This window comes from Dipodomys spectabilis, unplaced genomic scaffold, assembly GCF_019054845.1.
Source record: "Dipodomys spectabilis isolate Male_0828 unplaced genomic scaffold, ASM1905484v1 ptg000069l, whole genome shotgun sequence".
NCBI lineage: Eukaryota > Metazoa > Chordata > Mammalia > Rodentia > Heteromyidae > Dipodomys > Dipodomys spectabilis.
The window spans coordinates 24,098,306-24,168,107 of NW_024870746.1; the positions used below are offsets into that span (position 1 = coordinate 24,098,306).

Sequence of the window (69,802 nt, forward strand, 5' to 3'; positions counted from 1 at the left end):
GGAGACTATTGCATCATCTCAGGCACTGCATATGAAGATCTGAAATGAGAACACAGTCATGGGGCAAAAAGGACCACTCACTTGCCAGAGAAAAGGGTTCAGTGGGATGTGGGGGAGCAGAGACAGTAATAAGATTATGCATTGAGAAAAAAAGATTATGCATTGAGAAAAAGGGAGTGTGGATCCAAGATATTTATCCTGGGTAATGGCCAGTTTGAGGAGAAATGACTTAGAAGTTTGAAAAGGCATGGGGCATGGTGCCTATAGCCACAGCTATCTGGGAGACTGGGGTAAGAGGATCATTTGAGCCCAACAGTCAAAGACCAGCCTGGGTGATATAGTGAGATCCTAGTTGTTTGTTTGTTTGTTTAATAGGCTGGGTGCCAGTGGCTGGCACCTATAATCCTAGCTACTCAAGAAGCTAAGATCTGGGCTCTGCTAGCCTGGGCAGGAAAGACCATCAGACGCTTATCTCCAATTAATCACCAAAAATCAGGATGTGGAGCTATGACTCAAGTGGTAGAACACTAGCCTTGAGCACAAAAGCTCAGGGATATGTGCTCAAGCCCTGAGTTCAAGCCCCAGGATGTATGTGTGTGTGTGTGTGTGTGTGTGTGAATTCACGAACACACGCACGCACGTGCACACATACACACAAGCATACACACATGCACACATACATACACAAAAGATATCTCTTGGTCTGGGATATTGATCGCTGATAGACTGCTTGCCTGTTATGTGCAAGGCACTGGAAAAAATGTTTAAGTTTATATTAGAAAATTGTACAGGTACAGCTGGAGTGTTATTAACATAATTGGAACTTGGAGAGTCACCACTAGTGCCATGATGAGAGTGTATCTTATTTTATTAGAGAATATAAAAATGAGTCAGACTTCCTCTGGCCAGGCAAGGCTGAGGTAGAGATGTTAAAGGGTGAGCAGAAGTTACACACAATGTTTGGCGTCTCTAGGAAATACCAGTTTATTCAAACATTTAAAAAGAATTCAGTTAGGCAACAATGGCTCATGCCTTTAATCCTAGCCACTCAGGAGGCTGAGATCTGGAAGTTTGTGGTTGGAAGTCAACCTGTAGAAAAATGTTCGCTAGATTCCATTTCTAAAATAATCATTAAAAAAAAGGTGGAAGTATGGCAGAAGTAGCACCTCCTAACAAGCAGGAGATCCTGAGTTCAAACCCCAGTAGTTCCAAAATATAAGCTATAGTTTAAATATAAACTAGAGTTGTACGTCAGAGGTATAATAATTGCCTGACATGTAAAAGGCCTTGGGTTCAATACCCAGAACTAAAAAGGGGTAAGAAGGTAAACCTAGTCTTTCAAAACTTAACCAAAAAGACAGCTCTTTAGCTATGAAGTGGGCAGCATATTCTTGAATGAGTGAGAGGAAGATCTAACCTGTTAGACCTAGATTATCTTATCACAAGATACACTTAGATTTTTGTGGTCCTTTCTCCAAAGCCCTTCCCATGGAGATTTCATCTGTCCCTACACAGGAGGAAAATACCCTCCTCTTCAGATCAGGGAGTGGTTGATGATTCCGCTGCTTTTCATCAGGTGCCAACCTTTGTCCTCTCCCTGTGGGCCCATGGGGCCAGGAAATCACTGAATTCCCCTCCCTGAGCCTCTTTCCACCAGTTTTTCCCAGTCTCATTCCAACTCCATGCCCTTTTGAAGGGCTATTTCCACCCAGCCATGGCTTTCATCTCCCCAGGTCCTTTGGCACTAGTACTTCCCTACTCTCTCCCCTCCACAGAGGCCTTCCCTCCTGGACTATCTGGTGACACCCCTGCAGTCCCTAGCCCCACCCTGCCCACCTGTCCCATTGAGCAATGGAAAACTTCCACACGCAAAAAGCTTGTGTGGTTCCCATTGGTGCTGCTCAGGGCTTTCTCTAGTGCCATGTATCAGACACACAGCCTGAGGGCTGCTTATATCCTTATGCTGGATTCAGCAGGAACACAAGCAGCTGCCTGAGTACTCTTCCTCCATCTCCAATTGGTCTTCCATTTTCTAGATTTAGATAGACTCCAGCACCTATCCATAGGATATAAGTCTTGCCAGATGTCAGTGGCTCACACCTGTAATCCTAGCTACTCAGAAGGCTGAGATCTGAGGATCCTGGTTCAAAGCCAGCCCAGGCAGGAAAGTCCATAAGACTCTTACCTCCAATAAACCACTCAAAAACAAGAAGTGGCGCTGTGGCTCAAAGTGGTAGAGCACTACTAGCCTTGAGCAAAAGAGCTCAGAGACAGCATCCAGACCCTGAGTTCAAGCCCCATGACTGACCAAAAAAAAAGAAAGAAAGGAAGAAGGAAGGAGGGAGGGAGGGAGGGAGGGAAGGGAGGAAGAACAGAAGGAAGGAAGGAAGGAGGGAGGGAGGGAGGGAGGGAAGGGAGGAAGGAAGGAAGGAGAGAGAGGAGAGAGGAGAGAGAGGAGTCTTCAGAAATTGAACAGGCTACTGTGTAGGAAGGAAGGTTTGTCCCTAATGGGCCTAAAAGAGTAGAAAAAAGGCCATTGGGAGAGGATTCAGGGAGCCTCCACTAAAAGAACTGGAATATGCCATCTTGGGAGGGAGGGCCTCAGAGCTACAAGGACTCAGTCATTGTATTATAGAGACTTCTTCCTTCACTTATTCATCCACCAAGGTCCACTTAACCGTGAACTAGACATTGGGAGAGTGGTGAACCAAAGACCTGACTCCCATTCTGCTGGTATAATAGTCTAGTGGCAAGATTATGGGATGATTATGGGATGGTGGTGGGGAAGTGGGCTGAGTTAGATGAAAGGGGTCAGTGAAGGCCAGAGATTCTTCTGGTCACTGAGACCCAGGGAGAATCCATACTGATCCAGGTCACAAGAGTTCCATTGAGGGAACATATTAGAATGTGAAAAATAGTAGCATCCATTACTAGAGTCAATATATGAAAGTTCTTGGGTCAGGGGCCTTGCACATAGCACTCAGTAACTGCTGTTTGCTGGGCATGGTGGTGCACACCTATAATTTCAGCACTCAGAAGAATGAGACAGGAAAAGATCTTAAGTTCCAACACCAGCCTGGACTATATAGTGAGACCTTTTCTCAAAAAAAAATCTTAAGGAAAAACAATGTTAGCTGATATTTGTTGGCTTATAATAGAGTGACTTCCTCCCATGCAATAATCAGAGACACAAGAGTGGGAGGAGGAAGAGAGACCTCAAAGGCATTTTAGAGCATATTAACCTTTCAGTTCTGTGTTTCTAGTCCTTCAAACACATTCCCAAGGGGCTGGGAAGGTGGCTCAGTGGTAGAGCGCTTGCCTTGCATGCATGAGGCCCTGGGTTCGATTCCTCAGCACTACATAAGCAAAAAGAAAAAAGCCGGGAGTGGTGCTGTGGCTCAAGGGGTAGAGTGCTAGCCTTGAGCTGAAGAGCTGAGGGACAGCGCCCAGGCCCAGAGTTCAGGCCCCATGACCAGACCCAAAAAAAAAAAAACCTTCCCAAAGCCTTATGTTGTTCTCTTTTGTATGTAGAGATATTTTCCCCTCACATGAATGTACATTTGATGAAGACAAGGACAATGGATTCTTAAAAAACAGACAGCTCTTTGGTTAGCAAGTCCAGCTTCCATCCTGCTATATGGCTACTCACTGGAGACCAGGGGCAGGCTGTCACATAATATATATCATCCTGGGGGGAGGGGTGTTGTGTGTGTGTGTGTGTGTGTGTGTGTGTGTGTGTGTGTGTGTGTGTGTGTGTGTGTGTGTGTGCTTGCGTATACATGTGTGCATGCATACTTACCAGTACTGGAGATTGAACTCAGTGCCTGGACACTGTCCCTTCACTTTTGTAGTCAAGACTAGCACTCTACCACTTGAGCCACAGTTCCAGTTCTGGCTAATTGGAGATAAGAGTCTCATGAGCTTTCCTGTCCATGCTGGCTTCAAATCAGTCTGAGAATTACAGCCTCTTGAGAAGCTAGGATTACAGGCATGAGCCACTGGTGCCCAGAGCCTGGTTATAGGTAATCTATAACCTATAGCTGTTTATCTCTCTCCTTTTTGTTCATATAGTGTGTAGCTCACGGGTTATAATACAATGCCAGACGCATCCAAAACATGGAGAAGAATCCCAGGACATGTTACTAGATCAGCAAGGGAGACACAGAGAAGGCAAGGAGCTTACCATTCACATCACACAGCTAGACGTGATTTCCAAGGCACAAAGTTTGGGATTACAACTCCGTTTTTGTGCATGCCCTCCCCCTGATCAGAATCTCTCTTCCCAGTTTTTCATCAGTTTTATATCTTTCCTTCAAATTTTGGCTCAAAATTCATACCCCTATGCATCCATCTCAGATGAGTATCTTCTTCCTGGCTGTCCTCCTCCCCTCCATCCATATGGATCATATACTCAGAAAGCAGTAACAGATCACCCTGCTGCAGCTGGGTGGATCCTAGTCCAGCAGTACTGGCTGGATAATCCGGGCACACTGCTTAATGAAACAATTCCTATTGTCATTTTTATGGGTTCACGTCTTTTATAGCTCATGTACCAACATTTTTTACATGCCTTTCATGTGGTCAATACTAGAAATTCAGAAATGAGATAGAGAAATGCACTTGAGTCAGTACCTGGCCTGGAAGTGGTGGGAAACATGCCCGCTTACTGTAAGGATCTGCAAAGATCCAATCTCTATACCTTCTTCAGTTTCTACAGACAAGAATCTTGAAGTAATTTGAGATAACAAATCACACTCTACTTCATATAGAACAACTTTAGGAACCTTTCTTTAAAAACAAAATGCCGGGGCTGGGGAGGTAGCTCAGTGGTAGAGTGCTTGCCTCACATGTATGAGGCCCTGGGTTCAATTCCTCAGCACCACATAAATAGAAAAGGCCAGAAGTGGTGCTGTGGCTCAAGTGGTCGAGCACTAGCCTTGCGCTAAAGAGCTGAGGCACAGTGCCCAGGCCCAGAGTTCAAGTCCCATAACCAACCAAAAAAAAAAAAAAGCCAGGGCTGAGAATGTGTCTTAGTGGCAGAGTGCTTGCCTTGCATGATGAAGCCCTGGGTTCAATTCCTCAGTACCACATAAACAGAAAAAGCCATAAGTGGCACTGTGGCTCAAGTGGTAGAGTGCTAACCTTGAGCAAAAGAAGCTCAAGGATAGTGCCCAGCCCCTGAGTTCATGCCCCAGGACTGGAAAAAAAAATTGCCAGTTCTGGCCAGGTACAAGTGGCTCATGCCTATAATCCTAGCTCCTCAGGAGGCTGAGATCTGAAGAATGCAGTTTGAAGCTAGCCCAGGCAGAAAAATTCCCAATGAGACTCTTATCTTCAATTAACCACTCAAAAACTGGAAGTGGCATTATGGCTCAAAATAGTAGAGTACTAGCCTTGAGCAAAAGAGCTCAGGGACAGTGCCCAGACCCTGAATTCAAGCCCTGACAGAGAAGGAAAAAAAAAAAAAAAAGGCTCATTCTGGAGCTTGAACTCAGAGCCTGAGCACAAAGCCTGAGCACTATCCCTTAGCTTTTTCACTCAAGGCTGGCAACTCTACCACTTGAGCCACATCTCCACTTTCAGATTTTTGCTGGTTAAATAGAGATAAGAGTCTCAGGGAATTCTTGTCAAAGCTGGCTTCAAGCCTGGATCCACACAGATTACAGCCTCTTAAGTAGCTGTGATTATAGATGATAACGTATGGGATTTGTGAGCCACCAGCTTTAAGCTTAGAAAAATGTATCAAGACAGGCTGGATATGGTAGCACATGTCTACTACCCTGGCTACTTAGGAGGCAGGGGCAGAAGGATCTCCAGTCCACACAAATGAGACTCTACCTCAGGAGGAAAATGAAAAAGGGTCTGGGAGCATGGTATAAATAAACAGTAGTATGTTTGTTTGCCCAGCTTGCATGAGAAGATTCAAGACTATGGAAGCACTCTACCACTAAGCCACTATCCCTATCCCTAATTCTTTTTTCTTTTGCAATGCTGGGTTGAATCTAGCGTCTCACATATTGCTAAGCAAATGCTCTACCAATGAGCCATATCCCCAGTTCCTAATTCTTACAATATTTGGACCATAGAATAAAATTTAGCTCTAAGTGGAAATAAACAGATGAGCCTTTCACCTACCCAATGACAAAGAATTTGCTTTGACTTAAATAGATAAGTTTTGGCACTAGAAGTGGGAAGCCTTGCTCCCCTTGGATTCCACTTCTGCCAGGCTTCTATAGGATGCTTCAGTGGTGATACCCCGTTCAAGTGATCCCCAGATTTGGTTCATCCCTTTTTCTAGGACAGAGGCGGGGTCCTGATTTTGTTTTAGTGCTGATCCTGGGGCTTAAACTCATGGCCTAGGCACTTTCCCTACCACTTAAGCTACTTCTGGCTCCTTTTTTTTTTTTTAGTGGATTGGAAATAAGAGTCTCATGGACTTTCCTGCCCAGTCTGGCATCATAAGGCAGTCCTCAGATCTCAGCCTCCTGAGTAGCTAGGATTACAGGCTTGAGTGCCCAGCTCAGAAGCCATTTTATAACAAATACTGACCAAATGGATTGAGGCTATGCTGGATTTCTCTTGAGTGTCTGAGCGGCCTTGAAGGACCACTGAAAGTCTCCTAGTGTAGTTACATGTGTGACCTAAATCCTCAGGGTCTGGTCTGCATCCTTCCTGGGATTTTGCTGGATTCCCTGTAAGGCTGAATTTCCTAGGAGTTTCCTCAGGTTCCTTCCTCAGGAAAGGAGGCAAAGAAAGAAGTACCCCCTTGCTCCTGAGGTTTTGTGTATGCTGAACTCATCTTCCCAGCTCCAGAGCAACTGGTTACAAACAGGAAGCAAGGATGGCCAGAGAAGGCAAAGAGAAGTGTACGGACCTATTGTTACCTGAGACTTGAAGGGTAGAGCAGGATCCTCTTGGCATAGATGACTGAGATCCCCTTTCTACTAGGTCTTGTTATACTTGCATCTGGCCCATGGCTGACTACCTAAGGGAAAGGCACAACATTTCCTGATTATCCAATTCTCTATCTGATTCATAGGCATAAAAAAATATCTGCTGTGCTGTAGCTTGCTTTCAGGGACAGCCTAGTACTTACATCACCTATACCCAAGGAGTTGAAATAGACATCCCAATGCTAAAAATGAATAAAAATAAAAATACATAAAATACAATACATCCTTTCTGCAAATCTCAGGACATACAGAATCTGTAATTGTGCCTTGCTGGAGACAAATCAGGAATATTTCAATTTATATGATACTTTAATAAATGAGATAAATAAGTCTAAAAGCAGGGGGAAGAGAGTGCTAGAGGGGGTGAGATTGATATATTATTGATATAATATGTGTGGAAATGTAACAATGAAATCTCTGTATATCTAATATACCCTAATTAAATAGAAAATTAATCATTAAATTTCTATTTTAAGAAAGAAACCTAACCCTTTTGCTTTCACCCTAAAGGTTCTAGAACTGGTCAAGAATATTGTGGCTGATGACAGAGTCCAATTGCACGTGTTAAGGGCCTTTGACCCCCCACCCATCAGCCCCTCCGATGACCAGGCCTTTGGCTACCAGCTGCTCCGCCAGACCATACAGTCCATCTTCCCGGAAATCAACATTGTTGCCCCCGGTAATGACTTCATCAGCTGTAGCGGAGGAGTGTGGCAAGGGCTGGGATAGTTTCTTATCCAATATCTGCTGCCCTACCCCCACCCCAGCTGTTCATCCTGGAAACAGCTGGCTGCTCCCCCTCCCAATGGGACTGGAACTGTATTTTCCCCTCAGGGTGGAAGTGAGAAAGCAAACAGGAAAAGAGCAGAAACAATAAATTAGGTCAGTCAGTCCAGGGTCCTTGCTTAACCTAGCCCAGCTGAGACTATCCCCATTTGTCACAGAGGAGCATGGGCTTGAAATCCACACCTCCTCTGGAGGAGCCATGAAGGAACCAAGATCTAGGTTCTGGTTCTGAGAACCACTGGGGTAATAGGTTATCAGCAAAATCCAGAATGTCAGCACAGAAAAGCCTCCAGGCCCATAATATGTACTTTAACCCCAGTTGCCTCTGTAGACAGTCCAAACCCAGCAGCTCCTCTCTGCTCCCATTTCTCAGTCTTCTAGCATACTATCCAAATCTACCTTAACAATGTTGGTACACTATGAGAATGAAAGAGGATCACCTAGACTCACTCTCAAAGAATTGACCTAGCCACCCAGGAGCCTGACATACGGCCATACAAAATAAAGGTCAGATAATAAAGGAGTATCTAGACTGATGGTTCCTAAAATAGTGAATGGTCCAAATAATGGAAATTGAGTTAAGATATTGGCTGTTCTGGTCATTATGGAGAGACAGAATTCAGCTTAGATCATTCAAGGGATATCCAATGCTCTTGGGAAGAGATTCCATGTTCCCCGTTAAAATTATGGGGTCTGGTGCTCTACCACTTGAGCCACAGCTCCATTTCTTGCTTCTTATTTTAATATACTTTAATTGTTACTATTAAGATGGTGTACAGAAAGGTTACCATTTCATAAGTCAGGCAGTGAATACATTTTTTTCGGACAATGTCACTCTTTCCTTTACTCTCCTCCACTTTCCCCCTCCCATTCCTGCTCACACATAGCTCATTTTCCACATAGTGTATACTGAATAGCATCATTGTATTTGTTCACCCTTCCTCCATCCCTTCCACTCTAGGCTTTTTGATGGTTAACCGGAGATAGTAGTCCCATAGGCTTTTCTGCCTGGACTGCCTTCAAACCCCAGTCCTCAGATCTCAGCTTCCTAAGTAGATAGGATTACAGGAATGAGCCACTGGTACCTGTCTAAACTATGATTTTTATAAGTTTTTGAGAAAGGACAGTTTGTACCACAAAACACAATCATAGCCTTAGCCTCTAGGAAGGCCCAAGCATTGCTCTATAGTAAGCAAAGTTTCTAATTTTCCAGCTACTCCATTTCTACCACATAAAGCCCTTCTCTTAATCTTCCCTTTCTAGGTATTTCTATTGCCAACACAGACAGCCGGCACTACACCAACCTCACTACTGGCGTATATCTGTTCAACCCCATCTGCCTGCAACCTCAGGACTTCCGTAGGTGAGTGGAACAGGTTTGAGGAGCAGGTAGAAAAGAGTCCATCCACCTATCCAGTCCCTTCCTGCCATGGAAATATTCCCACCAATAGGGAAAAGCTGGGGTTTGGCAAACATTTATAAAAAAGGAGACACTGTAGAAACCTACTATGCCCAGTACCAGTCCCACCACTTCCCAGAATTGGTGGGAATTTCCGCTTTTGAAAAAGGATGGAGAGATTTGGGTGATTAGTGAAAACTTGATGGAAACAAGTCCTTTATTTGGGTGTGGTGATGATGCATTCTTGTAATCCCAGAGATCAGGAGGCTGAAGTAGTAGGATACTTAATGAAACCTTAGGGTTGGGGGTGGGGGGTTGTTGTTTTTAAATCATTGGGTGCTTTTCTTCCCTTTAAGAGAGGCTTACCCTCAGAACCTCATCTTCTACCTATAAATTTGGGAGACATGTCAGGCACTTATGCCTCACACCTGTAATCCTAGCTACTAAGGAGGCTGAGATCTGAGGGTTGAGGTTCAAAGCTAGCCAGGGCAAGAAAAGTCCATGAGACTGTTATCCCCAGTTAAGCACAAAAAGCCAGAAATGGAGCCATGGTTCATGGCTTCGAGCAAAAGAGCTCAGAGACAAGTTCATGGCTTAGAGCAAAAGAGCTCAGGGTCAACATCCAGGCCCCAAGTTCAAGCACACACACACACACACACACACACACACACACACACACACACACACACACACACACACACACACACACACACACACACACACACACACACACACACACCCCATGAGGTCAAAGGTGAGGTGAGCCTGTCCTTCCAGTCTCACAAGTACTATGGAATTTAAGGCCCCTTAGTGTTAACAGTCATGTGTTCTACCATGATGTGGGCTCCTTGGCAAATTTTAAGTCCTAATATGTGGGGAGAAGTAGGGAGGACGCTCTGTAATGACACTATGCTATGTCACTTGGCTCTTCATCTGTCCCCAAATACATCTCTTTCCCTCAGCATCCACGGACTCAACGAGAAAATCTCAATCCAGGCGTATGAGACCCAGGTGAAATTCATCTTTGAGCTGATCCAGAATGCTGACACGTACAAGACATCAGTTCCTCACCAGCATGAACTGTGAGAGGAAGGAGCCAGCTGAGTTAGGACTAACCAGGGGCCAGGACTAACCAACGGGGGAAAAGCAAGTATTAATGAAAGTTTTGGTCAAAACCACATTGTAATATACAGCTCACCTGCCTGGCTCACTCCTAAACTCACCCAAGAACAAGACCAGGAGTGAAGGAAGATGAGCAAAAGTTTGGCTTCTCTTTTCCTCCCATATTCTGCATCCCCCTCACTGCCATTAGCTGCCTTCTTGTCCCTCCTGTCTTAGAAAGTGTCCACTTGGGGCTGGGAAGGTGGCTCAGTGGTAGAGCGCTTGCCTTGCATGCATGAGGCCCTGGGTTCCATTCCTCAGCACCACATAAGCAGAAAAGAAAAGGCCGGAAGTGGCACTGTGGCTCAAGTGGTAGAGCACTCGCCTTGAGCTGAAGAGCTGAGGGACAGTGCCCAGGCCCAGAGTTCAGGCCCCACGACCAGACCAAAAAAAAAAAAATGTCCACTTGTCTGTCCTTGGCTGGTTAATTAACTGATCCTCCTCCCTCCAGGCCTGACTTAAAATGCAAATCTGTAAAATTCTTACCAGGTTGTACCTGATAGGAGTGTTAATTTTGAGCACTCTGAGTGGATAGATCATCCTCCCCCGGGGTTTATATGTTGCGGCTTGCTAGAATTTCACATCATCCCTGGCTCTGTCTCTCTTCTCCTGCCCCCACTTCCCTTCCCCACTCTCCAGTCCTTCAGCTGGAGCAGGACTTAATCAAACAGGATTGCTTCTATAACAGCATGGTTGGCCAGATCAACACATCTTTACAGCACCCTAAGATGTGAACCTGAGGGAGGGTTCTTGGGGGAAGCTCAGATCTCCTGGCCTCTAGAGGCTAGGCCTAGAGAAGAAAGCTCAAGAGTGCCCTGGGCTTTACTCCTTCCCCTGCCCTGGTCCTGCTACCTGCCACTGTGGAGGCACATTTCCCTAGCACATCCTGTGGATGTGGAAAGAAGGAAGAACACTTAACACCTGGCCTCCCAGTGGAACTTAGGACCCAGCAGAGCCCTAGCTCTGGCATCACATCCTAGTTCAGGCTGACCAAGGGTATGTGGAGAGGAGAAGCAGACTGCAAGCTCTGTCCTGGGCTGGCAGGGTCTGAGGAGGTGCAGACTAGCCTCCATTGGGGTACAGCCGAGTTCCTGACTCCTCCCCACCTCCACTCCAATCCTGAGCACTTTTGAATCTATTCCATTAGCTGCCAGGTGGGGGGTATTGGAAAGCAGCATTTCTTGGCTCAAGGTCAGGAGCTGTGCTTTGTGGCTCTCCAGGGAGTTGGGGTCACAGAGGGAGACACAGAGGGAACTGTGAGAGGGAGAGGCTGCTCCCTCTCTTTTTAACTCATCAGGCAAGGATGCCTTCCTGGGGTTTGATAGCAGTGGGTTCCCTTCCCTCTTCTCATAACCCCTGTGTCCTCCCCTCTCACTCATTTCTGAACCTCCCTCCTCTGGATGTGAGCTGTTCATTAGAGCTCTGGCTTACTTGTCAGTGTGTTAGGAACACAGTGTGGGGATTATTCAAGCTTTTCTTGCTATTCCCCCTAAGATTCACATTCCTTCCCTAGCCCTCCCTTTGTGGCCAATTCAGGACTTACTCAGCCTTTGTTAGAGGGCAAGCTGAAAACCCAGTAATAATGTTCACATTTGTGCAGAGCCCTAAAAAGTAGCTTCATGTACCTTGTCTCAGACTACCCCCACAAGAACCCTGTGAGAAAAATACAGGGTCCTGCAGGGCAGGAACTCATCCTGAGTGATTCTGTCTAGCTGCTATCTGTCACTCAAACTCACAGTATTTCATGATCCTAAATGACCGAGGGAGTCTACTTCCCATCAGAGGTGTGTGTGTGTGTGTGTGTGTGTGTGTGTGTGTGTGTGTGTGTGTGTGTGTGTGTGTGTGTGTGTGTGTGTGTGTGTGTGTGTGTGTGTGTGTGTGTGTGTGTGTGTGTGTGCTGGCACTAGGGCTTGAACTCAAGGCCTGAATGCTGTTCTTTAGTGGGGTTTTTTTGTTTTTGTTTTTTTTTTTGCTCAAGATTTGTGCTCTACCACTTGAATCATACCTTCACTTCTGACTTTTTTGGAGGTTAAGAGACTCATATACTTTTCTGCCTGGGCTGGTTCTGAATGGTGAACCTCAGATCTCAGCCTTCCTTCGTAGCTAGGATTACAGGCGTGAGCCACCAGTCCCTGGCTTTAGAGATTTTATTTAATCCTAATAGCAGTAGCTATGGTCTCAATCTGTCCCCAGAACTCACAAGTTGGAAACTTAATCCCCAAAGACATATGTGAATGGCATTAAGAAGCTAGAAATTTAATCCAACGCTGGTCTATAGAAGTGGTGCTTTTGCAAGGTGGTTAGAATTAGAATGTAAGGTAAAGCCCCATGATTGACTTTACTGGTGCCTTTTTAAGACAGATTGAGGAAACAGGTGTGTTTAAGCCTGATTTAAAGACTACACAATATATGTGTATATTAAAATATCACATGACACCCCATTATAAAAAGGAAGTAGAAGACACAGAGATATACATGTGTGTTCCTTTCTCTTGCCATATGATTACCTGTGCCATCTGGGGACAAAGCCGTTACCAGAGGGCAAACAAATGCCTTCCACCTGCCTCATCACATCTTGAACTTTGAACCTCCAGAGCTGTAAGCCACAATAAAACACTTTTGTTATAACCCACTCAGTCTCTGTATTGTTCTTGGAAACAGAAAAGTGACTAATGCCATAGCTCTCATTCTCCATTTTACAAACAAGGGCAACTGAGACTCCAAAGTTAACATGCAGGAGTTAGGGGAAGAGTCTGTCTGAATCAAAGCCTGCTTAAATAGTTAAGAAGAGAAAGCAGACTCAGCAAAGTCATTCACCCAGAATGACATGGTTCTTAAGGGCAGAATTAAGATGCAGGTCCAAAATCTCCAAAATCTCCACATCTAGTATTGTTTCAGGAGCACCCTGCTGCCTGCCCCAAAAACCTGTGCCATTTAACTCATTCTTTCTGATCCAGGGAGATGATGAAGACAAAGACTGTTAGCTCTGCTGCTGGATTCAGTCCTTAGCTGGAGCTTTCTGTGTTCCCCAGGCTGACCTCTCCCCATTGACACCTCTCCTTTTGTCTACTTATATTTCTTACCACCCTACCCCCAGCTGCTGCTGCTGCTGCTGCTGCTTCGTCGTCGTCGTCTGTCTGTCTGTCTGTCTGTCTGTCTGGGCCTGGGCACTGTCCCTCAGCTCTTCAGCCCTACCACTTGAGCCACAGTGCCACTTCCGGTTTTTTTTCTGCTTATATGGTGCTAAGGAATCAAACCAGGGCCTCTTTTTTGCTTATGTGGTGCTGAGGGATCGAACCCAGGGCCTCATGCATGCAAGGCAAGCGCTCTACCACTGAGCCACCTTCCCAGCCCCCACCCCCAGCTTCTAGTTCAGCTCTTTTGTCTTCTCTGAGTTTGGGGACAACCAGGTCTGTAGGAGCCCTTCAGCAACCTCTTCCAGTTTTGAAAAGGAACCCACAGGGCAGTCAGTTCTCTTGAGGAGCTGCCCTAAATCCTACTCTTAGAACCACAGTCCAGCCCAGTGGTCCTGGGGGCTTTGGGAGGGAATGGCTGAAAATATAGACCTGGCCAGGACAACATGAGCCCCAAGACCCTTGGCAGGATATGGGGGCAATGAATCTGAGGCATTCACTTTACCCCTACCCTCACTCATCTGCCACCCCACCCCCAAATCTACCTTGAAGAAGCTCCATCAGATAATAGATGCCCCCATCAAAAGTTCAGCTCAAACATACTAGTACCTACTAGTACCTCCCCTTATTACCACCTAAAGGGGGAAAACAAATTATTCATAAGCAAAAAGAATAGGAAGGAAGGGAATAAAACTCAGGTGAAATCCTTGACTTTGAACCTGAATTGCTAAAAACATGCCCATCCAGCACTTCTTTTTCTTCCAGAAAACACGAGACAAAGTTCTTTTTGCAGAAGCTGAACATTCCACTAATTTTTTAATTATTTAAATCAAATATTATTAAAATGAAACTATTTACAGTTCTAATGGTCAATGCCCAATATAACTGTCAGTGATAAAAAAAAGTCATGCTTTGTGTATGTTACGTGTGTATGTGTGTGTGTGCGTGTGTGTGTGCGTGTGTTCTGTGTGTGTCTGTGTTTGTCTGTGTGTCTGTGGCCACACCAGTCCTAGGGCTTGAACTGGAGGCTTTGGCGTTGTCCCTGAGCTGTTGGGCTTGAGGCTAGTGCTCTTCCAATTGAGCCACAGCTCCACTTCTAGCATTTTTTTTTGGTGTTTAATTGGAGATGAGTCTCACAGACTTTGCTGCCTGGGCTGACTTTGAACCAGATCTTCAAATCTCAGCCTCTTTCGCCGGATTACAGGCATGAGCCAACAACAGTGCCTGGCATGTATATTACATTTAGGTTTACAAATATAAAAATTTCAGGATAAGTGTTTAATACCACAAAATGTTCTTCAGCCATTGGGCAGTGTTGTAAATAGCCACATACAGTATCAGAGACCACCTCCATTCCTTTCTAACTCCAAAGCCTAGTCCTTTTCCAAAGTTCATAGTAGCACAATTCACAAACTTTTGGGACATTCAGACTCCATTAACTTATTTTTAAACTCCAGAGCATGTTTGCTTTAAAAACACATGTGCAAAAATTGGAATGATACAGAGAATGACTAGCATGACCTCTGCATAGAGTGGCATGAAAATTTAGGAAGCATCTTATCAGTGTGTGTGTGCACATGTCAGTACTGGGCTTGAATTCAGGGCCTCTCTCTCTCTCTTGTTTAGTTGTTTTTGTTTTTTCACCTAGAAGTGGTGATCTACTGTATTCCTCCACTTTCAGCTTTTTGCTGGTTAACTAGATAAAGAACCTCAAGAACTTTCCTGCCCAGGCTGGCTTCCAATTGCAGTCCTCAGATCTCAGCCTCTTGAGTAGCTAGGATTATAGATGTGAGCCACCCCAGCTCTGGTGTTTTTAATAGACTTAGATTTTTTTTTTTTTTTTTGCCAGTCCTGGGGCTTGAACTCAGGGCCTGGATACTGTCCCTGAGCTTCTTTTACTCAAGACTAGTACTCTACCACTCTAGCCACAGTGCCACGTCCAGCTTTTTCTGTTTATGTGGCACTAAGGATTCGAACCCAGGGCTTCATGCATGCTAGGCAAGCACTCTACCACTAAGCCACATTCCCAGTCCTAGACTTATTTTGTGGTTATCATATATGCTGTCTTCCAAAGCAAGAAGTTTAGGCAGGGAGCTCTCATGAATATATTCATGGTGCTAGGTCTGCAAAACCAGGAAGGCCTCTGCGATGAGGAGGTCATCATTCAAGATGACACTTCCAAGTTGAATGAGATACCCAAGCCCAGAGTTCAAGCCCCATGACCAACAACAAAAAAAAAGCAAGTTGAAAGAGAGTTGAGTAGACAAAGAGCTGAGGGAACTGTGCTATGTAGAGAGCACAGAGTGTGCATGGAGACAGCAGGTGAGGCCTTCATAAAATTAAAAGGAGTCCAGTTTGGGTCTTGTAAATCAGAGGTGGAAAATGGAAGAATAAGTAAGGGGTTCGTCTTCCCTCTCTTCTTCCTTCCTTTCCCTTTTCTTCCGACCTTCCTTCCTGTTGCCCTTCAGCCCTCCTTCCTTTAATTCCTTCCTTCTAACTTTTCTAAGTAATATCTAGCTCTCGATCCAGGTCTACATAGACTCATTTGATCCCAATAATTACCCTAGCAAGTAGGCTATTACAATAAAACAGGTAGAAAATAGAGGCATTGAATTAAAGAATGGTAGGTAGATTAAAAGTTTATTTAGGTTAGTCACTGGGGAAATGCTAATTGAAACTGCAATGGGATAACTCATTACTCCCAAAATTTTACTAGGTTGGCCATAATTTAAAAAGTGGAAAATCACAAATGTTGGCAAGGATGCAGAGAAGTTGGAAGCCCTGTACCTTTGCTGGTGGGAATGTAAAACAGTACAGCAGCTATGGAAAATCATTTGATCTTTCCTCAAAAACTTTAACATAAAATTGCCCTATTACTCAGTAATCCCATGTCTAACTATATGGTCGAAAGAAATTTTTTAAAAAGATATTCAACAAAAATCCACGTGTGAATGTTAGCAATATCATCATGGAAATTTGAAATATAATTTTTAATTAATAAGAATTTTAAGAGGTTGGAGGTGTGGCTCATGCCAGCCAGTGATCAAAAGTATCAGGTACTGAGTTTGAGTATGTCTTGGACCTACAAATAAAAACAAATTTTAAAACATAAATGTCTGGTTGGGAAGATGGTTCAGTGGTAGAGTGCTTGGCTGGCATGCCTGAGGCCCTGGGTTGGATTCCTCCACACCACATAAAAAAGCTGGAAGTGGCACTGTGGCTCAAGTGGTAGAGTGCTAGCCTTGAGCTGAAGAGCTGTGGGACAGCACCCAGGCCCAGAGTTCAAGCCCCATGACCAAAAAAAAACAAAACAAAACAGAAATAAACATAAATGTCTATCTTCAAGGACCTTGTAATCTAGCTAAGAAAAATGAAAGCAATATAAAACAATCGCATGCTGGAGTTGGAGCTCAGTGGTAGAGCACTTCTCTAACACGCATGAGGCCCTGGGTTTCATCCCCAGCACCACAAAAGGAGATGGAAGCCAGGTGCTAGGGGATCACGCCTGTAACCCTAGCTACTCAAGAGGCTGAGATCAGAGGATTGCAATTTGAAGCCAGCTTAACCAGAAAAGGCTGTTAAACTCATCGTCAACTATTTGGCAGAAAGCCAAAAGTAGAACTGTGGCTCAAGTAGTAGAGCACCAGCCTTGAGCGTGGAACATCCTAACCCTGAGTTCAAGCCCCAGTACTAGCATGCATGTGTGTGTGTGTGTGTGTGTGTGTGTGTGTGTGTGTGTGTGTGTGTGTACACATACATGAAGGAAAAGAGGTTCATGTAAAGGATATTTGAAGTTGTATAAGTGATCACATTATTAAAGCCTATCATTTCATATTTCTTCTCACATTTTTTTTTCAGTACTAGGGACTGAACTCAGAGCCTCGTGCTTGCTAGATAGAGCTCTACCACTTGGGCTATACTTTGCATCCAGCTAAGCGTTGAGCAGCTGGTATTCCTCAGAAGTGCCAAGTTCTCCATTGTCTACTTGCCATCTCACTCTAACCACAATGCTTTTTTCCAATTTTTTTAATTCTTCTGGGAACCTCTGTAGGAATGGAATTGCCTGCTGATTTGATAATTCTATGTTTAACTCTCTATAACCCAGGCTGGTTTCAAACCTGAGAACTTGATGCCCAGCCTTTACAGATGTGAACCAATACACAAACTATTGGCTTAACTTTTAAAAAAAAAACAGGTGGAGGTACCGGGGTTTGAATTTGGGTTCAAACCACTGTGCTTAACCACCAAACCACTGAGACATAGCTCCAGCCCTGATTTTGGCTTACTGTTTGTGAAATCTTGCCCAGAAACATGCCTGGGTGAGATCTACCTATGTTGGGCTACCTGGTAGCTAGGATGGTAAGTGCACTACCACATCCAGCTCTTCATTGAGAAACAAAGTTCTACCCAGGCTAGCCTAGAATCAAGATTTCAACAGTCTCAGACTCCAAGGAATCTAGATTACAGGCAGATTGCCTAGAGGTGATTCCTAGGACCAAGCCAGCTTAGGAAACCCTGGGCTAGCGAATGCTTAAAAGGCTATAAACAAAGGCTTGTTTGATGTCAGATCATCTAGTTCCCAAGATATAGTCTTCTTGCACTCAGGCTCTCAAAAGATAAAGCTTCCTTATCTCTGGCTTGTGATCCTCTTCTAGGATGCTCCTGATTAGCTCCTACCTCAGGGCAGTTGCATGCTTTAGCCCTTTCCAGTTCGGCATGCCTTCTGTGAAGTCTAGTATTCCATGTAAGGGAGAGAGAGAGAGAGAGAGAGAAAGAAAGAGAGAGAGAGCACCTTAATTGCTCCTTCCAGTTGCCAATCACTGCTTGTGGCTTTTCCTTTTTGGTAAACCATAATAGTCCTATTATGTGCAGATAATTAATTTTTCAGATATCATGGGTAATTCTCCCTGAGAAAGGGAATTGTGTCTCCCTTTTATAGATGTGGCCCAGGGACATAAAAGACCTCATTTAAGCCCAGTTACTCAGGAGGCTGAGATCTGAGGACCACAGTTCAAAGCCAGCCCAGGAAGAAATATCCATGAGACTCTTACCTCCAATTAACTGGCAAAAAACTGGAAGTAGCAGTTTGGCTCAAGTGGCAGAATGTCATCTTTGAGTGAGAAAGCAAGCAAGAGCTCAAAGCCCAGTGTACCAACACACATACACACACACCACCACCACCACCACCACAAAAGATCTCATCTAAGGTCACATACCTAATGTGTGGCTATGCATGAATTCAGCCTATGTAATTACATAGCTGTGGCACATTCCACTCCACAGCACTGCCTCTCAGAGGTTACTCCTCTATCTCTGGTTATAGTCCACTGGATATTTTGCCTGTTGCCAAGCCTTTCCAACTACATTCAGTAATTTTTTTTCTTTTTCTTTTTCTTTTTTTTTGGTTGTGGGGCTTGAACTCTGGGCCTGGGCGCTGTCCTTGAGCTCTTCAGTTCAAGGCAAGTGCTCTACCACTTGAGCCACAGTGCCACTTCCGGTTTTCTGGTGGTTAATTGGAGATAAGAGTCTCATGGACTTTCCTGCCCGGCCTCCTAAGTAGCTAGGATTACAGGCATGAGCCACCCGTGCCTGGCTTATATTCAGTAATTTCAAAACTGCATCTCCAAAACACCTGAGACCATCCAAACTTGGGAAACTTCAACATGGGCTTTAGGAAAAGGGAACAGAGAGTAGTTATGGAGATGATGAAAGCCACTACCTCTGAGCACAGATGGCCACGTGTCCCCATCCCATCCCCATCACCACATCCTCCAAGAGCTGAACCAAGCCGGAAGGGGATATCACCTCAGCTTTGGGCAGCAGGAAAGAAGTTGACCTCTGGGAGGGACACAAAGGGGAGGGGTTTATAGCAAAGGGGAAAATGGGAGGGGCACCCTCTCCCAGCAAAACAAAAGACAAAAGTTTCCAGGCACATCAATCAAGCTAGTCTTGTGACTTACATACCACATTGGTTCCGGGGTCTAGGACCTACGGGGCTCTCATTTCATGATGCTTCATATCCAAGTACCCCAAGAAATCCTCAGCAGCTAGCAGTGAACCTTGAAGGAAGGCCAAGGGGCATGCCTCCAAGATAGAACCTAAATGAGCCATGTATTAAGACAAGTGCCAAAAGACTGGAGAAGGCTGCCCAGCAGAGCCCTGCCCCTCACAAGCTCCTCACAGGCTCCTGGTAGTACCCAACAATTCTCCTCTCCCCACAAACCCTTCCCCAGCTCCCCAAGTGACTCATATCTAAGTAAAAACCCTCACTTGCTAAACAAATGCCATTTCACTCCATCAAGATGGCTACCTCAACCTGATTTTATTTAGAAATTTCTGAAGCTATTAGCCTGTGGATCAATGCCATGTTACCTTCTGGAGGACCTGGGGAGAAGACATACAGTACATTTGTTAGGGTGATACAAGGGGACAATCTCTGTCCCCCACCCCCAGTGGGACCTGGTCTCAGCACTGTAGCTGGAGGAAGAGGAAGAACAAGAAAAAAGGAGGGGGAAGGACAGGGGAGGGGGAGATGGAGGGAGGAGGAAAAGAAAGAGGAGGATAGGACACTGAAGAGAAAGACAGCAAGTAAATAGTGCTGCAGGATGCACAAAGACTTCATGAAGAACAATGCCCTTCTCATATTCCAGAATGGATATTCTACAATGGCCATGGAAGTTAAAACGAAAGCAGAGGGGAAAAAAAAGATAACAGTAGAGGTGTACAATGAGATGTGGGTATAAGACTGCAACCAAAGTACCAGCAATCTCTTTTGGAGCTCAAACTTCTTCTAGGTATAAAAGAGGATGGGACAAAAACATCTCATGAGGTAGAAGGAAGGCAACATGACCTTTGAGAGTTTCTTGTCATGTGAAGGTCACCACAACAATGCTCAGAGACCCTCCCTCTCATCTTGACACCCCCAACCAAGTCTCTCCTTCTGGAGTTTCTGGCTGGCTTGCTACCTGCTGCTAGTTCCTGTCTTTTCATCTGTGACCTCTGCTCCCTACATCTGTGCTTCTCACTTCAGACCACAGCTATTTCTGCTCTTTTAGTATAGAAGGGTTGGAGTATCTTCCTCTTCCCAAAGTCACAGCTTGCTGAGGTGAAAGGAAATGTGCTTCTCCTAGGCTCTCTTGGTGTTTAACTCTAGGCATCAGCACAACAAAGGGCACACTACCTACCTCCTCTACCTCATTCATCCTTCATTTAACATGCTTATTTAGCACCCATTATGTGCCAGGAGCCAGGGATATATGGTAGTGATAGAGATGACAGTCTTACCCCAGTGGCCAATGCAGCAGACTCCATGTTGAGCAGATTCCCAAGCCAGGACAGACTTAGGTGTTTGGGAGCTGCAATTCTGAAATTACTGAGTATATCTGGAAAGGCTTAGCTGTACGCATATATTCATAGAAATATTCTGCAATTCCTATAACCAAAAAAGAGCCATATTTGAGGTATCTGAAGAACCACTACAAGGCAATAAGATACAAAGCTTAAAGACTGGGAGACATGGCTCCAGTGATAAAGTGCCTACCTATCAAGCATGATGTCCCAAGTTCAAACCCCTGTACTGAAAAAAAAAAGTTTAAAGTCCTAATGCTTGAATAACTATCCAAAAGGCAGATACATATATGAAATTGTGGCCAATTTCATTGGTTACCAGGGGAATACAAATTTAAACACCAATGTAATACCACTATTAATTCACCCACCAGAATGGCTAAAATTTTTAATCTTTTTAGATTGACAACACCAAGTGTTAGTAAGGATAAAGAGCACACAGAACACCAGGCATTGCTGGCAGGATTATGGATTAATACACACTGGAAAATTGTTTAGGAGATTTACTAGAGCTAAACACATGCCTGTGGAAACAATGACCCACTAATTTTGTTCCTGTATATATTCCCAATAGAGTGTGGGAACACAAGTGCACCAAAGAACATAAACAAAATAACCACAATTGCTATAACTACAGAGAACCCAAATGCCCATCCACAGAATACAGATATATTGTAGTATATCCATTTCAGTGGTCTACTATACAGCAATGAACATCAATCAACTACTGCTATCACATTGCCAATTAGTCTTCTAAACATAGTACTGAGAGAAGTCAGATACAAAATAATTACTAAATGGTTCTGTTGGTATAAAGTTCAAAGGCAGGCCAGCATAACTAATTTATAATAATAGGCAGAAGTAACCATTGTGGAGTAGTGACCAAGATTTAAATAGGAGGACTTCTCAGGTGCTGAGAATGATTTAACTCATGATCTGATTGGTAGCGATCTGGGTCAGGTCACTGTGTCATAGTATTGGGTTTTATGCAATTTCCCATATGTCTGGTGCGCTTCAACTTGAAGAAACAGAAGAGGGGAACTCGTGGTGTTTTCAGATTGTAAAAAAAGAAATGGAAAATGGGAAGGAATAGTAGAGAGACCGAGATCTTATACACAGATACTGACTGCAGAACTGTGGCAAGATTAAAGGAGACTGGTGAATGTTGCAGGGCAGACCTTGTCCCCAGATACATTAGACACACAGACTGAAATGTCTCCAGAAACATCAGCTTTAATTCTCCACCCAATCCCACCCCTATCCACAAACTTGATCCTTCTGGAGAATCACTAGTGTTTGCCAGTCTAAGAGCAACTTCTGTTTCCAGGCAGACTCAAGCCTTTGAAGCCAAAAAACCGGCTTCAAAGATACTGACATTTGCTTTGCTAGGCCCTGTGAGACTTCAGGCCCTTGATGCAAATGGGCAACTGCTGAATTAGGAGTGGGGGGCGGGGTGTGTGTGTCGTAGTCTACAGGAATGACCAGCAGGGGCTGCCGCGTGCTCCTATGTTGTCCACGTGTGCCCAAAGCTCCACCGCCAGCCCTGTCTCCTCTGCCCAGGCACAACCCTGCTCCAAACCCCGTACGGGGGGCTGGAGGCATGCTGGAATGGGCCCCCTGTGCCACTTTTCCGGGAGGAAGGGGACAGGAAGGAACCAATGGTCACAGGTTCCACTCACAAGAGGGAAAAACCTGGGAGTGGGGGGTTCCTTTATGGAGGAGGTCACATGCCCTGCACAAAAACATCCCGAAGAGAACTGGTACTGACTGAGTTGGCGCCGGGGGGTGAAGACACCCCAGGGAGGAGGCGGCACCGCGAGCGGGGGACGCCCGTCTCTGATCCCACCAGGCGCGTCAGGGAAAGTTGGCCTTCATTTCGCCCAGGATGGAGACAACTCCCTCACCCCCACGGCGGCCACGAGGCTCAAGGGAGGGTCAACGGAAGCCAGGTGATGCGTGCGGGACCTCGGCCAGGAGTCCGGCCGGGCCCGTCCCCACCCCTCCCAAGGCCGGGACTTTATTAAGGCAGGAGACGTCAGGGGGGAGCCCTTAGCTCCGAGGAACGCGAGACCTGGCGGGAGCGCGAGGCGACCAGCCTGCGGAGAGGAGTCGGGTCCAAGAAGGTAAGGGACGGTTGGGTCCGGGTCCTGGGCTCGGAGAAGGCCACGGGAGCGCGGCCGGCGGGCCGCCCCAGCAGGGACGGTCTTCGGGAAGGCCCGGGGCTCGAAGGAAACGCTCGAGATGCCGGGCAGCCGCGCAGGCGCGCGTCCGGATGCCGGGCTGGGGAGCGGGCGCGAGGGGTGGTGCGCCGGGCCGCCAGCGCCGGGCCGCGGGGAACCCGGAGCCACCGGCCGATGGGCGCTGGGACCCGCGAGCCCGCGGCACCGAGCCCGCTCTCAGTTCCCGTCACTCCGCGCCGCTTGCGTTTCCCCGCACGCCCTTCCTCCAGCGCAATGAGCGAAGGAAAGGGGCGGGGTGGCCCTGGGCACGCCCCCTCTCCGGCGTCTGATTGGCTGTCGCGGTTGTCTATCTAGAATCTTTTTTTTTGATGGAATGGGCGGAGAGGGGAGGGGGAGGGTTACCACCCAGTCTGCCCCAGATCACGTTTGCCACCGGCAGCCAACCAGTCGTGCCCAAGTCCGCGGGCAAGAAGCGATTGGGGGCGAGTGAGCTGGGCGCCCCAGTCCGGGTGCCCCCTCCCGCGCCGGCCCGGGGAGGTATATCCTGCTCTCCCCGCTACCCCCGCCCCGATCCCGGTGGAAGCGGAGCGGCGGCCTCGCTGAAACGCAGAAGCGAAATGTAGCGCGCCGGGGGTCGCGGCTGGACGCTCGCCTTGGCTGGGGGTGTGGGGGGGGAGAGCACGCGGGGGGCCGAGGAGGACTGCCGCGGAGGAGAGGAGTGATGAGAAGAGGGGGTACCCTGCACCCCCCGAGACCACGGGCCCCTGCTGCCACTCGCCAGGCGCCCCCCTTCCTCCCGAGCGAGGGGCAGGTCAGTGCTGTCGGGTCTGGGGGGGGGCGCGGGGGGGGGGGCGGGAGCTCTGGCGCGCAGCGCATTTGCTGAGTCCGGTCGTGGAGAGACCGCCGCGGCCACCCAGTTAACTCTCCCCCCACCCCACCCCACCCCACCCCGCCCGGGGCTGGGGAGACTCAAACCGGTCTTTGAAGAGGGGATAGGGTGTCCCAGAGCCTGAGGCCCATCCGAAGTCTCTGCCCTTACTTGGGGTGTCGGATGCGGGACCGGCTTTCTTCCTGCGAGCTCCCCTCTCAGGTTAATGGGCCGGCCAGGAAGACAGGAGGGGCAGGACCGTCAGGTTTTAGAGGACGCAGGAACTTTTGCTGGCGGTGGACTCAGTGTTCCTCCTGGCTCTCTAGTAAGGATCTCTGAAAGAACCACCGTGTAGGGGGTTAAGGGGGCTGGAAAAGGGGGTCCTGGCTGGTGACGAAGTTGCTAGGAAGAGGGCACAATTCCCTGGGGTGAGTGCCTGGAGTTTGACTCAGACTTTCCCCGAACTGGAGTTGACTCAATACTTAGGGGCACGTTCGCCCCACCTGTGGAAACCCTCTTTAAAGTTTACTGATTTTTTTTTTTAACTTGTTAGCACCCTCCCTGTGAAATGAAATAGGGTGACATTCAGGAGGGGCGGGGGAGCGATTCCCTTCTTCTGGCTCCCTCAGGACAGCTGAGAAACAGGATTTAGGTTTGTTGTTTGTTGTTTGAGTTTTTCTGTTTGTTTTGAAGAATTCTTCTTTATCTGTTCGTAACTGGGGGAGGGGGTGCGGGTGCTGAGGAGCCTAGGCTACTGAAATGTGTGGATAACAATAACCAGTCATTTTGCATCTGTCCCTTCAAAGGGAGGTAACTGCCTTGGGCCTATCTGACCACAGGCTCACAGGGCCAAGGGTAGAGGGAGAGAAGCAGACAGAAGCCTGGACCGGAGTCAGCCTCTGGCCTTTTTGTAACACTGTTCACTCTCAAGGGCAGGAGTGGGCAGGCCTCTGGCTCTTCGCCATGGTCTGGCAGGCTTGCCCCACTACTTGGGGAGCTACCCTTATTTTCTTTTTTTCTCAGGGCGTTTAGGGGTCTAGGGGCCTTTACTCTCGGTGGTGAGCCTCATCATTTATTGGCCCTGCAGCTGTCTTGCTCTTGCTGTTTTGTGGTGATAAACAGTCATCTTCTGTAGTGGGGTGGCTGTGTGACGCATTTGAGACTGAACTTCTAACTTAACCTGTGGAGGGACCACACTTAGCAAATCCTTCATTCTTAATGGGATTCCAGAAAGGATCTCCCTGAGGCTACTCCTGCCTACCCTGGGTCGTTGAGAAGATAGTGCCAACACCTCTTGGTCAGGATCTTCCTGTGGAGCAGTAGGTTGTTGATGAGTTGGGAGGAAGGTGATGGTAGAACCTGCTCGGCCTCCAGGTGTAGAAGTGCAAGGCAGAATTGTTAATGGAAAGATAAGGGCAAATAGTGACCTCCATAACAAACTGCTATTTGCCTTGGGGAAGGATCCCCCCTGTAGGAGCTGTTCTTTATAGTAACTTGCCCTTCCTCTCCCTCTCTCTTTTTCTCTCTCTGTCCCTTACCTCTCTCTTCTCTCTCCCCCTTCCTACATAAGGTTCTCCATACAGATTCTTGTGACTTTAATGACCAGGCAACTGGGGAGGTACAAGGTCTTTCCAGGAAGGGAGGAAATCTCTGGAAAAGAGGGGAAAGACAGACGCCACTGCCTTGGGACAAGCCGAGCCTGGAGTGCTGTGGGAAGCTGAAGGAGGAGACCAGCAGAAGCAGCAGGAAGAAAGCCCAGCCTTTGGTGGAGGTTGTGTTCTTGACCATCTGAGCTCAGTCCACTTCTGACAAGAGGGGCCACCTCGGGGGGCACTCAAGACTTGGGTTGGTTGGGCCCTTTCCCTCTGGATGCCCTCTACTCCACTCCGAGGACCCTACACTGAGAACCAAAGATATCCCCCAGGCACAGCACTGGCCAGCCGGAGGAGGGCATCTGCACCCCTAGTGGCCGGCCACTGGTCTGGTGAGGATTTGCTTGTTTCCCTCCAGCCCACGGCTGCAGTGCTTGATGGGGCTGCCTGTTGGCGGATCAGTTTTTGCAGTGCCCGGTAGGAGCCGAGCCGTGGGAAGAGGTCCTGCGGCATCCGAGCCTGGGTTTGCCCCAAGACTAAGTTCTTTCTCAAGTTAGAAAGGGAGAGAGAAAGCAAAGAAAAGGAAAGTTCTCCCCCTCCCCTCCTCCCTGCCCGTCATGTCCTCTAAGCCGGAGCCGAAGGACGTCCACCAGCTGAACGGGACTGGCCCAACTCCCTCTCCCAGCTCTTCTGATGGCCCCGGGCGAGAGCCCTTGGCTGGGACCTCAGAATTCCTGGGGCCTGATGGGGCTGGGGTGGAGGTGGTGGTGATTGAGTCTCGGGCCAACGCCAAGGGGGTTCGGGAGGAGGACGCCCTGCTGGAGAATGGAAGCCAGAGCAACGAAAGTGACGACGTCAGCACCGACCGTGGCCCTGCACCACCCTCCCCTCTCAAGGAGACCTCCTTCTCCATCGGGCTGCAAGTGCTCTTCCCCTTCCTCCTGGCAGGCTTCGGAACGGTGGCTGCTGGCATGGTGTTGGACATTGTGCAGGTAAGCCCCTAGTCCAATGTCTTCTGCCTGGAAGCCCACAGGGCTGCCCTTTGTCTCCTGGCAACTATGATTCTTGGACCTCCCTCTCTACCTCTCTGTCAGAAGCAGCTGCTGCTTCCTAGAATACCATTTCCCTTTGGATCGTGTCTTTGGTTTCTTCACGGTCTTGCTACTTTCTATAGAAGCGTCAAGGAAGCTGAGTAGCCCTGGGGAGGTGGGCAGAGCAGTAGCATAAATGGTTCCAGAGAATAGATCTGATAGAGGAGAGAGACTGTTGCTTTCCATATCCTCTGAGCACTCCTGCTGAGTCCAGCTCAGTAGGCCATACCTAGATATGGCTCTCTTTCTTTCCCCTTGAGGTTTCAAGGGTGCCCAGGGTAAGAAGCTCAGTTTCAAGTCTCTCCTCCATTCCCCTGCTGGGCAGGAATTTATTCAGCTGCCAAAGAGGGTCTCAGATGAAGTGAGAAAGCTCTTAAAGGCATTTTGCATTGCTCATCTTCTAGCAACTTTAGCATGGTCTTTTTAGGGAATAGGGATGGTCACAGGCTGTCTGATGCATGACTAGAAGACTTGATTTAACAAGACCTGAAAGAATCATTATGACCCTTCGATGGGAACAAATTGTAATGAGAACTGGACAGAACTATCTCTCCTCCTCGCTCCTGACTTGTCTGTCATGAACCTGCTCTGGGCAAAAAGGGCTCTTTATGAGACTACCAGGTAGTGTGAGTGATGAAAGTTGGCAGGTCCTGGAAGCCGAGGGCCAGGGACATGCTATATTTAGTGAAATGTGAGTTAGGATTTACCAGAACCTCTAGGCTAGAAAGATAAAGTCTTGTTTTTAGGTAAGAGTTTTGAAGCACAATCATTGTGTTATCAATGTATTGCCAAATGCTGGCTGTATTCTAGGTACTCTGAGAAATACAGAAGCAGGAGGAAATGTGGCTGTGTTGTTGGGGATCTCTTAGGATTCCCTGACTATGATAGTCCCTAGAGGAACCCAGAGCTGAGCTTTACCTCCCCTGGGTCAAGCCAACACTTACAAACCACAATTTAGTGACTGCTGGCATGGCTTCCTGTGCCTATGTCCTAGAAGATTGAGGATGGTTTGTTCTAGATACCCTCAGTACTGTCCTTATAGACCCTGAGCTCGTCAGGAGAACCGTATCTTTGGTTGCTAATGAGAATGGTTTTTGCTAATGAAAATGGTTATGTCAAAGTGCAGATACTACCTCTCTTGCCCTCAAGCCGGTTATTGTGAAATGCTTTCTATAGGGAGGTTAAGAAGCCAGCCGGATTGGGCACTGGTGGCTCATGCCTATAATCCTAGCCACTCAGGAGGCTGAGATCTGAGGTTCATGATTTGAAGCCAGCCCAGTCAGGAAAGTCTGTGAGACTCTTTTCTCCAACTAAGCATCAAAAGAGCCAGAAGTGAAACAGTGGCTAAAGTGATGGAGGGCTAGACTTGAGTGGGAAGAAATGCTCCAGTACAGCACCCAGGCCCCTGGACTGGCACAAAAAAAATAAAGAAGAAGAAGAAGCCAACCCGGGGCTTTGGCTTTTCCTAGTAGCTACCCCTCCTCCTCAGGCAGTGAGCAAGGAGAGGGAGAGGAAAAGAAACTGGGGTTACTGTTCCCTCACTTCTTCATGCTTTCCCTGTGGCCCTGGTTCTAAATTGGTACCTACAGAGAGGTGCAGGGCTGGAACTACAGCCCAATGGTAGAGTGCTTGTCTAGTTTCTATAGGCCCTGGTTTTGATCCCCAGCACTAGGGGAAAAAAGTAGCAGAGAGTTAGCAGTGATGCCGAACCAGGGTCTTGTGATGAACTAGGGAGGGTTGTCTTACTTTCTGGGAAGTCATAATGATAGTGGGGAAGTGTTTGGGGGAATGTTCTGTAGGCCTACATAAGAAAGGAAGCCCTACTCATCTCCATTTTGTAGCTAGGGCAACTATGAAAACTTGTCCCTGTTCATCTATATCCAAAGCCTGAGATATTACCTTGTTGCTTTTTGTAAGGCCATTATTTGGAGACTCTGATAGAAGCCCACTGTTTTTGTCTTCCTCTAAAGAACACAGCCGACTTGAATTGGCAACAATTGGTATTAGCTTTTGAAGTGAAGGAGGACAAAAATTCTTAGAGGGGGAAGAGAAGGATCTACCCACCAACTTCCCACACAGAAGAGGGTTCCAGAGCTGGAATGCCCTCTGAAGTCCCCCCCACCGCCTCCCGAGACTGGGACATTTGAGGCCTAGGTGGTAGGGGCTGCCCAATGTGCCCACAGAGAGCCAGCATTTGCCCTCAGTGCAACACCTCAGCTCACTCCAGAGCTAGGGTCCAGTTGGTGCCGTTGACAATGGCTTATTTGTCCCTGTCCTCCTCCCTCAGCCTTCCCACCACAGCTGGGCTGGAGCAGGGCCTGCAAATGGCTGCAGCAGGATCACGGGAGGGGAGGAGCAGAGAAGGACTTGGGCAAAGGACCATAGAGATTCTTAGTCCACATCCAAGGGAATTGAGGGGTGACACAAAACAAGCAGGATGGTTTCTAAAGATTCCTATCTATATTCTCCCTTCCCAAGCTAAGTTGGTTTTCAACAGAGAGTCGGAAAGTACCTAACAGCCAGGGGCCATCTGGAGGAGGTGCCTATACAGAGAGTCCCAGTGTCTCAGAGCAGCTGAACAGAAATCTGTGTGGGTCTCCATTCATATGCCTCCTTTCAGGGCCCCACTGCTGCTAAAGACCTGATCTCTTCCTAGAAGGTCCATTTCTTGTCTGCCTCTTGGCTCCACTATGTATACATGGCAGCTTCTGCATTGAAATAAGGAGCTAGGCACTTGACGGGGTGGAAGAAAATGACCCAACTGCATTCTGCTCCACCATCATGTCTGGCAGTTCTTGTGGCAGTTAGAAAGGAAGCAGGCTTGGGCCCAGTGCTGGCTTCAGAAGGGACCGGATGTGAGCTCCATGCCTTGCAGCCCAGTCTTCACCAGCCCAGGCTGTTACAGGTGCTGTTCCCTTTTTCTTCCTAGTTTTTGTGAGGGATAGGGGTGGCAGGAGATGGCATGCTACCTTTCAGAACTCCCAGCTAGATTAGGACAGGAAGACTGCAAGTCCTTATTTTAACCCACTGTGTTCTGGCCAAGGATACAATGGTAGTAGACTTTCTCTAGGATAGATTCTTCCACCTCTGTGTATTGAGAAGAGTCTACAAAGAAGGAAGTGGGTGGCAGCGTGGCCTCCGGTGGCAGAGTGGGCGGGAAGCAGTCCTCCTGCAGCTGGCCTGCTCCTGTAGCTGCCAGCACTCCTGGCAGGACGCTCGGATCCCGTCTCCCTTGATCACCCTTCTTCTGCTCTTCCTGTCTCTGCCTTCAGCCCTGTACAAAGAACTGAAGCCACAGTTAGATGGAGACTGGAGTTCCTGTGATCTGACCAGACCCAGACCTCCTCTAAAAGGTCCCCTGCAGCCCAGCTTCCTAGATCCTGTGCAGTCTGCTACCTAGAGCTGTATTTGGTGATTCAGTCATCTGAATATCTTGATTCCATCTTTCCTCCTGGGCCCTGGCTTTCTGCCCTTCCACTGTCCTACTGGAGCAGAATGCTTGGAAGGCAGGTGGACATGGGTATATGAAGCAGAGGAGGTGAAGGCTGGAAGAGGCAGGTAGGGTGGACAAGGAAGAGGCACCAACAGGGCCTCCAACATGTGAGACCTAAGGCAATTGCTCTGAATCCGGATTGGTTTTGAGTCTAGGGGGATCAATCTCATCCCTTACTTCAAAATTGTCAGGGACTAATGAGCTCTCACCCCCAAGGAAAGAGAAAGATAGAACAAGGGGACTACATGCCTGAGAAACTAAATCTATAGGTCCTCTGCCCTTCAGGGCAGGCCTTCCTGGACCCTTTCCCAGCACAGCAAGGCAGGAAGGTGTGGGTGGTAGCTTGGCTGGTAGCTTAGCTGACTGGTTTGACTTCAGAGGCAAAAACTCCCAGCCAGGATGAACAGGGTGGGCCTTGTGTAGGCCAGAGTAGAAAGAATAGCTACACACTGTCCTTGCCACATCCTACTTTCTCCTAACCTCAGGACCTCCCTGCGTCCTGGGCTGGTTCCACGTCACCAGCCTTCCAGCTCTTCTTCCCAGAGTCCTGTATGTGCCTGCCTGAGCTGCATCTTTGAGAGAGTTTGGTGGGTAGAAAAGAATGTGTATGGAGGAATTAGCTATTCTGGCCCAAGTGCTGGCTTGGGCCTTGCTGGGTCTGAGGTCAGATAATGTGAGCTGTAGGCTGTATTTTGTGAGTGTTGGGAAGACTTCTGCATGGGGCTGTTAGTGTCATGGCTCAGTGTCCTTGCCTGTTTCGTGAAGTTACTAAACCCCATACCTTCCAGATACTCTTGTAGTTAAAAGGAGAGGGCTGGCTGGGGGTGGGGAAGGGGGAGAGGAGGAGGGAGATTTGGGAGTTGTTATAGTAGCAGCTTTAACCTTTTATACAATTTGTGTTTTAATTAAGACAAGCAGTATTCCTTAAACAATTTAGAAACTATTTCTTGCATGCCCTGAGAGTATCTCCTTTTGGGTCCTTCACTTTGCCCCCATACATGCATGTATCCACTGCATTCACCCACCTGGGGAAGGAGTGTTCAAGGAACATGGAAGCAGGTGTAGTATTTGGGACTCCGGTGAGATGCAAGACTCTGCTCTGCGAGGAGCTTCCAAAGCTCACAGTCAGCACCCTTGTCAGCAGAGGGAAGAAAGGAGGGACTTCTCTTTGGCGCTGCTTATCTAGTTTGGGAGTAAGGAAGAGGCTCTAGGAAGTTGGATCCCCGGGGTATACACCAGCCTCGCCCAGGAATAATACTCCTTGAGCTCCCCAGTGCTGAGGGAGCTCACTGGGGCTGCTTCGAAGGTGAGACAGGATAGGCACACATATGTGTGCACACAAACACACACACACCAAGGATTAGAGCTCTTTTTCTGGCTGCTTGAAAGCTCAGGCACTGCTCTTGAGGTGGAAGTGCCTCCTCCCATCAGACTTTTCAGAGAGAGGCTTCCTTAAGGAGAATCGTAGGGGCTTCAGGAGACCACAAGATGAATTGTAGGTCAAGGAGCGCAGACAAGGGCATGCTCCAGCCCTGATGACATGAGCCCTCCCCCAGCATCCCCAGATCCTACAAAGAACTCTGATGAGAAAATGAGAGGTCCTTTCCTTATGGGAACCAGCCAGTGTCCACTCTGATAGCCTTGCACAACTCTATTGTTGGTGTTTCTTGTTATGTTAAAAGATGCATAAGGTAAGATTTGTGATTTTAAGCATTGTGTGTGTATATATATATATATATATATATATATATATATATATACTGGAGCTTGAAATCTATTGCCTCTTACTCAGTTTGTATGCTTTTGGCTGGTGCTCTAACACTTAAGGCATGTCTCCAGTGTAATTTTTTGCTGGTTAACTAGAGTCTCTTGGACTTTTTTGCCCAGGCTGGCTACAAACTGTGATCCTCTAAGCTTTAGACTCCTGAGTAGCTAGGATTATAGGTTTAACCACCATTGTTAAGAATGAAAGTATCCAGAGGTAGGATTGCTAGATGATAGGGAAGTTTAATTTATTGAGACACTGCCTTACTGTTTTTCACAGTGGTTACGTTTTACAACCCCACAAACATTGTACAAGAGTTCCAATCTCCACAGCTGTGCCAAAACTTGTTATTTTCTTTTTGCTTGCTTGCTTATTTTTTGTTGTTATTGTTTATTTTTGTGCCAGTTCTAAGGCTTGAACTCAAGGCCTGGGCGCTGTCCCTCAGCTCTTTTACTCAAGGCTACTGCTCTATCACTTGAGCCACAACTCCACTTCCCATTTTTTGTAGTTAATTGGAAATAAGAGTCTCTAGAACTTTATCCTGCTAGGGCTGGCTTCAAGCCAAGATTCTCAAATCTCAGCTTCCTGAGTGAGTAGCTAGGATTACAGGCATGAGCCACTGATACCCAGCTTGTTTTATACTGGTCATCCTCATGAGTATGAGGTATTATGAGATTGGTTTTCCTTGGCAACCTTGCTCATCTTTTAGAGCAAAGTAGCAGTGTTGGAATTGTCTTTAGAGCCTATCTGATCTGGCCCCTGAATGGAACATTGTAGAAAGAAGCTTGAGGTCCTTACACCTTATTGAGGTCCCCAGCTGGCAGTGTGAGGGGGCCCATTGGGGAAATAGCATGAGGTCCTCTCTGCATCTCTTGTAGTAGATCAAGGCTCTCAGTCTAGGGCTCTTACTCAGTACAACTTTCTGTCTCCCAACCACCATACCCAGACCAACCTGTGTACACCTGCCCATCCTCCATCTCCAAACCTAGAAGCTTTCCATTCTTAAAACAAATAAAGCAAACCACACAGCCAGCCAAAGAAATTGGCAAGAGAGCCAGGACTGATTGTCCCAGGACAAAAAGCCACGTCTTAACTACTAGGCCAGGGCTCTTCCTACAGAGATACACCTGCTTCTGGCTTAGAGATTGAGGAGGGTCTGCAGGGAGAGGGAGTGCACAGGAGGAATCAAAAGCCCCTTGCAGACCAGCATTCAGATCTTGGGTTCAGAGCCTACTCAGGAGAGTTGCTGTGGCTGAGGCCCAAAACCCTTGGAGATAGAAACCAAACAAATGCTCTAATCTTCCCCAGTCCCGTGGAGCCCAGCTCTCCACAGCAGAGACAACATCAGCCAAGGCCGAGACCACAGAGAAACCGGGCTAAAGGCAAAAGAGCCAGGGAGCGTGAATGGAGGTGGGATCACAAAGGGGTCTGGGTCCTAAGGAAGCGTGGAGTGGCTTCACTATGTATTTCTAGCACTCTCTCCTGCCTGCATTAAAGCACTCAGAGCCTGACCCAGGGGTCTCCCTTGTTCTGGAACGGGAAACAGAACTGTGCTATTTGGAATCCACGAGCTTACACTGCTAGTATGGCTCTTGAAGGAAAGGTGGTTGGTGTGCTCACTCCTGCTCCTGTTTCCTCCCCGCCCCACACTGTTCAGCTCCAACACCAGCCCTTTGGGGCACTGAAACTCCTGGGCTCTGTTTTCACCTTGTAGCACTGGGAGGTCTTCCAGAAGGTGACGGAGGTCTTCATCCTGGTGCCTGCACTGCTGGGACTTAAGGGGAACCTGGAAATGACCCTGGCTTCAAGGCTGTCCACTGCAGTGAGTGTCCTGGCTGGGAGGAGGAGGCTCAGAGAGGACTGGGCAGCACTGACACTGGGAGGTGGCTACTCCACTGCCTGGGGAGTAGGCTGGGAAGGAAGGAAGGACCTGGCTGGGCAGGTATAGGGAGATCCCAGGCTGGGTGTCCTGCTCCTGGGACGGGGCTTCCTACCCAGAGTGATTCCCAGATTCTGTTTCTGGATAGCTCAGCCATCCCTGGATGCCTGCCCCACCTCCTACCTCGCAACCTACCTCGTGACTGTTTGTACAGCTTTGACAGGCGGGCATCATGCTGGTCCCTCCATCCGCACAGGTGGGGGCCTCCTCTGATCTCCTGCCCTACTCTGCAGCTGGGCAGGAGTTGAGCCAGACCCTTCCAGCCCGCTCCCAGTCTCCTCCCAGCCATTCCCTTTCCCCACCCCAGCTTGTTCTTTAAGGAAATATAGGGAGGAGCTGCTTATTAGTCCCACCTTCCTTAACACTGTAGAAGACAAGACACATGGCGTGAGAGCAAGAGACTCAGGAGGCCATGGATATCCCTGCATGGCCAGGAGTCAAGAGAAAGGCAGCCATCCTCACCCACTCCAACATATTCTTTCCTACTCCCCCATGCCACCCACTCCTCCCCATGCACTTGCAGCCTCAGCCCTATGCTAGCTGCCAATCTGTCCATCCCTAGGAGAGCAAGCTGCTGCAGAGCCGGAGCTGAGTCTTGCTGACCCAAGCAGGAGTAGGCTGCCCAAATAAGCAAAGGAGGCAGAGGATGCAATCTGGCTCAGCTTTGCCTGCAAAACAGAGTAACACACTTGCCTTGAGAGCCCACTTCCCACCCCTCTAAGCTGCAGAAGCTCTGGCTTGTTAACTCTCTCCTTTCACCCCCAAACACTTTCATGTCCTGGTCCTAGAGTCTTAGCCATGTACACTGTGCTTTCAACCAGGCAGGGATGATAGATGGAGCCCAGGCCTTCTCCAGCCTACAACTCCATGTTTCCCCATTTCCTCTCCCAGGCCAACATTGGACAAATGGACACACCCAAGGAGCTCTGGCGGATGATCACTGGCAATATGGCCCTCATCCAGGTAGGAGAATAGGGTCAGGAGCAGCTTGTACTTTAAGGGAAATACAGGGAGGAATAATCATTCCCACCTCTTAAGCTTTTCCTTTAGTCAGGAAAGTCTGTAGAGCTAAGATCAGCTGATTCCTGAGTGGGATCTCTAGCATCTGCAAAGTAGCTCTAGGAGGTAACCAGTTACCCAGGAAAATGGCCTGTGTGGGAAGAGCCCTACCATCTCCCACGTCCCATGTCTAGGCTGCAGGTAGTGCAGAAGCCTCTTGAGTCCTTGCAGATCTTGGCAATAAGAGCAGGCTCAGGAGTGCTGACACGCCCTCTGCCATTCTCGTCCCATCTCCTCAGGAGGCCACACAGCCTGGGACTCTTTCCCCTTTGAGTCCCAAATGTTGACTGGACTGAAGCCTCTGGTTTGTTGATCTTTAGTCCATCTCCCAAGGAACACCCAGTAACACATCCTGGTCTCCTGCTGTGTGCACTGACCAGTACTAATGTCTGGTGTGAAGCTAAATAAATAAAGACATCCTTCCAGTGGGGAGACTGGGCAATCCAGTCCAGCCTATGCCTGGGGCGGGCTGCTGAGGCCAGCAGGAAGTCCCCTGAGTGCTCAGGGAACCCAGCTAGGGAGCCCGGTGTTCCAGGCTTGCCCTGTCACCACACCTCTTCTCAGGTGCAGGCCACGGTGGTGGGCTTCCTGGCATCCATCGCAGCTGTCGTCTTTGGCTGGATCCCTGATGGCCACTTTAGTATCCCGCATGCCTTCCTGCTGTGTGCCAGCAGTGTGGCCACAGCCTTCATTGCCTCCCTGGTGCTGGGTAAGGAAGGAGAGGGGGCACGGGAGTAAAGAGGAGGCCCACAAGGTGTTAACTGCACCCTGGTACCTCAACTCTCTTTGTTGATATCCCTTTATCTCGTCTCCCTCTGCCTGCCCGGCTTCTCCTTCCTCACCAGGTATGATCATGATTGGAGTCATCATCGGCTCTCGAAAGATTGGGATCAACCCAGACAATGTGGCCACACCCATTGCTGCCAGCCTGGGCGACCTCATCACCTTGGCACTGCTCTCAGGCATCAGCTGGGGACTCTACCTGGAACTGAGTGAGGCTCAGGCCACTGAGAATGGCTCAGCTGGACTTTGGGGTGGGCTGGGAGAGATGGGGGTCATTTGCAAACGTGCAAGGGTTTCTTTTATGTTCTTAGCCATTTGGTGTGAACAGTTTATAATAACTCCTAATCTTAGAAAAGTACTGATCACAACAGCTAGTGCTGCAGGGAGAAATATCAGAAATCTGTGCCTGCCTGGTCCTATGGATCTTGCTTCTCTTGGAGGGGTAAGACAAAAAGAAAGCAAAAGCTGGAATCTACGTGTGAACCAAAGAAGTGAGTAGTAGTAGTTTCTGGGATCAGATCAGAAGACCTAGAAGCTACTCTCTGCCTCTAATGAGTTTGGCTCTGGGATAGCTCTCTACCTTGGTTTCCCAATGGAAGGCAAGCCCTACCTACTACCTGGACTTACAGTAAAGATAAAATGTTACAGCTATTTAGTGTAGTATCACTGTTGATCTCTAGGGACATTTTCAGGCAGAGTCAAGGGGAGCTGGAAGCAAGAACCACAGAGCTCATCTCGCTCTCATCTCTGCCTTCCCAGAGCACTGGCGATACATCTATCCTCTAGTGTGTGCCTTCTTCGTGGCCCTGCTGCCTGTCTGGGTGGTGTTGGCCCGCCGGAGCCCAGCCACAAGGGAGGTGTTATACTCAGGCTGGGAGCCTGTCATCATTGCCATGGCCATCAGCAGGTAAGAGAGGACCCCTATACCGTTCCATCTGCCAACAATTTCATTTTCAACCTTGGAGAGAAGAGGTAGGAGGCAGACCCCTAGAAATGCATTTAAGAGTATACCAGTCATATGTCTTCCTATTACTAGTGATAGGAACCATCTGAATTGAGATTCTTTCCAAAACAAGGTATATTTGCTTTGGGAACTAAAAAAGTACAAGTAGAGCCTGGCACTGGTGGCTCACACCTGTAATCCTAGCAACTCAGGAGACTGAGATCTGAGCATCATGGTTCAAAGCCAGCCTGGGCAGGAAAGTCCATGAGACTCTTATCTCCAATTAACTACCAGAAAACCGGAAGTGGCGCTGTGGCTCAAAGTGGTAGAATGGTAGCCTTGAGCAAAAGAGCTCAGGAACAGCGCCCAGGCCCCAGATTCAAGCCCCCTGACCTACCAAAAGGAAAAAGCACAGGTGGATCCAAGGGCACATACGATATTATTAGTGACCCAGGACTCACCTTCTCTCACGTCACCTCTGCTTTTCTCTGTTATGACCTACAGCCAAGATTTACACTTTTTTTCTAGTCCAGGTCTCCCTAATTGGCCCCAAATGGCCTCAACTTGTGATCCTCTTGCCTCCACCTCCTAATGTAAGGGTTACAGATGTGCACTCTCACATCTGGTCTGCCTCACATTTTTTTGTCCCCTATCAGTTCCAATGAGAAAACAGATTCTTTCCCCCAATAGTTCCACAGAATCCTAGAATAGAATTTCTTGGAAGTAGTGCTGTGGCTCAAGTGGTAGAGTGCTAGCCTTGAGCTGAAGAGCTGAGGGACAGTGCCCAGGCCCAGAGTTCAAGCCCCACGACTGACGAAAGAAAAAAAAAAAAAAAAAAGAATTTCTTTGGTTCTTATATGGTCACATGTTTATTCTTTTTTTCTTTTCTTTTTTTTGTCAGTCATGGGGCTTGAACTCTGGGCCTGGGCGCTGTCCCTGCGCTCTTCAGCTCAAGGCCAGTGCTCTACCACTTGAGCTGCAGCACCACTTCCAGTTTTCTGGTGGTTAATTGGAGATAAGAATCTCACAGACTTTCCTTGCTTGGGCTGGCTTGGAACTGTGATCCTCACATCTCAACCTCCTGAGTAGCTAGGAGTACAGGCACCTGGCTGTAATGAATTTGAAATCAGCGCCTGGCAACATGTTTATTCTGGAACCAGTCACTATGGCCTTGGGACTGCAATACCCTGATTGAATGGCCTGGATCCTAGGCATTATTGAAGCAATGTCACCTGGTCCACAGTGACTAAGCTTGAGAGAGGTGCTTCTGGTTAGTGCTTTTGCCAGAAAGGAAGATAAGTACCCAGTAGGCAGAACGACAAGAAATCCTGCAGCAGCTCTTCTAGCCGACTTAGAGGGAAGGTACGATGGTGGCTGTCCAGCCCAGCACCACCAGCTCTTTCTTGGGGCACTGTGCCAAGTCAGGAGGTTATAAGCAGCAGCCAATTCTGTCATGCTGCCCTGTGTCCCCAAGGCTAGCCAGGACTGTGCTTCTTAACTTCAGAGCAGAGCCCTTCAGTGGTCTTTGTGTTATTTTGGTCTTTGTAGCGTGGGAGGCCTCATCTTGGACAAGACTGTCTCAGACCCTAACTTTGCAGGGATGGCTGTCTTCACACCTGTGATTAATGGTGAGGTCTTGGCATCAGCTGCTGGGGGGGGGGGCAGAGGGGAGATGGGCAGAGGAAGAGGACTTACAGGATTGTCTGTATCGGTCAGCATTCCATCAGACAAGAGAGTTCAAGACTAATAAAAGAACTGCCCTGGAGGTGGGAACTGAGTAAAAGAACTAACAGATGTTGAGGCACTCAGAGATTAGCAGCCACAAAGCTTCTAGTCCTGAAGTGCCAAGGGGACCTAGAAATCAGAACCCAGTGAGAGATCTCTAACCCCTCCCAAAAGAACAGGGAGGAAAGCTGAGCACTTGTGGCTCATGCCTATAATCCTAGCTAAACAGGAGGCTGAGATCTGACTTGAAATCAGCAAATAGAAGTAGAGGTGTGGCTCAAGTGGTAGAGCACCACTATTGGCCAGAAATGCAAATGAGAGAGAAGGGCCCTGAGTTCAAGCCCTGGTATACAGAGAGAGAAGGGGGAGGGGAGAGTCCAGAAAGACCTTCTCTTACCTACTGCTTACCTGCCCAAACCTGAGCGAAAGCAGCCAGCAAGGTGGCTAGGGGATGTACAAGGCTTTAAAAGTCAGCTTCCTGGGCTGGGAAGGTGGCTCAGTGGTAGAGCGCTTGCCTTGCATGCCTGAGGCCCTGGGTTTGATTCCCCAGCACCACATAAGAAAAAGAAAAAAGCCGGAAGTGGCACTGTGGCTCAAGTGGTAGAGCGCTAGCCTTGAGCTGAAGAGCTGAGGGACAGTGCCTAGGCCCAGAGTTCAGGCCCCACGACCGGATCCAAAAAAACAAACAAAGAAAGTCAGCTTCCTAAACCAGGTGCTCATGGCTCATTCCTATAATCCTAGCTACTCAGGAGGCTGAGGTCTGAAGTCAGCCTGGGCAGGAAAATCCATGAGACTCTTATCTCCAACTAAGCACCAGAAAACGTGGATCTGTGGCTTAAAGTAGTAGAGCACTAGCCTTGAGCAAAGAGCTCAGGGACAGTGCCCAGGCCCTGAGTTCAAGCCCCATGACAAAAAAAAAAAAAAGCCTCCTACAGTTCAGGGCACAACTGGAGTGCAGGGTCTAGATTGAAGTGTGAAGGCAAACAGACTAACCAGCAAGCCCCCCAGTCCGAGTCCTCTGTCTCCTCAGGTGTTGGGGGCAATCTGGTGGCTGTGCAGGCCAGCCGCATCTCCACCTTCCTCCACATGAATGGGATGCCAGGGGAGAACTCTGAGCAAGTTCCTCGCCGCTGCCCCAGCCCATGCACCACCTTCTTCAGTCCAGGTAATGGCAGAGGCTCAGCCTTGGGGTCCATTTCTGCCCTGAAGAAGAGGATCTACAGTTGTGAGCTTTATTTAAATAACAGCTGGGTTGCAGATCCCAAGTTTTCTCTGTTGGGCTGTGCCAGCAATTCTGAAGAGCACAGCCTGGGCAGGAAAGGACGGCCGCAAAGCTGAGGACCCCATGGTGGGCAGAGATGGGCAGCTGTCTGTCTGCTGTCCTAGACTGTAATGTGGGCCCTCCTGACTGACTTTCTAGGACCAAGATTCCTCTCCCTGTCTTCCTCACACCCTCTCTCCTCTGATCCCAGATGTGAATTCCCGTTCGGCTCGGGTCCTCTTCCTCCTTGTGGTCCCAGGACACCTGGTGTTCCTCTACACCATCAGCTGTATGCAGGGTGGGCACACCACCCTCACACTCATCTTTATCATCTTCTACATGACAGCTGCACTGCTCCAGGTACGAACGACCCGGCCAGAGCATGGCCACAGGGAGACTCTGAGACCACCTGCACGCCCTGGAGAGGAGGCCCAGACACCCTGCCCACACCCGGGCAACAAATAAACACTAACAGGGCTCAGAATAGACTGTGGCTCCAGGAAAGGCTCTAACGTGTTATTTGACTTTAGTTGTTTCACTTCTCTGAGCCTCAGCTATCCATTTGCAAATTAAGCAGAATACAGACCAGAGGTTATGGTTTTGAGGTAGGTGCTCAACCTCCATCCCCCACCCCACTGATGGGCCACAAAGCTCCACTTGCATGCTGGGCTTCATTTAAATAAAGGGTCCCACAGCTTAAAGCAGCAAAACCACTGTCCTAGATAATCCTATTCGTAGGAGTTCATCCAGCCTCCCAGTTCTGTAATTTCAGGATACTTCCTCCCATGTATTATTGCATTTCATTCAGCCACTCACCTGTTGATAAACACTTATCCCTCCAATGTCAGAAAAGTCATGTGTTAGGAATCTTTGCAAGAGCCGGCCTGAGAATCAACCATATGTTGTATCCCAGCAACAGCTCCCCAAATTGCCACGCTCCCTTGCATAGGGGAGCAGGTGCCTACCCTTGGGAAAGGGGAGCTTGTGGAAGCTTTCAGTTCAGCTGTAGGCCTAGTTAGATGATGAGTCTTGGCTCCATTGCCCTTTATGCATCCCCTAGGGGAATACTCTCCAGCATACTTTCTTCTCTAGATCTGTGGAGGAGCAAAGTGTGACACCTGATCCCTATAAAGTTCTTTCAAATCCCTTTACCACTTCCAGCGTGAGTCCCAGGGCTGCTCAGGAGGCTAGATATGAGAACAGCTGCTGCCATCCAGGGGCATGCCCAAATGCCCCCTGGCCATGCTCTTTATTTGGGGCTCCTACAGCTGCTAGGAAGGGTGTGAAGTTATGATATACTGCACCTCCCTCAGGGCTGGGGCCACAGACATACAGGGCAGCTGTGTGCAGAACAAAGGAAATGTGAAGGGTGGTAGAACTGCAACCACCTGGCTCCCTTAGAGAGAGGACAGGGGAGCAACTGGGTTTGTCTAAAAATAGTTACCAAGTCTGCCTTCGGGCTCCTTGCACGTGGGTCTCTCAGGGCAGAATTTTCATACCACAGTATTTGCAAAGTACATTCAAGAGAGAAACCTCTCAGCTGACTGTTGGAGTTTCACCATGAGAATCCACTTCATTCTCACACAGATGCAGTTATTTAGAAAGCCCAATGTCAGGCATTGTTGCAAGCCTGCCCAGACCTTGTGCCCTAGATCAAGTGTATCGCCAGTTTCAAAGTGCACGTGAATCTTGTTAAAACACAGATCCTGATTCAGGAGATCTGTTTTGAGGCCCAAGATACTGTGTTCCTGACAGACATCTCCTAGCTGTGGTTGATGCTGCTCATTCTGGGCCCCACTAGCAAGACTCGGATCTTGATCATTCCCCATTTTCTGTCGTAATAGAGAGTAAGCAAAGGAGCACAGAGAACCAAAGCAAACGAGAATCCAGAATCTATTTGGAATTGATATTCATTGGAATCTACTTTATATTTAGCCCACTTATTCGAGATTCTGTTTGGCTAGGATTAGTGTTAAACTTGCATTCTTTGAGCCCACAACATCAGAATGGGAAGGGTCAGGAGAAAGCAGCTTGGGATAAGCAAGTGTTACTCAGACAACCATGTTGGCAGCGGCCTCAAACACTAACCTTTTATCTTTCTGCCCAGAGAAGAAATCTCTGTAGGAGAAGCTGACTCCAACTGCCAGCCTCCTGCTAGGCTCCTGGAGAGGCCACCATGGCAGGAATTCGTGAACTAGAATAGGCTGACCCAGAATGAGAGGCAAGAAGGCTGAATTCCTGCATGGGTAGGATTTAGATTAGGAAACCTCCGGTTTAGTAAATTTGAGAGAGGAGAATGTAGTGCTGGAGTGAGCCAGCAGCAACTTCCTTTCTCCTGAGCTTTCACTTTGTCCTGTTGTTATTTGTGGGATAGAAAGATGAACGTACAAAAGGTTAGCCTGGTGGGAAGGTGAGCTGTCCCAGCACAAGCCTTGCAAGACACTGAAAGGGTACAATCCTGTGGCCTCTGGCTCCCCCTGGAGAGAGGGGATGGCTATAGGCGGCCCTTCTGTCTCTCCAGGTTCTGATCCTCCTGTACATCGCAGACTGGATGGTGCATTGGATGTGGGGCCGGGGCCTGGACCCAGACAACTTCTCCATCCCGTACTTGACTGCCCTAGGGGATCTGCTGGGCACTGGGCTCCTGGCACTCAGCTTCCATGTCCTCTGGCTCATTGGGGATCGAGACACGGATGTTGGGGACTAGCATGGCCAGTCAACCCTTTCCCCATCCCTCTGCACTTTCTCTTTGGAATTTTGTCTTTTGTTCCTTTATCCCTCCCCCCTCCCCCCCTTCTCCACACTTTCTGGACATCTCCACTTTGATACCAAATTCTCATTATTTTCAATGGGAATTTTTATGCATTGAGCCAAGTTTGGATAGCAAGAATTCAGGAAGAACAGATGGGCTGAGATGAGCAGTACAAGTAGACTTGAGACAATCACCAAGTGCAATTCCATAGTGGGTGCCTCCAGGCGGGGTAGACTGGGACAGGAGGTTCTGGCTGGGATGGGGAATATTAGGTTTAGCTTTAGTAACTTCAGTCTTGGCCCTAATGAGAAATCCTTTGGGAGTGAGCCTTGGTTTGGGGGTTCTGTTATTTTTTATTATTTTTTTTTTCCTTTTTGGTTGAACAGAGGGATAGAAACACTCCTGTACATGAGCACCTACTTTTGTAGAAATGGACCAACTTCAGAGCACTGGGCAGGAAGCAGCTGTTTCAGGGCCCCTATAATCCTACCTTGTGTTCTGCCTTCTGAACCTCAACCCTCTGGCCCTCAGAAAGGAGTTGGGTGGACTGGCATGCCTCTTGCCTGACTGCCTGATCACTATCACTTGTTGACTGTCAACACATCCAGAAGGAAGCAAGCAGTGGCCTGAGCTCCCACAGGTTTCCCAAGCTCCACATCCTCCCTGGGCCCACAGGAACGAGTCTGTCTCTGTTCAACCCTCCTCTCTTAATTGTCTAAGTACTCCCTTCCCCAGAGCTTGCCTTCAGGAAGGGTTTCAAGATTAGGGACAGAGCGAAGGCAAGAGGAGTATTAACTTGGAAGTCAGGCAATCAGGGCTGTTTTATTGCTGCTGTTTCTCCTGAAGACTTTATCTTGTGATTACCTTGGCCTCTGTCTCTTCCTAAAAGCCCTCATTGTGTTGTGTCCTGGAGGTCAGTTGTCCTCTCTCTTGACTCCTGCTCCCCTTCAGACACTCATCATTCATTCATTCATTCAGCAAATACACAGCCTCCCCAAGATGAGCTCTTCTGCAGGCATGGTCTGAAATCAATTCACTAACCAGTATTTATTGAGTACCTGCTGTGTGCTGGCACTGACTAGCCAGTGGTTAAGGAATTACAACTTTAACCTCTCCTCATTCCCCAGGTTACAGAGGCCACTTGCCCTTTCCAGTCTGGCAGAGAACATTCCCCCGCATTGTAGGTATTTGTGTCAACTTTCACCAAGACAGCTTTTGCTTTGTTCTCCCTCCAGATTCCAGTTTTGCTAGCTCCAGCAGCCCCATTGTTCAACCAATGCTTGAGTCTCTAAACTACCCTTCCTCACCTTCTCTTCCCTCCACTTCTCCTCACTATATAAAAAGAGGATTTAGAACAATAAGCTGGATCTCAACCAGATGCTTCTCCATCTCTGCCTAGCAGAATGGGGGAAGAGCCAAGCCTCTGCCACTTCCCCATGCATTAATTCAGAAAGCTATCCGTACTCAACATGCAAATGTGGGCACTGATATGCAGATTTTACTAACCTGTGTGTCAACAGCCTCCCCATAAATCCTCCCTTCTCTCGATCAAGAAATACCTAAGCAATGGCCCTATTTTTACCAGCACCATGCCTTACCCCAGGAGCTTACCCTGGGCCTTTAGAAACTCTTTTCTCCCTCATTTCCTCCCAGGGCACCTCTGGAATCATAGAACCCTAGACTTGGAAAGAATTGTAGAGGTTTTCTAGTCAGAGTTCTGTCCAGCAGAATTCATTAACACCAGCCTGGGCTTGTTTCTGCTCCTCCCTCTGACCTCCTTTCATCTTTCCTCCCCTCCTCCAAACACTTGCACACAGACTTTTATACAGGCACTAAATTCTGAGGCTCTGCCCTGTCCCACCACTCACTCCATCCTGTGTCTGGAGTTTGGCCAGGCTGTCCTGGAGACTCTGGAATGTCCCTCCCTCCTCCTTTGCCTAGCAAGCAGGAAGGTCGGTGTGCCCCAGGCTCAGTGGAAGCAGAGGAGGACTGTGGGTTGAGGGGGAAGGAAAAGGAAGTTGACTTCAATGGAAGAGTAATTTCTTTCCCCCTAATTGCACCAACCACATATACTTTTGGCCTGGCTGCAAGGAATATTGGTTTACTCTTGTATCCTTCAAAAGTTACAGAACTGTGTCATAAGAGAATTATTTATAGTTACTATAACTGAATTGACAGATGTCAACTTAACTGATAAATTATATTTGGTAAAATAAAGAGGACGTTTATTTAGATGGTTTGTGTGCCTGTGTATCTCATGAAAAATCTTCAGTGGTTTTCTTGGGCCCCCTCTGGTAGCCAGAAAACAAAGAGATAGGAAGGGACTGGTGTTCCACAATCCAATTTGAGTGACATAAAGCCTCCCATTAGTCCCCATCCCATAATAATTTGCACCACACTGAGGAACAAGCCTTTACCAAGTGTGCCATGAGGAGGCATTCAGGTGCAAATTATAACAGTGGAGCAGCAATGTAGCTCAATGACTAGGCAATGTCAGCTGCCGCTGGGCCATGGCAAGGAAGCAGCAGATGGAAGGGGCATTGAATCAAGCTTTGGAGGGTGCTGAAGAACTGGCCTAGCAGACAGGAGAAAGACATCTTTCAGAGAGAACCATGAGCTAAGCGAGGAAGTGAGCCTAATGCTTTGGGGGAGACTTAGCTCATTTCCAAAAGCCTGGTATGCCTGGCTCAGGCCTAGAATCCTAGCTATTCAGGAGACTGAGATCTGAGGATTTCAGTTCTAAGCCAGCCCAAGCAGGAAAGGACCTGAGACTCTTATCTCCAATTAACTACTAGAAAAAGCTAAGGCCCAAAGTGATAACGTTCTAGCCTTGAGCAAGAAAGCTCTCAGGCCCTGAGTTAAAACTCCAGGAGTGACCAAAAAAAAAAAAAAGCCTGGCATGCTGAGGGTGATGGCACCACCTCTGAGAATATTTGTGAAAAGACAGCTGCAAAAGGGCAGACTCGGAGCCCACCCACTGCAGACACAGCCCACAATGTTAGATGGCATAAACTGGATGTTAAATGATTGCTCAGAGACCAGCCTTTGTGACAGCCCTGGGTCTAAAACTAACTGACATCTGTTAATAAGGCTATTCTGGGTCGATGGAAAATGGCTTGTTAATTATTTATATGATGTTTTTACTATATAGTATAGTATACCATGCAGTAGACTTAAATAATAGCCCATTTACAACCTCAGTATTATCTCTGATAGTGGTGAGGTAGATGCCAACACCATTTTACCATACAGAGTGTCGGGTTTAATGCCTTACCCAGGGTCACACCCAAGTCTCAGCCCAGTGCCTTCTACCAAACCTGGAGTGAGATGAAATGGCTAGCCAGAGATTGTAAAGAATATAAGCATTGTTGAGATTATAAAAAATATGGCATCAGCTAGCTTCATTTTGCTCATGAGACACATTACTGCCAAATGTTAATTGTCTACTGAGGTATTTTCTAATGGATATTTTAAAACTAACCTCCCGGGAGCCAACTGCTCTATGATGATATTTTTGTAACCTAATTACAGAACTTCCAACCCAGACATCAGTTCGTTGACAGTCTAAAGTTAGCAATCTCCTTCAGTTAAAACTCAGAAAACAATGCATAGTACAGTGCTTTCACTGCTCTGAATCTTATTGCACTAGCTAAATATAAAATCTTTTAATTTGGTTCCCAAGGAAATGCCTGACTTAGAATGAGTTTAAAAAATATTATTAAAAAAAAAAAAAAAGGCACTGGTGGCTCCAGCCTATAATCCTCGGGAGGCAGAAATCTGAGGATCTTAGTTTCAGAGCCAGCCTGGGAAGAAAAGTCTATGAGACTCTTTCCTTCAACTAGTGTATTCCAGCTCTCTGTTTGTAGCCATGCTTGGTGTCTTTTTTTTTCTTCTGGTTGTGGGGCTTGAAGTCAGGGCCTGAGTGCTGTCCCTGAGATCTTTTGAGCCACAGCTCTGCTTCCAGTTTTTGAGTGGCTAATTGGAGATTAGAGTCTCATGGGGACTTTTCTGCCTGGGCTGGCTTCGAACCACAATCCTCAGATCTCAGCCTCCTGAGTAGCTAGGATTACAGGTGTGAGCCTGCTTTACTTAGTTTCTTATCTCCAAAAGGGACAGTGGTCACCTCTCTGGCATTGTGGACATACAGAAGATTGCTAAGTAGAAACTTTGTTATTACAATATGGAGTAGAGCTGGTCAAATTTTAGTAGCAAACAAAGAGAAATACTCAACTCAGAATACACAATATGGGAGAATATGAGTAAAGAAGTTGCTAGAGGGGCTGGGAAGGTAGCTCAGTGGTAGAGCGCTTGCCTTGCATTCCTGAGGCCCTGGGTTCGATTCCTCAGCACCACATAAGCAAAAAGAAAAAAGCCGGAAGTGGCGCTGTGGTTCAAGTAGTAGAGTGCTAGCCTTGAGCTGAAGAGCTGAGGGACAGCGCCCAGGCCCAGAGTTCAGGCCCCACAACCCAACCCCCCCCCCCAAAAAAAAAGTTGCTAGAAGTTGGGCTCCCGTGGCTCATGCCTGTAATCCTAGCTACTCAGGAGGCTGAGGTCTGAGGATCACAGTTCAAAGCCAGCCTGGGCAGAAAAGTCCTTGTGAGACTCTTAACTCCAGTCAACCACTCCAAAAAATAATTTACTGGAAGTGGAGCTGTGGGTCAAAGTGGTAGAGCACTAACCTTGAGCAAAAGGAGTGCAGGGAGAGTGCCCAGACCCTGAGTTCAAGCCCCACAACTGACAAAAAAGAAAAAAAAAGTTGCTAGAATCCAGCTCTGCAATGAAGAGGGCCAGCCAGCTTCAAAAGAGGTCTCCACTGGGTGAATGTACCATTAGGTTGAATGTGGCTTTATCCTCTGACACACAGAAACTCAGATCGATCCAGAACTCATCTCACCCAGGGAGGCTGGTTAGACCTACAGGCTCAGCAATCTTCAAGCACATCCATTTGATGGAAACAGGCTATGTGGGAAGGCAGGTAATAAAAAGGTCTCTGGGAAATATAGAATTCTGGAAAAGAGAAGTTGTGGGGGGTGTGCATGTGCACACACACACACACACACACACACACACACACACACACACATACATGCGCGCGCGCATGCATGCTGGTACTGGGACTTGAATTCAGGGCCTGTTCCTGAGCTTTTCAAGGCTAGCACTCTACCATTTGAGCCACAGCTCCACTTCCACCTTTTCAGTGGTTAATTGGAGATGAGAATCTTTCTTGTCCTAGCTGGCTTCAAACCACAATCCTCAGATCTCAGCCTCCTGAGTAGCTAGGATTACAGGTGTGAGCCACAGGTGCCTAGCTAGAAGTTAGTTTTAGAACTCCAAAGTACAATAACCCCAGAAATAAAACCATACACATACAGTTATCTGATATTTGATAAAGGAACCAAAGATATACAGCGGGAAAAAGCCTCCTCAATAATTGGTGTTGAGAAAACTTGGCATCCATATACATAAAACTAAAAGTAGATCCCAGTTTTTCACCATGCATTAATATCAACTCAAAGTGGGTCAAGGGCTGGGAATGTGGCTTAGTAGTAGGGTGCTTGCCTAGCATGCATGAAGCCCTAGGTTCAATTCCTCAATATCACATAAACAAAGCCAGAAGTGGTGCTGTGGCTCAAGTGGTAGAGTCTTGGCCTTGCGCACAGAGAGGCTCAGACACAGTCCCCAGGTCCTGAGTTCAAACCCCAGGATTGGCAAAAAAAAAAAAAAAAATCAAAGTGGATCAAAGACCTCAGTGTCAAACCTGAAACTTTGAAATTACTGCAAGAGGGAGTAGGAGAAACACTAAAACTCATAAGCATAGGCAGAAACGTTTTTTTGTCAGTCGTGAGACTTGAACTCTGGGCCTGGGCACTGTCCCTGAGCTCTTCAGCTCAAGGTGAGCGCTCTACCACTTGAACCACAGCGCCACTTCTGGTTTTCTGGTGGTTAATTGGAGATAAGAGTCTCACATACTTTCCTGCTCAGACTGGCTTTGAACCTCGATCCTCAAATCTCAGCCTCCTAAGTAGCTAGGATTACAGGTGTGAGCCACCAGCTTGGCTACAAACTTTTTAAAAGAGTTCCAGGGGCACAACAGATAGGAGAGACTTGGCAAATGGGATTATATCAGAATAAAAGGTTTCTGCACATCAAAGGACATAGTTACTAAATTAGGAAGACAGCATCAAAGGCATAATATCCATTATATGCAAGGAAGCTCAAGAAACTAACCTCCCCCCACAAAACAGAATAAACCAATCACTACATTAGCAAAGCAACTAAGGAGACACTTCTCAGAAGAAGAGGTAAGATTGGCAAAGAAATGAAAAAGGAAATGCAAATCAAAAAAAACCTTTTTTTTTTTTTGCCAGTCCTGGGCTTGAACTCTGGGCCTAGGCACTGCCCCTGAGCTCTTCAGCTCAAGGCAAGCACTCTACCACTTGAGCCACAGTGCCACTTCTGGATTTTTCTGCTTATATGGTGCTGAGGAATTGAACCCAGGGCCTCATGCATGCAAGGCAAGCGCTCTACCACTGAGCCACCTTCCCAACCCTCAAAACAACTCTTGAGATTCCATCTTACCCCAATCAGATTGGTCAACATCATGATTTGAGGAAAAGGAACACCATTGCACTGCTGGTGGGAATGTAAACTAGTAAAACCACTCTGGACAGCAGTCTGGAGGTTCCTCCAAAAACTAAACATATATCTTCCCTATAACCCAGCAACCTGGGCATCTACCCAGAACATCACAAGCCAGGATACCATAAAGACACTTGCACATCCATGTTCATTGCTGTACTGTTCGCAATATCCAAGTTGTGGAAACAGACTAGATGCCCTGCAATAGATGAATGGATCCAAAAAATGTGGTACTTGTACACAACAGAATTTTACACAGCCATTAGAAAGAATATTATATCATTTGCGGGAAGATGGATGGACCTAGAACAAATCATGTTAAGTGAGGTAAGCCAAGCTCTGAGAGACAAAGGTACATATTTTCTCATAGGCAGAAGCTGAATCTAATATATACTGGAACATGGTAAATTCTACAGGACTCTAGACATTCACACAGTGAGATCAAAGGAGGATATTTTTAGGAGAAGAGAACACAAAGGCAAAAGGCCTATATGCATCGGAACACATAAAGTAATATTTTATCAAAATGAACTCCAGAAAATGGAAATGAGGATTTTTCTTTGTTGTTAACTTACTACATTTAGGGAAAGATAAACTGAATGGTGCTCCCTGCAGGAGCCAAGACAAGCCTTAAGAAATACTTGGAGGGGCTGGGAAGGTGGCTCAGTGGTAGAGTGCTTGCCTTGCATGCATGAGGCCCTGGGTTCGATTCCCGAGCACCACATAAGCAAAAAGAAAAAAAGCCGGAAGTGGCGCTGTGGCTCAAGTGGTAAAGTGGTAGCCTTGAGCTGAAGAGCTGAAGGACAGTGCCCAAGCCCAGAGTTCAGGCCCCACGACCGGACCCAAAAAAAAATACTTGGAGCCAGGCATCAATAGCTCACACCTGTAGTCCTAGCTACTCAAGAGGCTGAGATCCGAGGATCATGGTTCAAAGGCAGCCAGGGCAGGAAAGTCCATGAGACTTTTATCTCCAATTAACCACTAGAATACCAGAAGTGGCACTTTGGCTCGAAGTAGTAGAGCACTAGCCTTGAGCAAAAGAGCTCAGGGATACAGTCCAGGACCCAAGTTCAAGCCCCATGACTGACAAAAAAAGTGGAAAAAAAGTACAACAACATCAGGCCTTGTTGGGTAGCTGCACAGGTCTGTACAATATAAACACCTGACAAAGGACAAAATATTCCTGCAAGATGAGTTGCTCTGCCAGACAAAGCCCTAAGTATGGCCAGGATTCTTTGCCTTCAGGTTGAACAACTTCTCTTGAGACTAACATCCCTTCTTGAAACATGTTCATACCTTTGGTCATTGTAGCCCCTTGGCATTTCCAATTTCCTGGGAAAGAGTTGTCAGTGTGTAACTATAGATGGCTCATAGAACCACTCACTTCTGATGCTTTATTCATGAACATATTCAAAGGGCATAAGTCAGCACTTGGGAGGCAGAGGCAGGAAGATCCCAAGTTCCAGACTAGCCTGGGCTACATTTAATTCTAGACTAGCTTGAGCTATATACCAAGACTCTAAATAGAAAATAATTAACAAGCCAAGTGCTTGTGGCTCATGCCTGTAATCCTAACTACTCAGGAAGCTGAGATCTGAGGATCACAGTTCAAAGTCAGCCTGGGCAGGAAAGTCCATGAAACTCTTACCTCCAATTATCCACCAGAAGACCAGAAGTGGTACTGTGGCTCAAGTGCTAGAGCACTCACCTTGAGCTGAAGAGCTCAGGGACAGCACCCAGGCCCAGAGTTCCAGCCCCAGGACAAAAATAAAATAAAATATAACATAGGAAACTAGAACAGGTCCCTTCCAACACCTTTCTGTGGCAGATGTTATTTTCCCAGGGCCATGAGTCCCAGTGCAGCTAGAATCATATGCTCAGGGTTTTGTCCTTGTTTAGTTTTGCTTTTTCTTTGCTTTGAACTCAAGGCTTCACACTTGCTTGGCTAGCTGTTATACCAACTTAGCCATACTTCCAGCTCACCTTTTTGCTAGTTATTTTGGGGATGGGGAATCTCATGGACTTTCCTGCCCTGGATGGCTTCAAACCACAGTCCTCTGGAGTTCAACCTCCTCAGTCAGTAGCTAAGATTATAGGTGTGAACCACCAGTGCCTGTCTACATTCAGTTCTGTGGGGTTTTTTGTTTTTTAACCAGTCCTGAGGTTTGAATTCGGGGCCTAGGCACTGTCCCTGAGCTTCTCTTTTTGCTCAAGGCTAACACTCTACCAATTGAGCCACAGCGCCACTTCCAACTTTTTCTGTGTATGTGGTACTGAGGAATCAAACCCAGGGCTTCATGCATCCTAGGCAAGTACTCTACACTAAGCCACATTCCCAGCCCTGCATTCAGGTTTTAAAACCAAAATTTCTCTAGATTTTGCTCCTTTTCTCACTTCTTTTCCAGGTCCTTATTTGAAATGAGAGGGAGGGAATCTAAAGGAGGAGGCAAATCCAGCAATAGAAGTAATAAAACTTACTTTTAATGTTTCCACCAGATCCTCTCAGGCTCAAAACTAGCCCTAGACTTGGGCACCAACTGGCAGAGGCATGGACAGCAGATTGCCCTTTGAACTTGCCAGCCTCTCTGTCTGTGGAGGGGGAGGGGGGTCTTGGGCTGCATAACCTTCCGGCTGACTGCTTAGCTGGGTCACAAAATCTGAGAGCTGTGATCCTCCTGCCAGCAGACCTGCCCCACGGTGCTCACTGACTGGAGTCCGGAGCTGGGGGCTGAGGGCACAGCTGTAGTCTTCACAGTCTCCCACTTCTCTGGATCCTTCCTTTTCTGTGTTGCTGCCTCTTGCTGGGTGAATGCTGTTCTTCAGAACAAGGGTGCGTCTCCAGATTCTGGAGATCCTATAAACAACTTGAAGTCAGGCTCTCAAGCCCTTAGATTACTCTTCAACCAGAGTTTGCTGAATCCATACTACTGTAGACATCTAACATACTATAGCTACCTAATACTAGTGATATACAAAGATGTACATCTTCTGTGGAGAGTACTTGCCCAAAATGGTGCTCCTGTTTCCTAATCTTAAGGACACAGACAGTCCAAAGGTAAGGTTTTGTATAAGACAATCAGAATGTTATTTTTAAAATACAATAGTCCAGGTGCCAGTGGCTCATGCCTGTAATTTCAGCTACTCAGGAGGCAGAGATCTGAGGATCGAGGTTTGAAGCCAGCCTAGGCAGGAGAGTCTGTGAGACTCTTTTAGTTGACCACCAAAAAACCTGAAAGTGGATGTGTGGCTCAAATGATAGAGCAAAAAAATTTCAGGGACAGCACTTGGACTCTGAGTTTAATTAAACCCCAGGACACACACATACACACACACACACACACACACACACACACACACACACACAGTCACTAAGGAGGGAGAGAAGGTAGTTCTGTGTAGAGCACTTGTCTAGCATGCATGAGGCTCTGGGTTCCATCCCTAGCACTGCCAAATTAAGAGACAAAGAAAGAGACTATAAAGGACAGAATAACCAAATGCCATCCATGAACTTTGATTAGATTCTATACCAGAAGTGGGAAGAAATGAGAAAAAAAATATTTATGGGGCTATAGAGAAACATAAATATAAACTGATAATTGGATGATGTTGAACTAAGGCTAATTTTCTTAGATGTAATCATGGTTTTTGATTTTGTAGAATTTTATTGCTTGTATCTATCTGCTGTAGTATGTAAAGTTGAAGTGTCGACTAGTTATTTCAAATTATTTAATATAAAAACTTCTGTAAAAAAGACAAAATGGTTTTTTTCTTTTTTGCTTATGTGGTGCTGAGGAATCAAACCCAGGGCCTCATGCATGCAAGGCAAGTGCTCTACCACTGAGCCACCTTCCCAGCCCCATATAATTTATTTTCAACATAGTGTTTCAACTGCTGCATTTGTTCACCCTTTGTCCCTCCATTTCTGCGCCGCCCCTCCGAAAGACAGATAAATGAAAAAACAAGGCAAAAACAAAACAAAAACAACAATAACAACAACAAAAACCCTTGTTTTCATTTCCTGGAGTTCATGTCAATAAATAGTTTATATGATCAGGGGCACATAGGTCTGTGAGATTCTTTTTTTCTTCCAGTCATGGGGCTTGAACTCTGGCCTGGGCAATGTCCCTTAGCTCTTCCACTCAAGGCTAGCACTCTACCACTTGAGCCACAGTGCCACTTCCGGTTTTCTAGTGGCTTATTGGAAGAGTCTCACAGACTTTCCTGCCCAAGCTGGCTTTAAACCTCCATCCTCAGATCCCAGCCTCCTGAGTAGTTAGGATTACAGGTGTGAGCCACCAGTGCCTGGCTGGTCTGTGAGATTCTTATCTCCATTAACCACCAAAAGGCTGGAAGTGGAGATGTGGCTCAAATGATAGAACCCTAGTGCCCAGATCCTGAGTTCAAGGCCCAGCACCAGCGCGGAAAAAAAAATCCACTATTTTTGCCTCTTGTATCTAAGTCAAAAATATTTTGAGCTAAATATGTTGTGCACTGAACCATGCATGTTCTTTCCTCACAGAATGTAAACAGTAGTGTCTCTATCCAGAGACTGGGCAAGACCGCAAGTGTCAGGTGCGAGATTGTTTTCTACTCTTGGCAAAAGCAAAGAAAGCTCATTTTGCTTATCACGGAGCTCATGTTCCACTAACTCCTACCTAAAGGACACATAGGTCAAAAAAATTTCGGGCTAGAGAACTAAAACCGTTTTCCAAACTGTAGTTTTATGATTTGGGAGCAGTAGTTAAGCTAAAAATGAAGGAGTGCCAGTGTACTGTCACGAGCTGTCTCAAATGATATATGATCATTTGCTGTGGTCAGCAAAGGAATTGTGGAAGTGTGAATGAGGAACTGGCTCTTGTTTTTGTCTGTCTTTATTGCTATGACTGAATAAGTGTTACAATTTTGGGGATTGATTTTTAAAAAGAAATAATTAGGTCTTTTGGGTCAAGTGTCTCTGAATTTGCTACAAAATCATGATCATAAGTCTTTAGACTTCTTTATTTAAGAGAATAAGAAATGGACTTCACTTGGAGCATATGTCTTAGGCTTTTAGTAAGGAAACAATTCTTAAACTTACTGCCATAAAACCTTTAAAGATATAGAAAACTATCTGGGGACAAATGCAGGCAGATGAGATAACACCGAACACATCGCTGAGTGATTTACTAACCTAGAATTGTTTCAACGTAAGATTCTGAACCAGCTGAAGGAGTTAGAAAACATTCAAACTTAACGCAAGTTTTCGCCAAATAGCGAAGACACTACATTTCCCAGAAAGCCTTGGTGGTGGATCTCCAGTATTGCTAGGTCTCTTTGCCGCTGTACATGCTGGGAAATGTAGTTCTTCGAGCAGCCAGAACGTGACGCTTTGGGGGGGGGGGGGGAAGCGAGGAAGGTCGGAGGCTCCCGGGTAGAGCACTCGGCCGGAGAATTAACCCCGCGCCGTCCTCCCTTGTGGGGACAGCCCCCGTGGTCTGTCCCCTGCCGTGGAGTGAGCTTGCTTGGATTCAGGGGCTGGCCGGAACCGCTTTGGAGCGGGGGGAAAGTCCCGGTGGGTGAAGCCGCGACGCCGGGTCCCGGTTCCCAGCAGCCGGGTGGGGCCGAGGAGAAGGTGCGAATCGCCGGGGGCTCGAACTCTGGCCCTGCGCCCCACCCAGGCTGCGGCCGCGCGGGGAGGAAGCGCGCACCGCGCATCGAGTGAGCGCAAAGTTTCCTTTTCTGCTTTGTGATCGGAGCTGCGAGCGGGCGGGGGGCCACCGGGGTGGGCATGCCTAACTTCGGTTTGCAGAGGGCCGGGTGCTGAAAGGGTTAAAACAGGCGGCTTCCCGCTTCCCGAGGACGCGGCCCCCGCGGCCATGGGCAGCCGCGACCACCTGTTCAAAGTGCTGGTGGTGGGGGACGCGGCGGTGGGCAAGACGTCGCTGGTCCGGCGGTACTCCCAGGACAGCTTCAGCAAACACTACAAGTCCACGGTGGGAGGTGAGGCGCCGCCGGGAGGGGCGGGGGGGGGGCGGTCAGGGGAGGGGACCCCAGTGCGGCGGGCGGTGGGCCCTGGGGTCCCTCCTGGGGTCAGGAAGTAGGCCAGGTGGCCGGGGTCCTGGAGCGACGAATTGATGGCAGGATGTCGGGTTTGCAACGTCTCTGGGTCTCCCCGGTGAGGTTTTCCCAGCCCCGGGAAGAGATTAGGCGCAGAAGTGGAGAGGAGAAATGGGGGGGTGGGGGTGAGAGCGTGCCGGGGCGCCCTGCGGAGCCTCCCGCCCCCCGCAGCTGCGGGTTCAGATTTCTCCACTCCGCCCAGACTGTGTGGGGCAGGGTTAGGTACCCGCTGGGACCCCTGGCCCTGCCTCCAGCTGGAGATGGCCAGCCCCGGGGTGTTCTAGAGAACCCAGGAGGCGGGCTGGAGGATGAGGGGAGGGGGGAGGGGGGCGACACAAACCCCCTAGATGCCATCGGAGCTCAGCAGCTGTGTGAGTGTTGCTCACTGATAGCTAATATCCTAGGCATCTCCCACCCTTTCCCCCTCAAACTGGGGAGGGGAGGAAGGAAGAGAACACCAAAAATGAATTCATTTCTTTCCCTGTCTGACCTTTGGACCCAATTGAACGTTTTTTTTGTTTTTGGTGGTTTTGGGTTTCTTTTAATCTTAAGAAATAGAGCTTCCCCCCCACCCCCGCCCCCAGTCCTGGGGCTTGAACTCAAGGCCTGGGCACTGTCCTGGAGCTTCTTTTGCTCAAGGCTAGCACTCTACCACTTGAGCCACAGGGCCATTTCTGGCTTTTTCTGTTTATGTGGTACTGAAGAATCAAACCTTGGGCTTCAGGCATGCTAGGCAAGCACTCTACCACTGAGCCACAATCCTAGCTCTGGAAATAGAGTTTTTTGCTAATTAGAAAGTAGCTAAAAAGAGTGGGCAATGGAAAGGAGTAATTTAATTTATCTCCATTAAAATAAAATGTAAAAACAAGAAAAAAAGCTTTTTTTATGTCTTCAAATACACTTTTTATAACTAATGTCAGTTTTAGAAACGTGTGCTGATGTTCATTTGACAGGTTTTTTCCAATGAGTATTTATTTTGCACTAAAACGTTCTCAGCAGTATTTGGCAAAATTAAGGATTTAATTTCAAACACTGTTTCCTGACCACTGCCCCTTACTCTGAAATAAAATGAGAATCCTTATTTCAAGAATTTGGGCAAAAATGTGTCCTAAGCTTTACCCATTGTCCTAATTTTCCTTTAGTAAAGAATATAATTAACTTTATTTTTCCTGCAGCTTTTTTTTTTTTTTTTTTGGTGCTGACACTGGGGACTTGCACTCTTGGGTTTTTTTTTTTTTTACTCAAAGCTATCGACCTACCACTTGAGCCAAACCTCCACTGTGCAGCTTTTATTTCTGCCACAGATACAAAAGAATACTATTTCTTTCTTTTTTTTTTTGTTGGTCATGGGGCTTGAACTCTGGACCTGAGTGCTGTCCCTCAGCTCTTCAGCTCAAGGCTAGCACTCTACCACTTGAGTTACAGTGGTTTTCTGGTGGTTTATTGGAGATAAGAGTTTCACGGACTTTCCTGCCCTGGCTGGCTTTGAACTGCGATCCTCAGATCTCAGCCTCCTGAGTAGCTAGGATTACAGGCGTGAGCCACCAGTGCCTGGCTAAGAATACTATTTCTAAACTTCAAATTTTTATTTGAAGTTTTATTTTTTTGAAATTTTATTTTTATGAAAAAGCTTTCCCCACTAGGTATCAGTGGCTCACACTTGTAATCCTGGGTTACTGGGGAGGCTGAGACCTGGAGGATCACATTTCAAAACCAGTGCTGGATTAAAAAAAAAAAAGTCCACAAGACTCTATTCTCTCTCTCTCTCTCTCACTATATATATATTTATATTTATATATATACACACACACATTTTTTTCATGAAAAAGTAGGACTGGAGACAGCTCAAGTGGTAGAGTACCAGCGAACCAAGTATGAGGTCTCAGAGAAAGAAAGAAAGAAAGAAAGAAAGAAGGAAAGAAAGGAAGGAAGGAAGGAAGGAAGGAAGGAAGGAAGGAAGGAAGGAAAGAAAAGCAAGCAAGCTAGCTTTTTTTTGAAGAGCACTTATTCAACCATAATTTATGTACTCCACATATCTACTTGCTGGTAGCTTCCAGCATAGCTCTTAGGCCTCATCCATATAATAGCCTCTTCCTAGGAATCCTCTGAGGTACCTTTCATTTATCCCATTGTTGCCTGAGGTAATTCCTACAGCTTTATGGGGGATGTAGAATTCCCCAGAGTGTTTTTCTCATACTACAATTTGATTAGAAACTAACAGTGAAATTGAATGTGGAAGATACAAAATCCACCACACTTACCTCATTTCCTCCATCTTCCCCATCATCCTGTCCCTAAGAAAAACCCCTACAAGGTTCCAGAAACTGTTTAATCTGAGAACAGAAGTTGTATACATAATTACTGCAACCCTCCACGCCCCAGCCACGGAGAAAAATCAATGAATTCATTTGACAAGAGAAGAAAATCTTAGAGGACTTTAGAGGACTATGAATTATCTGTCCCACACTTGATTCACAAGTATGAGCTCATCTCAGTTTATTGAGGGTTTAAAAATAAATAACTGAGCCAGGCACCAGTGGCTCACACCTGTAACCCTAGTTACTTAGGAGGCTGAGATCTGAGGATTGAGTTTCAAGCCAGGCAGGGCAGGAAAATCTGTAGACTCTATCTCCAATAAGCTACCAAAAAAGCCAGAAGTGGAGCTGTGGCTCAAGTCGTAGAGTACTAGCCTTGAGCAAAAGAAGCTCAGGGACAGGGCCCAGGTTCCAGGAATGGCAAAATAAGCCAGTGGTTCAGGAGGCTGTGATCTGAGGATCAAGGTTCAAAGCTAAGCCAGAGCAAGAAAGTCTGTGAGACTCTTAATCTCCAATTAACCATGAGAAAGCTAGAAGTAGAGCTGTGGCTCAAGTAGTAGAACTCCAGCTAAAACAGAAAAAGCTCAAGGACAGTGCTCAGGCCCTGACCTGACTGAGTTCAAGCCCTGGGACCAAGTAGACAAACAAAAACAATTAAGTGGAATTGAAGTTACATGTCTTTAGGATTGTCATTACATATGTGATCTGAATTTATACTTGTATTCTTTTATAAGTAAATTTCATTGAAGTGTAATATACGTATATTTTCAGTGGATTTTGCTCTGAAGGTTCTCCAGTGGTCTGACTCAGAGATGGTGCGGCTCCAGCTATGGGATATTGCAGGTAAAGTGGGAAGGCCAAATAGAAACAAGGAATACTGATTTTTTTGTTTGTTAGTTTGTCCGTCATGGGACGTGAACTCTGGGCTTGGGCACTGTTCCTGAGCCTTTCAGCTCAAGGCTGGTGCTCTACCACTTGAACCACAGTGCCACTTCAGGTTTTCTTGTGGTTTTTTGAAGATAAGAGTCTCATGGAGTTTCCTGCCTGGGCTGGCTTTGAACTGCGATCTTCAGATCTCAGCCTCCTGAGTAGCTAGGATTACAGGTGTGAGCAAGTTTTCAGAAATAAATTTGTGCAGCAAAGTCAGACACTAACTACTACCCCCTCCCCACCTTGAAGCTAGAATGATTCAGCTGCTCAGTAGATACGAGTTTTGAGATTATCTTTTTTTATAACTGTTTTGCTCTGAATAGCTAGCTATGGAGTAGTTTCTCTGGGGATGGAAATGCTTGTAAGGTGGGAGATGGTCAGCCCCAGACAAGTAGATGGATGGCCTGCCCATCCATAGGTGGATGCTCACACAGCAGGGGCAGGTGCTTTTTTGAGATTCTCAGCTGACCTTGGTGAGAAACAAGATTCCTAGAAAATAAAGGCAATAATAATAGTGAATCTTCATTGTGTGCTAACTCTTCGTCCCAGTATTTCAAATTTATGACTCAATAACCCTCACACACAAATCTGTCATGAAAGCTTTTATCTTACTTTACAGATGAGAAATCTGAAACACTAATAGTCTGACTTGTTAAAGTCACATGGATAATAAATGACAGAGCAGAGACTTGGACTTGAGCCATCATAGAATCTGCCTTGGAGATAATGGTGCTTAATAATCCTTTATGGGATATGTAAATAGAAAAGCAAGAGGGAAGGATGAGGGGTTCTTTCTACCACCTCTACATACTCCTACAGCAGTGACAACAGACAAGGTGGCAGAGAGGTGCTAAGAGTGGTTTTCAGGATTACCTCAAGAACTCTCTCTTCTCCCCAGGACAGGAGCGCTTCACTTCCATGACACGACTATACTATCGAGATGCCTCTGCCTGTGTTATTATGTTTGATGTCACCAATGCTACTACTTTCAGTAACAGCCAGAGATGGAAACAGGATCTGGACAGCAAGCTTACACTGCCCAATGGAGAACCAGTACCCTGCCTGCTTTTGGCCAATAAGGTATGTGGCCAATCTAAGAAAATGATGCCTGGCCTCTATCTAGTGGCTAGAGAGCAAGGAAATCTCATATGCCATCTGATTCTGAGCCTCTGTTTCCCCTTTTTCAAGTTGGCAGGACCTATTTTAACTCCTTTCAGCACCAGGGAATGAATTCAGAGCCTTATACTGGCTAAACCAGCATTCTTCCACTGAGCTAAATCCCTAACCTCAGTCTAACTCCTTTTTTTTTTGGTCGGTCATGGGGCTTGAAGTCAGGGCTTGGATGTTGTCCCTGAGCTCTTTTGCTCAAGGCTAGCTCTCTACCTCTACTACTTTGAGCCATAGTGCCACTTCCAGCATTTTGGTAGTTAATTGGAAACAAGAATCTCACAGAGGGCTGGGAATGTGGCTTAGTGGTAGAGTGCTTGCCTAGCTGCATAAAGCCCTGGGTTTGATTCCTCAGTACCACATAAACAGAAAAGCTGGAAATGGCACTGTGGCTCAAGTGGTAGAGCGCTAGCCTTGAGCACAGAGGGGCTTGGGAACAGCGCCCAGGCCCTGAGTTCAAGCCCCAGTCCCAGCAAAAAAAAAAAAAAAAAAAAAAGAATCTCAGAGAGACTTCTCTGCCTGGGCTAGTTTTGAACTGCAATCCTCAGATCTCAGCCTCCTGAGCAGCTAGGATTATAAGTGTCAGCCACTGGTGCCTGGCTTCTAATTCCTTCTAAGAGCTGTTGAGATCATGACTTTTTGTTTTTGGCTGGTCCTAGAGCTTGAACTCAGGGCCTGGGCACTGTCCCTGAGCTTCTTTTTCTCAAGTCTAGTTCTCTACCACTTGAGCCACTGTGCCACTTCTGGCTTTTTTGTGTGTGTATGGCTAATTGGAGATAAGATCCCAGGGATTTTTCCTGCCCAAGCTGGCTTCAAACTGTGACCCTCAGATCTCAGCCTCCTGAGTAGCTAGGATTACAAGTGTGAGCCACTAGTGCCCAGCAAGAAATAATGACTTTCTTTGGATAGAATATTAACTGCAGATTGTAGATGCTGGTAGTTTTAGCCATTAATACAATAGTGGGTTTCCCCCGTGGATATCTGAGTCATGTTCCTGTTCCTAGGAAGTTGATGGTGTTGCCTTTTATGTTTTCTCCTGGTTAGTGTGATCTGTACCCTTGGGCAGTGAGCAGAGACCAGATTGACCGGTTTAGTAAAGAGAATGGTTTCACAGGTTGGACAGAAACATCAGTGAAGGAGAACAAAAATATTAATGAGGCCATGAGGTGAGTAGCTCATGACATCCTTGAGACAGGCACACAGCTTTACCCATCTCCCACTGTAGCCCCATACACCCTCTTGTCTTTTCCAGCCATTGGAATGTCAGCATCTAAAGGCCAGGTGTCTTTTCTCCCATCATAATTGTCAAACAACCTTGTGGCTTTACTGAATGCTGCCTGGCAATAAGACAATGTCTGCCATTTCTCCTCTATCCAGCTTCTCAGATTTCTTATTCATTTTCTTTTTAGAGTCCTCATTGAAAAGATGATGAACAACTCCAGAGAAGATACTATGTCTTTGTCCACCCAAGGGAGCTACATCAATCTAAAAGCAAAATCCTCCCCCAGTTGGACCTGCTGCTAGTAGCATTTGACTCATTTCCCATCCCTGGTGTACAAGGGTCTTTTCATCATTCCTGTTGGTCACCCACCCAGCATAATTGTGTGTGTGTGTGTGTGTGTGTGTGTGTGTATGTGTGTGTATGGTGATCCTGGGGCTTGAACTCAGGGTCTGGGTGCTGTCCCTGAGTCTCTTTGTACTCAGGGCTAGTGCTCTAAAACTTGAGCCACAGTGCCACTTCTAGATTTTTCTGAGTAGTTCATTGGAGATAAGAGTCTCATGGACTTTTCTGCCCAGGCTGACTTTGAATCGTGATCCTCAGATCTCAGCTTCTTTCATAGCTAGGATTACAAGCAGGAGCTGTTGGCACCAGCTGCATAAAAATTTTATTGAGAGCGTTTGAACTGTCTATTGCCAACTGGACAGAAAGGAAGTTTGTTTTCTTTTTTTTTTTTTTTTTCTTTTTTTTTTTGTATTGTAAAGCTACTATACAGAGGGTTACAGTTACATGAGTGAGGTTATGAGTACACTTCCTCTTGAACATTGTTACCCCCTCCATTGTTTTCGGAGGTTTGTTTTAACTTTAGAAAGATCTCTGGAATCCATATGCTTTTCTGCCTCTTCTGGATGTTGGCTCTGACTTGCAGTTGGCCTGTGTGGCCTACTTAGCACCTTCTAAGGAAGAACAATTATCTCAGCCCTCAATCTGTGATCTGAAATTTTATGAAAAAGGATTAGAAATCAGCATCTGTATTTTACAATTACAAAACTCAAAGCCATGTGTGGTGGCTTGCACCTTTAATCCCAGCACTCAAGAAGCTGAGGAAGGAGCATTGAGAGTTCAAGGCCAGCCTAGACTGGCTTTGAATCAAAACCTTTTAAGTTCTCAGCTGCCTGGGTAGCTAGGATTACAGGCTTGGCTTGGCTTGTTTTCTTTTTTTGAGATGAGATCTTACAATGTAATATAGCTCATGCTGGCCTGGAACTGGCAAACCTCTTGCATTAGACTACTGAGTGCTAGAATTACAGATGTGTACCACCATACCTGTGCAAAGTTTGGTTATTCTTAAAGCCAAGACAAAAGAAAATTAATTATGACTAGAAATTTTGAAAACACAATGGCTTCTGGTTTACCACCAAAAGCCCAAACCCACAGATGTCCAATCTCCCCTATTTGCATTCCATAATAAAATATTGAAATTCCAATTCTAATCCCAGCTGAGATCTGAGAATCACAGTTCAAAGCTAACCCAGGAAAGAAAAGTATGTGAGACGCTTATATCCAGTTAACAACCAAAAAGCTGGAAATGGAGCTGTGGCTCAAAGTTGTAGAGCACTTGCTTGAGCAAGAAAGCTCAGGGACAGCATTTAGGCCCTGAGCTCAATCAAGCCCCAGGACCTGCACAAAAAATAAATAAATTCCAAATCCAACCACAGAGAATCTGAAAGCAATGGTCTATGAGGAATTTGGGGAAATACATCTGATTTCATATACCTCTCACTCTGAAGTTGTATTAATGTTATATACCAAATGGAAAAAAACGCTGAAAAAACAAGAGAATTACAATTTTTTTTCCAGATAGGGTTTCACTAACATAGCTCAGACTGGCATGAAACTCATGATTTTCCTGCTTTGTCCACCTGAGTGCTAAGATTACAGGCATGTATCACTGTACCCAGTTTGGATTGATGTCTTGATATACATGGCTGTAAATAATAGCAATTGGCTTGATGCCCTGAAATAAGTCTGTTTCTTGTAGCTTTGTAAAGAAGAAAAGGAGAGGTTAATAGAACTTAATGCAGCTAAGCAATTATGAACACTTACGTTCATAATTGCTTAGCTATGGGTGGCTAACACTTAACAGCTACAGGAAGCAAAGGTATGTGGGCCTTGGCCTGGGGATGGAGAATAGATAGAAAATTATTAGTCAGTTTAAGTGCTAAATTGGGAAGGGTTCTTAATATGACATTTCTAGACAGTTCAATTTGTTTTTTGTTGTTGTTGTTGTTGTTTTTTTGGGTCCGGTCATGGGGCCTGAACTCTGGGCCTGGGCGCTGTCCCTCAGCTCTTCAGCTCAAGGCTAGCGCTCTACCACTTGAGCCACAGAGCCAGTTCCGGCTTTTTTCTTTTTGTTTATGTGGTGCTGCGGAATGGAACCCAGGGCCTCAGGCATGCAAGGCAAGCGCTCTACCACTGAGTCAACTTCCCAGCCCAACAGTTCAATTTGTTAAATTCTTTCTCAGATGGCAATTTATAACCTACCTAAAGTTATCAATACTCATACTAAACTCAGAGTCCTGAAGTTCTTGGATAGACCTTAAAGACGTATCCTAAATCAGTGGTTCCAAAACTGGCTTGTCAGAAACACTCAGAGTTTGTTAAAGGAACTGAAATAGAACTAATTCTTCTATATGCTTCTGTCCATAAAGAAGAGGAAAACAACTAAGATGAGAAAAAAAAACTGGGTGCTGGTAGCTCATGCCTATAATTTTACTTAAACAAGGAGGCTGAGATCTGAGAATTGTGATTCACAGCCGGCCCTGGGCAGATAAGAGAGACTCTTCTTTCCAAATAACTAGTAACTAGGAATAAGCTGAAAATGGAGATGTTTTTCAAGTGGTAGATCACCAGCTTTTGGGGGGAGAGGAGGAAGAGCTAAGCCAGATCGTAAGGTCCCATAGTAGCATGCACGCACACGCGCACTTGCGCACAATCACACACACACACACACACACACACACACACACACACACACACACACACGATGAAGATGATTGTATGAAAGCATATGTGATCAGAATGTATTTAAATGATTTTTTTCTTTCATGCATTTGTTTCTAATGCATTTATAAGATTATTTCTTTGTTGCTTTGTATGTCCCTTCCCCACAGTATAACCCCTGCTTTCACTGTAAAAAAAAAAAAAAGAAAAGAAAAAAAAGAATGTGTGATCAGACTAAAAACAGCCAAGTGCTTGTGGTTCACACCTGTAATCCTAGCTAATCAGGAGCCTGAAATCTGAGGACCAAGGTATGAAGCCAGCCTGAGCAGAAAAGTCTGTGTGATTCTTATCTCCAATTAACCAGCAAAAGCCAGAAGTGGAGCTATGGCTCAAGTGGTAGACTACCAGCCTTGAGTGAAAAAGCTAAGGGACAGTGCCCAGACCCTGAGTTCAATGCCCACTACAAGCACAAAAAAAAAAAAAAATCACTAGGTCCCATCCTTCAGACACTAATTTTTTGGTTCAGAATATGCATTTTTTTTTTTTTTTTGCCAGTCCTGGGACTTGAACTGAGGGCCTGGGTACTGTCTCTGAGCTTCTTTTACTTTAAGACTAGCACTCTACCACTTGGGCCAGAGTGTCACTTCCAGCTTTTTCTGTTTATGTGGTACTGAGGAATCAAACCCAGGACTTCATGTCTTCATGTGTGTTGGCAAGCACTCTACCACTAAGCCACCTTCCTCCACATTCCTAGCTCAGAATATGTATATCCTTTTTTTTTTTTTTTTGTCAGCTGTAGAGCTTGAACTTATGGCTTGGGCACCATCATGAGCCTCTTTGTGCTCAAGGCTAGTGCTCTACCACTTGAGCTATAGCACCACTTCCAATTTTTGAGTGCTTTATTGGAGATAAGAGTTTTCAGACTTTTCTGCCAGGGCCAGCTTCAAACCATGATCCTCAGATCTGAGCCTCCTGAGTAGGATTACAGGTATGAGGCACTGGTACCTGACAATATGTATATTGTTATAGTCCATCCCTACAGCTATCTCTATATTTGAGACAAGATGCCCCTCTAGCCACTCAGCTGGTTTTTGGCTAAAAAGAAAATAATCCCTTACAGAAAACCAGGCATCACTATTTCACACCTGTAATCAGAGCTACTAAGAAGGCTGAGACCTGAGGCTTGTAGTTCAAAGCCATCTTGATCAGGAAAGTCTGTGATACTCTTCTCTCCAATTAAATACCAAAAAGCCAGAGCACAAAAGCTCAGGGACAGTGCACAAGCCCCAAATTAAAGCCCCAGGACTGGTTGGTGTGCATGCACATGTGCGCACGCACGTGCACACAGGCACACACAAATTCTTTATAGAATAATGTTCTGAGAAAGCTAATGAAGAGTTGGAGTCAGAGCTGTGAGATAGTGACTTGCCTAGACGTTGTCCTTTAAACTGAATAGCAAGTGACCAAATAGGCAGGGAAACAGGGATCACAGGACAGGAAATGTCTGCAGTGATGATTAGCTCTAACCAATTAGCTAAAATTACTCTAACATGATTTCCCTAATGCACTCTGCCTAGCTACTGCTAAGGTATAATTGGTTTTCCTCTTTTTTTTTCCTGTTGTCGTCAGATTAATTTATTCTTTAGGTGGTCTGCCTTATGTCTTCAAGACATTGCCCAGTATCCCATGAGGCTTTTCTCTTGCCTGGTATTATCCTTTGGTATTTAGTGGCCTGTGTTTGACATGATCTAAGGCTGTGGAAAGAGGATATAAAAAATATTGATGGAATTCTGTAAAACCCAATGACTAAATTATCCAGAAAACAAACCTCAGCGCCCTTTTCCCCTCCATCTATTTTGAATTAGTATGTGTGGGAAGATTTCTACTGTGTGTTAAGTAATTCATCTACTCATAATCAAGTCATCCCCAAAGCTGAAGGATGGGATGGGTCACAAGTCACCGAAAATGTTTTACGCTGGAAAAAAACCTCTGCATGTATTGTGTGTGTATGTGTGCACATATGTGTGCTGATACTGAACTCAACCTTATGCTCTTAGTTAGCTTTTTCCATTCAAGGCTGGTACTCTACCACTTGAACTATGCCTCTACTTTTGGCTTGTGTGTGTGTGTATGTGTGTGTGCATGTGTGTGCATGTGCTGCTAGCAGGGCTTGAATTTGGAGTCTGGGAGCTGTCCCTTAGCTTTCCCAATCAAAGCTGATGTTCTTATCACTTCACCTACTTCACTACTTCTGGAGTTTTGGTGATTAATTGGAGATAAGAGATTTACAGACTTTGCTGTGTCAGCTGGCTTTCAAACTATGATCTTTGAATCTCAGCCTCCAGAGTAGATAGGATTACTAAAGGCGTGAACCAACAGCACTTTAACTCACTGCTAGCTTTTTGGTGCTTTGCGATTTGATGATTTGTCTGCCCAGGATAACTTAAACTGTAATCCTCAGACCTCAGACTCCCGAGTAGCTAGGATTATAGATGAGCCACCAACTTTTTTTTTTTTTTTTTTCAGTTGTGGTGCTTGAACTCAGGGCCTGGTCACTGTCCTTGAGCCTCTTTGTGCTCAAGGCTAGTGCTCTACCACTTGAGCCACAGTGCCACTTCTGGTTTCTGAGTGGTTAACTGGCGATAGTAGTCTCATGAGGCAGGGCACTGGTGGCTCACGCCTGTAATCCTAACTACTGAGGAAACTGAGATCTAAGGATCTCAGTTCAAAGCCAGCCAGGGCAGGAAAGTCCGTGAAACTATCTCCAATAAACCACCAGAAAACTGGAAGTGGCGCTGTAGCTCAAGTGGTAGAGTGCTACCCTTGAGCTGAAGAGCTGAGGGACAGAGCTCAGGCCCAAAGTTTAAGCCCCATGACAGACAAAAAAAAAAACACAAAACACTTTTCTTCCTTTGCTGGCTTCGAACTGCAGTCTTCAGATCTACTCCTGAGTAGCTAGGATTACAGGTGTGAGCTACCGGCACCAGCACCAGCTCTACATGTATTTTTGATTCCATCATAATTACCAGAGATTGAAGAATATATCTCTGACTTTGTTAGAAAAACTCTATTTCCTTTTAGTTTTCAAGTGTAATCTGAACTTTTTCAAGTATTACCTGGAGAATTTCAGTGTAACATAATGGAATCATTCTATGTTAAGGTTCTTCAGGGAACATGAGCCAATAAGAGAAAGGAAAATATAGAGCACCATAAATATATAGATATATAAATGTATGTATATGTATTGTAAGGAGTTGTCTCACATGAATATAGACACCAGCAAGTCCAAATTCTGCAGAACTAATGTCCCAGTTTGAGTCTGAAATCCAAGAGAATGGAAGTGCCAGTATTCTAGCTTAAAGCTTATTAGGCAGGATTCTCTTACTGAAGAGAAACAAGTCTTGTTCTTTCTACTCAGGGGAGAAAGAACTGACTGGATACGGCCCAACCACATTAAAGGGAAATCTGCTTTACAGTCTACCAAGTCAAATATTAATCTTATCCTGAAACATCCTTACAGAAACAGTCAGAAAATATCTGGGTACCCTTCAACATAGTCAAGTTGACAAAGTTAACTATTGCATCCTCTTAGCAGTACTGAGTGATGAGTACTGATTTAATACCTTTTTTTTTTTTTTTTGGTGCCAGTGGTTGATTTAAACTCAGGATCTAGATGGATGCTTTCCCTTAGGATTTTTTCTATTCTAGGCTGGTACTCTGCCATTTGAGCCACAACTCTACTTCCAGCTTTTTGGTGGTTAATAGGAGGTAAGGATCTCATGGGCTTTCCTGCATAGGTTGGCTTTGAACCTTTATCCTCCGATCTTAGCCTCCTGAGTAGCTAAGATTATAGGCATAAACCTCTAGGACCAGGCCTAATATCTTTCCTTAACTATCTAATTTGATTCACACTCAAGTTAAAATTCGTTTCATTAAGAACTCATTATATGTTAATGGGGATGAAGTGGAAAAAGCAGATAAAAAGGTGGGAATGATAAGATTTATCATGGTGAGTCGAAAGCATTGGATACCAGTATCTAATTTTGTGTAGAGCTCTTACCTCAGATTTTCAAGTTGTATATGCCTGATATCATATCTGAAATAAGAAAGCAAACAGTCCTTCCTCTTTTATGTTGAAGGGAACAAATGTCTCAAAATTTGACTGACTGAAAGGAAACCATTTGCATTTGTAATAAAGCCAAGACATAACCACACGTCTTTTCATTCCCCGACTCCATTCTGTCAGGTTTCTGGGAAACATTTGGCCTTGAGAACCCATTTTTAGAAAATAAGCCCAGACATTTAGAAAAATAGAACTGAGCCCTTTGGGGTTTTAAACTCTTGATTTGTGTTAGATGGCTTTTAAAAACATGTCGAGACATGTGATTAAATTTGGGTCCAAACTGGGGGCTGCCTAAGTAGTATGCAGTGCAGAGGTCTTTAAGATGTTTAGTTGACAAACTGTACTTACCAAGGTATGTCACCAAGTGCAGTGACGATCACTGAATTTTAAATATCAGTTCTCTTGTTTGCAGATTTGGGAATCAGTAGCAGCCATTCTATTTTCAACTGTTGCCAACAGTAGCTAATGTTAATCAGACTGTTTGCCATGAACTACATATTCTCTTAAGATTTTTTGTTGTTGTTGCTGTTAGTTGTGGGGTCTGAACTCTGGGCCTGGGCGCTGTCCCTCAGCTCTTCAGCTCAAGGTGAGCACTCTACCATTTGAGCCACAGTGCCACTTCCAGCTTTCTCTTCTTTTTTTTTTTGGGTCCGGTTGTGGGGCCTGAACTCTGGCCATGGGCGCTGTCCCTCAGCTTTTCAGCTCAAGGCTACCACTCTACCATTTGAGCCACAGCGCCACTTCCGGCTTTTTTTCTTTTTGCTTATGTGGTGCTGGGGAATCGAACCCAGGGCCTCATGCATGCAAGGCAAGTGCTCTACCACTGAGCCACCTTCCTAGCCCCGTGCTTTTTCTTCTTATGTGGTGCTAAGGAATCAAACCCAGGGCCTCATGCATGCAAGGCAAGCGCTCTAACACTAAGCCACCTTCCCAGCCAAGATTGTCCTTAATTTTTATGTGTATATATGTGTGCTGGTACTGACTCATGACCTCAGGGCCAAAGTACTGTCCCTTAGCTTTTTCTCTCAAGGCTGGCCAGCTCTACCACTGGAGCCACAGCTCCACTTTTGGCTTTTTTGGTGGTTAATTGGAGATAAGGGTCCCACAGACTTTTTTTTTTCTGGTTGTGGGACTTGAACTCTGGGTCAGGGCACTGTTCCTCAGCTCAAGACTAGCACTCTACCTCTTAAGCCACAGCACAAAGTGGTTTGTTGGAAATAATATCACAGACTTTCCTGCCCGGGCTGGCTTTGAACCGCAATCCTCAGATCTCAGCCTCCTGAGTAGCTAGGATTACAGGCCTGAGGCACTGGTGCCCAGATTAAGATTATTTTTATCTTTGCAATAACCCTATGATATAATAGATGAAAAAACTGAGGCTTTTCTGAAGGTTAGACAGTTGCATGTATTTAATCAAGGTCAGTTTTCCTTAATTCCAGATCGATTAATTAGATTTTAAAATATAATAAGTCTTTTGTTGTTGTTGTGCTGGGAGTAAGTCTTGAACACAGGGCCCCATATTTGCTTGCTTTTTTGCTCACAGCTGGTGCACTGCCACTTGAGCCATACCCCAATTCTGGCTTTTTTTTTTGCTGTTTAATTGAAGGTAGAGTCTCTCAGACTTTGGGATGGCTTCATAAACTGTGTTCCTTAGATCTCAGCCTCCTGAGTAGCCAGGAATTCAAGTGTGAGCCAACAACCTGGCTAAAATGTATGTCATTTTTATTTCTTCTGAGAATCATTTATCTCTAATCTCTGCTTGCTTCCTTTTTTCTTTTTTCTTTTTTTTTTTTTGTCAGTCATGGGCCTGAACTCTGGGCCTGGGCGCTGTCCCTCAGCTCTTCAGCTCAAGGCTAGCACTCTACCACTTGAGCTACAGCACCACTTCCGGCTTTTTCTGCTTATGTGGTGCTGAGAATTGAACCCAGGGCTTCACGCATGCAAGGCAAGCGCTCTACCACTGAGCCACCTTCCCAGCCCTTCTGCTTGCTTCCTTATCTTTTGTGATTATATTATTCTTTTGGTGTGTGTTTAGGCATGTGCACACACACACACACACACACACACACACACACACAC

At 46.6% G+C, this 69,802-nt stretch overlaps 3 protein-coding genes and 1 non-coding gene across 8 annotated transcripts in view; all 4 read left to right on the plus strand.

Moving 5' to 3' along the window:
- The window catches only part of Pm20d1 (peptidase M20 domain containing 1), a 21,751-nt gene extending 11,201 nt beyond the window's left edge, over positions 1–10,550 (plus strand). Inside the window, exons 11-13 of the mRNA XM_042682169.1 lie at positions 7,464–7,632; positions 9,003–9,102; positions 10,101–10,550. Coding sequence (XP_042538103.1) covers positions 7,464–7,632; positions 9,003–9,102; positions 10,101–10,224 — 393 coding nt within the window. The 3' untranslated portion in view covers positions 10,225–10,550. The remainder of the gene's footprint in view (positions 1–7,463; positions 7,633–9,002; positions 9,103–10,100) is intronic.
- A 4,343-nt stretch (positions 10,551–14,893) lies between these two features.
- Positions 14,894–15,000, plus strand: LOC122109775. The gene has a single exon (XR_006147746.1). It is a non-coding gene; the product is annotated as a U6 spliceosomal RNA (small nuclear RNA).
- Positions 15,001–22,058: 7,058 nt separating this feature from the next.
- Slc41a1 (solute carrier family 41 member 1) lies at positions 22,059–44,463 on the plus strand. Of its 3 annotated transcripts, none has more exons than XM_042681785.1 (11): positions 22,059–22,903; positions 25,399–26,412; positions 33,484–33,591; positions 34,600–34,671; positions 35,332–35,476; positions 35,613–35,759; positions 36,310–36,457; positions 38,042–38,121; positions 39,249–39,383; positions 39,691–39,839; positions 42,001–44,463. In XM_042681785.1, exons 2-11 carry the CDS (start codon positions 26,038–26,040, stop codon positions 42,184–42,186), a joined length of 1,545 nt encoding a protein of 514 aa, XP_042537719.1. In that variant the 5' UTR covers positions 22,059–22,903; positions 25,399–26,037; the 3' UTR covers positions 42,187–44,463. The 3 variants fall into 3 exon arrangements, with proteins under 3 accessions (XP_042537719.1, XP_042537717.1, XP_042537718.1); XM_042681783.1 differs by lacking the exon at positions 22,059–22,903 and adding an exon at positions 23,396–23,771; XM_042681784.1 differs by lacking the exon at positions 22,059–22,903 and adding an exon at positions 23,396–23,771 and having other exon boundaries at positions 25,412–26,412.
- Positions 44,464–54,437: 9,974 nt separating this feature from the next.
- Rab29 (RAB29, member RAS oncogene family) lies at positions 54,438–61,048 on the plus strand. 3 transcript variants are annotated; one of them, XM_042681872.1, is made up of 5 exons: positions 54,438–54,567; positions 58,053–58,124; positions 59,110–59,291; positions 60,423–60,544; positions 60,788–61,047. In XM_042681872.1, coding segments are annotated over exons 1-5 (492 nt in total). In that variant the 5' UTR covers positions 54,438–54,566; the 3' UTR covers positions 60,903–61,047. The 3 variants fall into 3 exon arrangements, with proteins under 3 accessions (XP_042537806.1, XP_042537804.1, XP_042537807.1); XM_042681870.1 differs by lacking the exon at positions 54,438–54,567 and adding an exon at positions 54,625–54,849 and having other exon boundaries at positions 60,788–61,048; XM_042681873.1 differs by lacking the exon at positions 54,438–54,567 and having other exon boundaries at positions 59,115–59,291; positions 60,788–61,048.
- The last annotated feature ends 8,754 nt before the right edge of the window (positions 61,049–69,802 follow it).

Coding starts and splice junctions, on each gene's coding strand:
- Slc41a1 (XM_042681785.1), top strand. CDS start 26,038: ATGTCCTCTAAGCCGGAGCCGAAGGACGTCCACCAGCTGAACGGGACT. Junction 34,672..35,331: donor GCAATATGGCCCTCATCCAG/GTAGGAGAATAG, acceptor ACCTCTTCTCAG/GTGCAGGCCACGGTGGTGGG. Junction 36,458..38,041: donor ATTGCCATGGCCATCAGCAG/GTAAGAGAGGAC, acceptor TGGTCTTTGTAG/CGTGGGAGGCCTCATCTTGG.
- Rab29 (XM_042681870.1), top strand. CDS start 54,726: ATGGGCAGCCGCGACCACCTGTTCAAAGTGCTGGTGGTGGGGGACGCG. Junction 54,850..58,052: donor CTACAAGTCCACGGTGGGAG/GTGAGGCGCCGC, acceptor GTATATTTTCAG/TGGATTTTGCTCTGAAGGTT. Junction 60,545..60,787: donor AATATTAATGAGGCCATGAG/GTGAGTAGCTCA, acceptor TTTTCTTTTTAG/AGTCCTCATTGAAAAGATGA.